The 69,329-nt window shown below is 40.3% G+C and overlaps 1 long non-coding RNA gene across 1 annotated transcript; it reads right to left on the bottom strand.

Annotated features, from left to right (window-relative positions):
• Positions 1-8,828: 8,828 nt before the first annotated feature.
• LOC117526781 lies at positions 8,829-47,317 on the bottom strand. The gene is made up of 4 exons (XR_004565348.1): positions 47,306-47,317; positions 42,881-43,119; positions 9,687-9,788; positions 8,829-9,325 (listed from the first exon to the last, which is right to left on the bottom strand). It is a non-coding gene; the product is annotated as an uncharacterized LOC117526781 (long non-coding RNA).
• Between the last annotated feature and the right edge of the window lie 22,012 nt (positions 47,318-69,329).

Raw genomic sequence — 69,329 nt, 5'->3', positions numbered from 1 at the left:
ACACACACACACACACACACACACACACACACACACACACATACACACATACACACACATACACACACACACACACACACATACATACACACACACACACATACACACACACACACACACATACACACACACACACACACACACACTGATTGGTTCAGTAATCCATTATGTAAACCAACACGTTAATGTGACGTGTGTTGTGTGTTGGTTTAAAGTTAAATGTGCTTTTGTAAAATATTCCATTTTTATTTGTAAAAACAGGCATTTTTACGGAGCCCTGGAAGTGTCATCGCAATTGCATGTTTTAAAACTTTTATGATGTTGTAAAACGTGCACTCAATATTAGTAAGTAAGTAAGTAAATTTATTTATATAGTGCCTTTCACAGACATAAGACCATGTACACACGTTGTCGGGTATTTGTAAAACCGAGTATCTTACCCTTTCAGTTTGGGGAAAAAAACTTCATCCACACTACGTCGTTTAAAAAAAAATAAATAAAAAATCCATCCACATCGAACCGTATAAATGTGTTGTAATTAGTCTGCCAAACCTTTGGGTGGCGGTACTGATTAAAATTCTATCCAATCAGGAGCCTTATTCTCTTGTCGTCACTTCCACAAAAACTAAAAACATGGCACCAACCTCGTTCGTGTGGACCAATAAGGAGTCAGAATTACTTCTAACCGTAGTTTTAGAATACAAAGTTAAATATAAGCACACAAAAAGCGCCTGGACAATGGACAATACCAACACTGAGAGCAGCCAGGTACCCAGACGTTTAATACTGCCATGAACACTCCTGGCCAGTAGATGGCAGTAGCGGCCTTGAAAAAAATGTCAAACAAAATTCCAGATAATCCGTGTCTGCTACATTTAAGATGCGTGGAATTTAGCAAAGGCAAATACACTAACGTCTATAAACCCAGAGAATATATTCACAAGAGTTTTAGGCAGTAGAGTTTAATGCTGTTATCTGTGGACCCTGAACAGAGTGTCTGAAATGCATTTGTCCTGTCGTGAATGTCTGAGATTACCTTATGCTACCCATAATGCATTCCTGCCTGGCACAGCATGTGCTCACAAAACCTTAAAAATTAGCACATTCCTTTAAAACAAAAACATATGATATTTTCACTTTATAAACTTCAGACATGACAATAATTTTAAATAACTTGTCTAAAATGAGTGGTTAAAATTTGAACCATAAGTTAAACATGTATGCCTCTGGATGACTTGGTGACATTGCGATTATATTAGTATGGTGTTAAAGGAAATGACTTTTTTTTGGTCAAGGAAATTACTTTTTTTTGGTCACCAGTTCTCCTTTGCTTACAGACGATAGAGTGGTTTTTGTTTGCAGAGGGTAGAACAACATGCCTGTTAGGAAACTTTTAACAGGTAGGTCTCAACAGCTTTAACAGTTTTGAAAATGCTTTTCACAGTTCAGCTTAGTTTAGTACGTTATCGGTCTAAAAGTTATCGAACGGTAATTCATCGGAAGATAATTAGTCCGATGATGGTTTTTAAATTTATCTAAAAAGATAATCCGATAATGAAAACATTATCTTCGATAATTATCTGTTATCGGATTATCGGAAGTGTGCCCACCACTGGTCATTTCAAATGGCAACTTTCTGGCTTTAAGAAACACTATGAGAAATCAGGAAAAAACTGTGGCAGTCAGTAACGGTTACTTTTTTAGACCAAGCAGAGGGGAAAAAAAATATGGACTCACTCAATTCTGAGGAATAAATTATGGAATCACCCTGTAAATTTTATCCCCAAAACTAACACCTGCATCAAATCATATCTGCTCGTTAGTCTGCATCTAAAAAGGAGTGATCACACCTTGGAGAGGTGTTGCACCAAGTGGACTGACATGAATCATGGCTCCAACACGAGAGATGTCAATTGAAACAAAGGAGAGGATTATCAAACTCTTAACCCTTTACCTACTGAGGCTATAAATGGACGATTGCTTATAATTTTTTATTATAGCAATAAAATTAAGAAATAATGTTCTATGTTTGTGTGCTTTGGTACCCTTTTCCAAGAGTACCTGAATTTCAATTATATTACACCTGATTAACTATTTATACACATTATTTGTAAGTTTTAGCATTTAAAATGAGAAAAAACACAAAAACGAACTTGATTTTTTTTTCAGTTTTTTAGTGAAAAATTGTTATGTAAAGGAAGTTTGGATTTCACATTTTTAACAGGAGGCTGTAGGTGTTTACAATCAAAATAATTGTGTGTCTAGAACTCAGAAACAGCGCAGAAACAGTGCAAAAGTAAACATTTTACAAGGCGAAAATATGCAAAAAGTAACCAATTTTAAAGTGCAGAACCAAACAATATGAACTGAACAATCTGAACAAACAAAGTGCAAAATTATATATAAATATATAAATTATCTGTATTATTAAAATGTGAAATAAATCACTCATTTGATCACTCATTTTGTGCAAAATTATACAATATGAATAAAACAAAGTGTCAAACTATATACAAATATATAACCAAGAATCAAAATTAGATCTAAACTACATCAGTCAGTGTGGTACTGTTTGTAACAGTTTCTGTCTGGCTGAAGACAAGAGGCCAATTTTACAAAGTTTGCACATCCAGCAGGTTGACAGAACGCCGCCCCTTTGTGGATCGCTCACAAGTTGGGTTTCTACTGCTTGTTGGCACCGGGCAGTGGCTTGTGGCTGATGGAGCCATCACACTCACACAAACACACCTTCACAAATGACACTAACACCCTGCCTTTTCCTCAAAAATTACTACATTTATGTTTGCTGTCTGTCTCTGTACTTTTCTGTCACTTTTGCGCTCTTTTTCATACTTTTCCCTCGTTTCAAAAGTCACCGAACGCACTTTACCGTAATATATGCAACATATAGCATACTATTAGCACGGGTTCTTGGCTTGCTGTCAGTGTTGAAATTTTTCAGATTGAGGGCTTACATGAGAACTTACAGTAATGAGAATCAGCGGCGCACTAGTGTGAAACTTCTGTGTTTTTCCTCTGCATTATGACGTCACAGGCTTACGTTTACCGTAATGCACCATATATCATTGGAAAGCCCTTGGTGTTAGCTTAACAATGCACTTTGAATCATTCGGATTGGACAAACTATGGCGGAGTTACGGTAAAAAAAAAACGCATATGGAAAATATGGTGTGGGCGCCATCGCCGTAGATAAAGGGTTAAGAGAGATGATGCTGGAACTTTTGTTTGGTGCCGTTCCAATGAGATTTATAAAGTTGACTGCCTGGAGAGAACATGTAAATTTCCACAGTAATTGATATTATGGGGCTGCATGTCAGGTAAAGGCACTGGGGAGATGGCTGTCATTACATCATCAATAAATGCACAAGTTTACGTTGATATTTTGGACACTTTTCTTATCCCATCAATTGAAAGGATGTTTGGGGATGATATCATTTTTCAAGATGATAATGCATCTTGCCATAGAGCAAAAACTGTGAAAACATTCCTTGCAAAAAGACACATAGGGTCAATGTCATGGTCTGCAAATAGTCCGGATCTTAATCCAATTGAAAATCTTTGGTGGAAGTTGAAGAAAATGATCCATGACAAGGCTCCAACCTGCAAAGCTGATCTGGCAACAGCAATCAGAGAAAGTTGGAGCCAGATTGATGAAGAGTACTGTTTGTCACTCATTAAGTCCATGCCTCAGAGACTGCAAGCTGTTATAAAAGCCAGAGATGGTGCAACAAAATACTAGTGATGTGTTGGAGCGTTCTTTTGTTTTTCATGATTCCATAATTTTTTCCTCAGAATTGAGTGATTCCATTTTTTTTTTCCCCTCTGCTTGGTCTAAAAAAGTAACCATTACTGACTGCCACAATTTTTTTTTCCTGATTTCTTATAGTGTTTCTTAAAGCCAGAAAGTTGCCATTTGAAGTGACTTTAGTTTTGCGTCATGTCTGTGATCTGCTTTTTTTTCTACAAAATTAAACAACTGAATGAACATCCTCCGAGGCCGGTGATTCCATAATTTTTGCCAGGGGTTGTATATACATATATACATATACATATATATATATATATATATATATTTTTTTTTTTTCTAAATCTGTCTGCAGTTTGCACAACCACAGTGAGTTCTCATTCTACGAGGTCTGTCATTAAAGTATAGGTCCTTTTTATTTTTTTCAAAAACTATATGGATTTCATTCATATGTTTTTACGTCAGACATGCTTGAACCCTCATGCGCATGCGTGAGTTTTTCCACGCCTGTCGGTGACATCATTCGCCTGTGAGCACTCCTTGTGGGAGGGGTCATCGAGCCCCTCGTCGGAATTCCTTTGTCTGAGAAGCTGCTGAGAGACTGGCGCTTTGTTTTATCAAAATTTTTTGTAAACCTGTGAGGCACATCGAAGTGGACACGGTTCAAAAAATTAAGCTGGTTTTCGGTGAAAATTTTAACGGCTGATGAGAGATTTTGAGGTGATACTGTCGCTTTAAGGACTTCCCACGGTGCGAGACATCGCGCAGCGCTCTCAGGAGCCGTCGTCAGCCTGTTTCAAGCTGAAAACCTCCACATTTCAGGCTCTATTGATCCAGGACGTCGTGAGAGAACAGAGAAGTTTCAGAAGAAGTCGGTTTCAGCATTTTATCTGGATATTCCACTGTTAAAGGAGATTTTTTTAATGAAAGACGTGCAGACGGACTGCAGCGTCGGTTCGCAGCCGCTGCGACGCTCCGCCACAGGAAAAACACCTCCGTTGGAAGCCTTAAGGACAAGTTGGAACATGTCCAGCTGTTAAACAATTTCTCATATACTCACTCCACTGAAAGCCATCAAAAGCCGCCTGGATTTTACAAATGGTTATCAACACGGAGGTGTTTTTCCGCCGGCTGCGTCCCGACGCGCGGACCCGTCCGCACGTCTTTCATAAAAAAAAATAAAAAAAAATCTCCTTTAACACAGTGGAATATCCGGATAAAATGCTGAAACCGACTTCTTCTGAAACTTCTCTGTTCTCTCACGACGTCCTGGATCAACAGAGCCTGAAATGTGGAGGTTTTCAGCTTGAAACAGGCTGACGACGGCGCCTGGGAGCGCTGCGCGACGTCTCGCACCGTGGGAAGTCCTTAAAGCGACAGTATCACCTCAAAATCTCTCATCAGCCATTAAAATTTTCACAGAAAACCAGCTTAATTTTTCGAACCGTGTCCACTTCGATGTGCCTCACAGGTTTAGAAAAAATTTTGATCAAACAAAGCGCCAGTCTCTCAGCAACTTCTCAGACAAAGGAATTCCGACGAGGGGCTGGACGACTCCTCCCACAAGGAGTGCTCACAGGCGAATGACATCACCGACAGGCGTGGAAAAATTCACGCATGCGCACGAGGGTTCAAGCATGTCTGATGTAAAAACATATGAATGAAATCCATATAGTTTTTGAAAAAAAATAAAAAGGACCTATACTTTATTGACAGCCCTCGTATGTCCCACTCTCACGCTTCCTCTCATTAACCATATCATAAAATAAATGTCCAAGTTATTAGGCTTCATCTGCGTCAGTATAGCTATTGTCTCAATGATTATTTCTGGCACTTGTCTTAAGTACTGCTTCATTACTTTCTTTCAACTATTCACTTTTACTTTTAACCTGGTGCACAAAGGGTCTGTTACGCCTCTATTTGTTCCACTATTTAGCCAGGCTCCTCTAATGCAGCCGTTTTCTGCAGAGAAGCTTTCCAAGTCTTTCCTGTCTGACCCTTAGTACCTCGTTAATAAATCCGACACGCACAGAACATACAGCACTGTCAAAGTATTCGGCTTCTGATGTTCTTTACCATCTTGACTTTGTATTTAAGCCCTTTAGTTTCATGTCAAACAGGGAAGTACAGCCTTCCAGCACTGACTCAATGTGGGTGCTTGTTTCATCCTTACAAGGCAACAAAAGAGACTTTAGATCTACACAGTGAAACGTTCTTTAATGTCAACAACCAGACCAAACGCAAGAAGCCAAAAACAAGCAAATCCAAATTAATAAACAGCTCAAATTATGGAGAGGATTTGTCCATTCAGGCTTGGAAGATTGATTTCTGACTATGACCGGGCATCACGTGAATACGGGACGCCAAGTCAAAAACCCCTGCAATATGTATTGGCTTATCACGACAGAACATACAGTCTTAAGACTGTGGATCTCAGACTTTAGACAGACTGCAAAGAGTTTGCAACCAATTTCACAACATTTTCATATGAACTCACTGAGAGCAAGAAAACATTCAACCAGACATCACAAAAATAAGTACTGCATGTCAACAATTTTTGTGCAAAGCCTTTGAAACCTGGCCAATACGCAAAGTTCACAAGTACATGTTAATGCTTAAAGCCCCTTTCACACCAGGGCTGCTCCCAGTTGCTCCCTGTGGTGTCATGACGACGCAGGAATTTCTGCGTCACGTGCGCGCAGCAGGGGGCAGAGAGGAGGTGAGAACGCAGCCTGTAGGTTCTCTGCACAGAGAAATCAGAGTGCACAGTTTGGCTGCAGACAGACTGTGCACTCTGACTTCTCTTCTACTTGTGCTGAGCTGCAGGGCTGCACTCTGACTTCTCTTCTACTTGTGCTGAGCTGCAGGGCTGCGCTCTGAGTTCTGTTATAGTTTATCTTTCCTCCATTGACCGCGAGATGCGCGCGCGCACGAACCATCCTTAAGCAAATGTGGAGATGGCTGGAGTTCTACTTGATGCTGACATGTCCTGGACTTATGTCCTTTTTTAACTGTGATAAGAGAGTCTGAGGAGATAAAGGAACTAACTGCCTGCAGACAATTTCTTTTCTTTCCTCCTTTGACCGCGAGATGCGCGCGCACGCATGTGAGCGAACCGTCAAGCAAATGTGGAGATGTCTGGAGTTCTACTTGATGTTGACATGTCCTGTCTCAGGACTTATGTCCTTTTTTTAACTGTGATGTGAGAGTTTGAGCAGAGAACAAGGAACTAATGCCTGCAGCCAGAGTTTTTGTTTCTTTTAATTGTTCACATGTGCATGCGTGAACGAATGTCCATGAGTGGACTAGAGATGTCCGCACTTTTTACTGGATATTTCTGGCAATCAGTCTGCATTTTTTTTTCTTCAGCATTTAGTTTTTACTGCATTAAGTACACGGCATAACAATCCTGTGTGATTTATACAGTGGAACACAGCAGGAATCATAAATTGGCTTCGAGTCATGCCGGGTAACGCCTCTTTGCCCCGACTCGCGCTGGAACCACTTCCTTTCTGTGTCGAGCACAGGACGCCAAAAAAATTAAACAGGTTTAATTTTTCGGCGCCTGACTTGCTTCCTCCTTTGCGCCCTCACGCTGTTGTGGCGCCAAGCTGCATCGTCTCAGCACTGAGCTGCTTCCACGCAGCGTCGTCATAATGACGCACAGCGCAACTGGGAGCAACCGGGAGCACCCCCGGTGTGAAAGGGGCTTAAGGCAAGCTGTACTGACATTTTATCAGTGCTATGGAAACAGACAAACTCGCTGAATAATGCCATTGATAACTGGTGCAAGACTTTAACCCTCAGGATTTGAAGGATGCACCCAGATATCCAACTCTTTTTTTTGTCATGTTTCTATTAACAGATGAGTAAATCAACTGCTTCCTGGAACTACAAACTCTGCTGTAAAATGCATCTCTGCTCTTGACTAGCTTCCACGCACAGCCATTCCTAGAGCCCAAAGAAGGTCACGAGTCTGCCTGCCGCTGCTACAGGCTGCAGTTAGAACACAGTGACGCTCTGTGAGGATGTTAACTGATTAACACAGCCACTAAATGCTCTTAAATGCTAAAATAACAGTCCTGTCAGACTAAAAATACAAATTTCCCCCAGGATCAACAAGCCCTAGCCCCCTTCCCCAATAGAGCAAATGGACATTTTTTGTGAGGGACTTTCCACTATTCATCTACTAAAGGATATTTATGGACACATCTAGCTGGAACAGGTGACTATTTTATTTATTATTTTTAGATTATCATTACGATTTATTATTTGGAATGCGACCAATAACACGACCTGGAGCTACTGCAATGTACTGCACATTTTTTGTAATTACACTGTAAAGCCAAAATACATTGTTTTAAAATTGTTCACACATATGGCACTACTTCTGTGACCCAAAGACTTTGGTAAACCCATTTCAAACACCGAAACGGTTTATCCATATGAATAAAGGGAGACTTTCAATACAGATTTGAAGAATTTTCTAAAAATAGTTTGTCAGGTTTAGAGACAAATTTTTTTCTGTACAGTGTTCTGCACAAATATGTGACATTCTGAAAGCTGGACTTCTTGTGAACATTTTAATACATAACACATGAGCATTATACTAATTAGAGTGCCAAGGACCCCGTGGGCTCAATTAAAGCCCAAGGCAAAATGGCCATTTCCAGCATAAAATGGCTACCAAACGAACAAATCTATGCAAATAATTTTGGGACAGAAATAATGTCAATGACCAATATTGTGCCCTTGCTAAATTAAAAGAAAAGTTATTGGGCAGTTTTTGAGAAAATTGGGTCCAAATTCCCAAATTGGCTGTTTTCAGCATAAAAATGGCCGCCATTTCCAAACAAATTTATGACTATACTTTTTTGATGTGAAATATGTCAATGACCCACAATACACCCTTGACAAATTAGAGAGAAAAAAAGAGACCGTTTTTGAGATATTGCAATAAACGGATGACGCCCATGGACACTGTGCCATGACACAGGGTTAGCTGCGTATCAGCCGGTAACCCCCCTGACCCCAAAAAAAGTACCTTAAAAGAGGGAACTACTGAAAGTATAGTAAAATCTAGAAAATACCTCTGGACCCAAAAGAGTTAAATGCATAATTCACATTAATAGAACGAGATAAATTTGTCAGGTTTGATGGTAGACACAATAAAGATAACATGGAAGTACAGTCCTGTCATATACTTTCCCATATTTTATCTACACAATCAGGATGACCTTCATACTTTACAGCCTGGTACTACAGGTAAACTGGGTGTCACACTGCATCACAATCCTTTACCTGATCTGCTGTACTCGTAGATGTGTGTTATAAAGGGCATAATCTTGCAAACATTTGCTAAATGTGCATGTGTGTTTCATGTTGTACAAGATAGCTAAATGCTACTTGACTACAGTGCACGAGTAATGTGTACATGCATTAATCTGAGCTGACAAAAATAGGTCAGCTGCTAAATGGGCTTAACAAAATAATGCAAATGAAACGTTAATTATATTTTGCTTTATCAAAACACTTACCTTTGGGTTTCTGATCAGGAGCCTGCTGGGAAAAGAAAGAGAGGACTTAGGGTCACTAAGATGTATATAAAGAAAATTTTAAAACTCACTGTAATTTACCAAGAAATGGGTTAGTATGTATTCAAGTCATTTTATGTTTTCTGATGAAAGGCAACCAGCATTAACAAGAGTCAGTTGTTGAATGTGCACTTAATGCCATTTTGGCGCATGAATGTACACAAAGGTTGAATTTATTAAAAGTCATGAATGATGAAGCACTGGAATTTAACAACACCCTGTACACAAACCACACCAATCCACAGTTGAAAATCTGATAGTAGGAAGTAGTAGGTAGGAACAGTTTTCCACATGTGTATGTCCAGGTGTGTCATTTTCACACTTACCTTATTCTGAGCGTCCTTGCTGGTCTTTTCTTCTTGTTTTTTCTTTTTCTTTTCTTCCATCAAATGGTCGTCTTTCTTCTGTAGTTAGCTCCTCTCAGCTGCCTAAACAGAAGGGGGAAAAAGAGAGTGGTGAGAAGACAAAGGGAAAACTTGGTTTCAGCTCAAGTGCATAAAGATCTTATCCTCCATATAAAGCACATGGCACTGAAACAAATACTTGATAACCGTGTACAGAGACATACATTAAAAAAATATACATAAAACGTGTCCACAAAAACTATAATGCACACTGGAGAAACTTCAAATGCCTGTTTAGGGTTTAAGGCATCTGAGTAAATATTTTCAACTCCAATTAGCACAGTACAAATTTCTCATGATGATGATGACGACGACGACTGCACCGGTATCTGCAGCATCACTCATGTTATTCAGCACACCTGTTATTTAACAGATGTGCATGAATATATGGCCACTCAAGAGCATGGCAACTGTACTGTGATACTACAGATGCAATGTCAGGCTGAGGGATAGCACATTTCTGACACACAAAAAGAAATGTTGCATAAAGCTGCTGCTAATACCTGGACACTTCCATAGACTGTATACTGGACAAATCCTGCGTGACATTACACCTATCACAGGTTTTCAACAGAGACCTGAAAAAGCTGTTTTGAAGCCCAAAAACTGCTGCTCTGGGTGTCGCCATGTTAGCAGCGCTTGAATTGCCTGCATCATGGCCAACACATATCTGGATAAAAAGGCGGAGCATAGGCGACACCATTCACAACATGGGTGTAACAAATGCGGCCCAAACAGGTCCCCATCTTAAAGGGGATAGAGAATCAAAATCATCTTTTTCATGTTTTTGGTGTTAGTTCAGAGTCTCCCCGCTGTGGGGAATACACACGAAGTGCCAGCAAGTTTCAGAACCTCTGTTTCAAGTATTTCTCCTTTTTTGAATTGCCCCTAGAAAACAGGCCAATCCGTTTTTGAGAGAAAACTTGCGTCACTTTTTCACCAATAGCCCCCCCCCCCCCCCACACACACACACACACACACACCCACACCCCTTAGAAATTAATTATTCATAAGGTTGTGCCCACCCATTCGTAACACTCGAAGAGAAGCAATGGCGAGCTACAGGTGTGCTTTCCCAGGCTGTTTTAGCGGACTACGATCTTCCCACGGAAAGCAATGTACGCGATCACTGGCTTTTATTCATTTTTAACTGCATCCCCAGTACATACAACCGCCGACTATTTCTTTGCTCTGTGCATTTCACGGAGGACTGTTTCACAAACCTTGCACGATTTCGAGGTGGCTTTAGTCGGCATTTAATACTCAGTAGAGGGTCAGTTCCGACTCTGCGACAAAATCAACCCCAGCAATCAGTACAGCCTGTGAGTATCACATTTTCTTTTGTTTTAAATTTGTGTTGCGCCATATTCCTGTTGTAAGAATTGCACGTTAGAATGGCACGTTAGCTCTGGTTTGTTCCTCTAAAGGGAATGAGCTAACCCCTTAGCAGCTAGGGATGTGTATCGAGAACCGGTTCCTTTTGGGTATCGTTAAGAAATGACTCGATCCACCGACATCAATAAGCTTTGTGCTTAACGATTATGTTATCGGTCCTTCAGAGTGGCCGTTGTTTTGGGGGGTGTTTGTCAGGAAAATGATAATTTCTGTATTGATTACAGACCCTGCAGTGGGTCCGTAAACAACTTTTATGCAGCGCGGCTTTGCTTTGAGCCTTGAACCAATCGAAGCAGTGCTTCGCAGATTGAAGCAATGCTTCGATTATTGTTTCTTTCTTTTGCTTAATTTTCTCCTGCTAAAACCCTAAAGAGCATACATATGTGAGTATTATTTACCTTTTCTATGTTAAACCGACCTGTTATGTTCTTCTGAAACAGCTGATAGATGTATTTTATAACTTAAAAATGGGAGCGATGCTAACACGTTAGCATGTCTATGGCATTTTCAATGTTAAAAGTTAGCATTGCAGCTTTCATCACGTTCGGGTGCATTTGTTTTCAAATTGTAATATTTCTTAAATTTATTTTGTTTATATATTAATAATCTAATGATTATTATATACAATTTTAGAGAAAGAGGCAAAAAAAACCTGAATAGAAACAACAGAAAATATAAAAGCAATGAAAATAAAAAAAATAATGCTTTCTTTTCAGTGAGAGCAAGGGCAGCCAATCAAACAACAGCAACTGATCAGCGCCACCTACTTGCATTTCATAATGAGGTTGCCAAATAAGCTCCGAAACGACGCCATTAAAGGAAAACGAGGCATTCTAAACCCAGCATAGTAACATAGCTGTTTCAGAGAGCCTTTTAGGAAGGTTCTGAGCCATTACAGACCCAACCAATTTTTTGGGGGGGCTACATATCACATCACAGAACAAGGATTAATGCCCCATTCAACCTCTCTCTATCACCTTTAAGAATTACGGACAAGTTGAGCTAACAGGCAACAGGTGTTTATTAAATGTTATTTTTGGGGACTGGGCAGTGGTTCTCATAACGGTTTTATTTTGGTCTGGGCGTTAAAAATTATTACCCGCTTATTTCCTCAGTAATCATGGATAAACTGGACCTAGCATAATCAAACTACTGACAGCTGCTAAAATGGTAATGTTACCATTCAAAATTAAAATCACATAATTTCACTAGATGTTAATACATGTTAGATGATCTCTTACGAAATTAAGCACACAACAAACCATATTATTCCAGATATTTGTAATAAAATGCTCAAAGAGAGACTGTCCTCCACAGCAGCCGCAGTCAGCAGCCTCCGAGTGAGCCTAGCTCTGTGCTCGGCTCAGTGACAAAGCACAAGCTGTCACTTAAAGCAGCCACACCCCTAATCATGCATACGTTTATGACTTAACATGTCTTGAACTAGTAAGTTTAAAAAACACCCAAATATAGAGACCAAAACTGGTTGTACAAGGTGGTAAACATGTTTATTTCTGTTGTTAAGTTGGACATTTTAACACAAGCTTCTATGAGAATCTGTCTCAAGAGGCCAGTCAAGGCACTTCGTCTTGTTCTTCTACAGGGAACAGCATACCAGTTAATTAAACAGAGAGTAGCGTTGAAACAGATCATAGCTGATCCATACAAACTGCTCCCACGGTTTGGGAAGCATGTGATCTGCTGATTAAGTGCAAAGTTTACTTTGTGTCACGTAGGGCTGCAGCTATCGATTATTTTAGTAATCGAGTATTCTATCGATTAATCAGATAAAAAGTACTTTTGCGTTTTTAACATCAACAGTCCAGGGCTCTCCCTAAGCAATGGCACAATGTCGCTGCATCATCACGGAGATAGTAAAATGTAGCGTATCCCTTTCTGTTTTCCTGGGTAAGCCATTTCAGCAAAATGCCAACACTTTCGCTCAGTGACATTGTGCCACTGCTTATGGATAGCCCTGGACTATTGATCTTGTTTAAAAATGCAAAAGTACTTTTTATCCGATTACTCGATTAATCGCCAGAATAATCAATACAATACTCGATTAATAAAATAATCGATAGCTGCAGCCCTAGATAACTCCCATTAATTTTGACACACACAGTAAAAATAAATAAATAAATAAAATAAATAAATCACTGAGTAGCGATTAAAGCAGCTGTGTGTGTACCTCATGCAGTCATGAACACAGCTTCTTAGAAACAGCCTTGTGCTCCACTTGGTGCATGTTCATCACACATCTGGATCCAAAAACAGAACCTCTCAAAAAATTAAAGTAGTTGAGGACAATTACTCCGCCTTCTCTTCTCTGTGCAACTTTTAGCCCACTGAATCAAGAGTCACGCTCTAAGATAATGAATATTCCTGATTTTTTTCTTAGTATCTGCTGTACAGGACCACTGCCATAAGTGAAGGGGGATCAGAGTGTGGGACTAACGAATTTATCCTCAGAGTTATAAATAAAAACATCAATACCCTCCACCAGACAATGTAGATACGCTCATCTCAAAAATAAAAAAATAAATAATACCAATAATACTATAATAACAATAAATTGAAGTTATAAACTCAGATCAGCTTTGCTCAACTTCTTATTACCTGATGCCATCAAATATGGCCATCGGGTATTGTGAAGACTTTGCACCCATCTTTCCGTCTGTCTGTCAGAATTGAGTAGTACCGTAACATCAGTGGCTGGTCTAGCTAGCTGCAAACTCTGTTTCATTTGTGTGTAAATATAACCTCTTTGTCAGATATTATATAAAAGCTAGTGAGAAATAAATACTTCTAAACGTGAAAATGCTGTTTTTTTTCATAACTCTGACAAAAGACACAAGGAAGAAGCTAATAGTGCAACTTTATCCAAATTTGATTTCTGTGTCAAAAACCTAGTAAGATTCACACAAGCACATCTACAACCCCTGGCTAAAATTATGGAATCACCGGCCTCAGAGGATGTTCATTCAGTTGTTTAATTTTGTAGAAAAAAAAGCAGCTCACAGACATAACAAAACTAAAGTAATTTCAAATGGCAACTTTCTGGCTTTAAGAAACACTATAAGAAATCAGGAAAAAAAATTGTGGCAGTCAGTAACGGTTACTTTTTTAGACCAAGCAGAGGGAAAAAAAAATATGGAATCACTCAATTCTGAGGAAAAAATTATGGAATCATGAAAAACAAAAGAACGCTCCAACACATCACTAGTATTTTGTTGCACCACCTCTGGCTTTTATAACAGCTTGCAGTCTCTGAGGCATGGACTTAATGTGTGACAAAGAGTACTTTTCATCAATCTGGCTCCAACTATCTCTGATTGCTGTTGCCAGATCAGCTTTGCAGGTTGGAGCCTCGTCATGGACCATTTTCTTCAACTTCCACCAAAGATTTTCAATTGGATTAAGATCCAGACTATTTGCAGACCATGACATTGACCCTATGTGTCTTTTTGCAAGGAATGTTTTCACAGTTTTTGCTGTATGGCAAGATGCATTATCATCTTGAAAAATGATTTCATCATCCCCAAACATCCTTTCAATTGATGGGATAAGTGTCCAAAATATCAACGTAAACTTGTGCATTTATTGATGATGTAATAACAGCCATCTCCCCAGTGCCTTTACCTGACATGCAGCCCCATATCATCAATGACTGTGGAAATTTACATGTTCTCTTCAGGCAATCATCTTTATAAATCTCATTGGAACGGCACCAAACAAAAGTTCCAGCATCATCACCTTGCCCAATGCAGATTCGAGATTCATCACTGAATATGACTTTCATCCAGTCATCCACAGTCCACGATTGCTTTTCCTTAGCCCATTGTAACCTTGTTTTTTTCTGTTTAGGTGTTAATGATGGCTTTCGTTTAGCTTTTCTGTGTGTAAATCCCATTTCTTTTAGGCGGTTTCTTACAGTTCGGTCACAGACGTTGACTCCAGTTTCCTCCCATTCGTTCCTCATTTGTTTTGTTGTGCATTTTCGATTTTTGAGACATATTGCTTTAAGTTTTCTGTCTTGACACTTTGATGTCTTCCTTGGTCTACCAGTATGTTTGCCTTTAACAACCTTCCCATGTTGTTTGTATTTGGTCCACAGTTTAGACACAGCTGACTGTGAACAACCAACATCTTTTGCAACATTGCGTGATGATTTACCCTCTTTTAAGAGTTTGATAATCCTCTCCTTTGTTTCAACTGACATCTCTCGTGTTGGAGCCATGATTCATGTCAGTCCACTTGGTGCAACAGCTCTCCAAGGTGTGATCACTCCTTTTTGGATGCAGACTAACGAGCAGATCTGATTTGATGCAGGTGTTAGTTTTGGGGATGAAAATTTACAGGGTGATTCCATAATTTATTCCTCAGAATTGAGTGACTCCATATTTTTTTCCCCCTCTGCTTGGTCTAAAAAAGTAACCGTTACTGACTGCCACAATTTTTTTTCCTGATTTCTTATAGTGTTTCTTAAAGCCAGAAAGTTGCTATATGAAATGACTTTAGTTTTGTGTCATGTCTGTGATCTGCTTTTTTTCTACAAAATTAAACAACTGAATGAACATCCTCCGAGGCCGGTGATTCCATAATTATTGCCAGGGGTTGTAAGAGTAATAACAGTATAGAGCTGTACTTATCATTTACATACAAGTACTTGGGCAGCGCCCATTTCATCAAAATAACTCAAATGGTAAATTTGGACAGGCGTTACCAAATAAATAAATAAATAAATAAATAATCACTGAGAAACCTTGGTTAATAATTACATTACCCCACCTCAATGTGTCAAACTAATACTGCAGGAATAGGGCTAATGACTGCTCAAAGTCTGGAACCCACAGACAGCACTAAGTGCTGAGTTTCCTACTTTGAGATGGCCTTGATCATAGTGGTTGCTTGTTTCAGGTTTTTTTTCTGCCTTTAGTTTTGTCTTCAGTAAGTGAAAAGCATAATCTATTGGGTTTAAACCAGGTGACTGACTTGGACCTGGAAGAATATTCCATTTGTTTGCCTTGAAGAGTGCTTGGTTTGCTTCAGCAGTATGTTTTGAGTCATTTTCCCATCTGCACTGTAAAGATCCTTCCTATCAGTCTGTTAGCATTTGGCTGAAAATAGCAAGTACCGAGAAAAGCCCTATACACTACAGAATTAATTTTGCCACTTCCATCAGCAGCCACACCATCAATAAACACCACTTCCACTCGCAGCCATACATGCCCATGCCACAATACTCCCTCTTTGGCTCGTGAGCCAATGCTTTCCATCCCCATACTTCTATTTCCACCATTCTGATATAAATTTGGTTTCACATGTCTATTAAAAAATAAACAAAAAATCTTGTTCTGTAACTGGGCAGGATTTTTGTTTTTTAATAAGATGTTTTCTGGCAAAATATAATCTGGTCTTCGTGTTATTGTTACCAGTGAACTGCAGCTCTGTAAACCTGTATACCGTATTTTCCGCACCATAAGGCGCACCTAAAAGCCTTAAATTTTCACAAAAATCGTCTGTGCGCCCTATAATCCGGTGCGCCTTATGTGCGCACTGAATTCCAAAATCTGTAAAAACGACCGACGTTGTCTTTGACTGTCGGAATATAGGACCATTTCCTGCTGACACAGGGACGTAATACGTAAAGTACGTACGCTGGCAGCGTAGAGTACGTACCCTGGCAGCGATAAACCAATCGGAGAACATTACGTAATACGTAAAGTACGTACGCTACCAGTGATAAACCAATCAGAGAAGAGTCCGTGGTACGTACACTTACCTCCGCCACTCCTCCGGTAGTTACCGTATATTACAGGTATCCTGCAAAACAACATTTGTTTGTCTAAGGACCCCGGAAAATGGCGCCAGCGAAGAGACATGCTTACGAGGCACAATTCAAACTGCAGGCTATCAGTTACGCGGCTGTTGATGGGAATAGAGCAGCTGCGAGAGGAAACAAGAAAATGAACTGCGCCAAGTTCAAAAGACCAAACGGAGTTTCCACGGAAACAAAGCGAGGTGGCCACAGCTAGAAGACCAACTCAAGCAATGTGTCACTGAACAAAGAACAGCCGGGAGAAGTGTCTCTACAGTCACCATTCGGCTGAAGACAAAAACGATAGCGATGATTAGCGGGAACCTGGCGTGTTTGATGGCGAAATTGCCCAGCTTTTCAATTCAGACACAGAAGATGAGGACTTCGATGGATTTGTGACAGAACCATAATAAAAAACAATGTGAGTACCATATTGTTAAATACCGGTAGTTCAAAGTTGTTAAAAAGTTGAAATAAACTCACTGTTTTGCCTCTGTGACCTTTTTTTTTGTAGACTATATGTTTTAGCGTGCGCCTTCTGTAAGGGTTAAGTACCCGCTAATTGAAGCCGTGCCTTATAATCCGGTGCGCCTTTTGTAAGGGTTAAGTATCGGCTAACTGAGGGCGCACCTTATAATCCAGTGCGCCTTGTGGTTCAGAAAATACGGTACTTAGAATCATGATGGCCCCTCTTAATTGTACACCCTGACAATGACACGCCTACCTCTTCTGGAGTGTTATTAACTTGACTAGTTGATTTTTCTTCACCAATGAACGAATTCTGCCATCACCTACTGTAGTTGTCTTTTCTGGTCCAAAAGCCGGCCAATATCAGCTTCTGATACAGACGTAATTCACGTATCGGAAAATACTGATCCAACCTGCGACATTTTCCGATATCGAAGAGCCACTGTGAACCCTCTCAACTGCTGTTTATTCTCTGCTGTACAATCTATTGTACAATATTACAATATGCATACTATCAACCTATAACAAGGATTTGTACCAACTTTCACAAAATGTGTCGTAAATATGTGAGGAGTTGATTTCAGAATGCAGGCACCAACTCATTATACTGGCAGTCTCTGGGATTGTTAATCAAGGGCCATAACTCTGGTAAAATGTGCCCAAATGGAACGATGTGAAAATGTGTGTATTACCAACATACAACAAAGACTTCTATCAAGTTTCACAAAATTCTTCCTAAAACTGTGAGAGGAGTTCATTTCAGAACTCCTGTACCCTTTTTAGGACGGAAAGACGAACGGAAATCGCCATGACACAAACCCCCTTCAGGTCTTTGGCCAGCAAGAGCCTAATAAATTCCTAACAATTTTTCAGTAGATTTCTATTTTATTTTAATCATATAAAACGCTGAAAGTACAGTCAATACCTATAAATTAACATTCAACAACCTGCCTGACAAAATGAACTTTACAGATTTTGACGAGTAAAATCTAAAAATGTCAGACATTACCTGGACGCCATTAAAAGAAACCTTCATGTGCGCACTGAAAACGTATTAATTTTCTACGAAAAGCTGTGGTACCTTTGCACTGTTAAAAACTCCTCAATAACTAATTTCACACCATAATCAGTGCTGATTAAACCAAGCCGTCATAAAAAAGGTAAAACACTGATTCTTAACGTTGTCTGAGGGATGATTCATAGGACATCAAGTCTGCCAGTCTGCAACACAAGAATGAGGGTTACTAACCAACACCAAGCCTGAAAAAAATTCCAGGGGAAACACTGAACTGGCTGGCCACCCAAAAGCATACCTCAAACATTTTACAATATGTGAACTTAAAAATATAAATATGCATATACACTGAATAAAAATATAAACGCAACACTTTTGTTTTTGCTCCCATTTTTCATGAGCTGAATGCAAAGATCTAAAACATTTTCTATATACACAAAAGACCTATTTCTCTCAAATACTGTTCACAAATCTGTCTAAATCTGTGTTAGTGAGCACTTCTTTGCTGAGATAATCCATCCCGTCTCACAGGAGTGACAAAGATGTTGATTAGACAGCATGATTATTGCACAGGTGTGCCTTAGGCAGGCCATAATAAAAGGCCACTCTAAAATGTTCAGTTTTAACACACAGCACAATGCTATAGAGGTCAAGCTTTGAGGGAGCATGCAAGTGGCATGCTGACTGCAGGAATGTCCACCAGAGCTGTTGCCCGTGAATTGAATGTTCATTTCTCTATAAGCCGTCTCCAAACGCATTTCAGATGTACAGATCTCATCTTATCAATACCCATCCCTATCCCCAGACCCCTCAATAAAGCAAAACTGCACATTTCCGAGTGGCCTTTTATTGTGGCCAGCCTAAGACTCACCTGCGCAATAATCATGCTGTCTAATCAGCATCTTTATCAAATCAATCAAATAAAATCAATTTCATTTATATAGAGCCAAATCACAACAGTTGCCCCAAGGCGCTTTATATTGCAAGGCAAAAGCCATACAATAATCACAGAAAAACCCCAACGGTCAAAACGACCCCCTATGAGCAAGCACGTGGCGACAGTGGGAAGAAAAAACTCCCTTTTAACAGGAAGAAACCTCCAGCAGAACCAGGCTCAGGGAGGGGCAGTCTTCTGCTGGGACTGGTTGGGGCTGAGGGGAGAGAATCAGGAAAAAGACATGCTGTGGAAGACAGCAGAGATCAATCACTAATGATTAAATGCAGAGTGGTGCATACAGAGCAAAAAGAGAAAGAAACACTCAGTGCATCATGGGAACCCCCCAGCACTCTAAGTCTATAGCAGCATAACTAAGGGATGTTTCAGGGTCACCTGATCCAGCCCTAACTATAAGCTTTAGCAAAAAGGAAAGTTTTAAGCCTAATCTTAAAAGTAGAGAGGGTGTCTGTCTCCCTGATCCGAATTGGGAGCTGGTTCCAGAGGAGAGGAGCCTGAAAGCTGAAGGCTCTGCCTCCCATTCTACTCTTACAAACCCTAGGAACTACAAGTAAGCCTGCAGTCTGAGAGCGAAGTGCTCTATTGGGGTGATATGGTACTATGAGGTCCCTAAGATAAGATGGGACCTGATTATTCAAAACCTTATAAGTAAGAACAAGAATTTTAAATTCTATTCTAGAATTAACAGGAAGCCAATGAAGAGAGGCCAATATGGGTGAGATATGCTCTCTCCTTCTAGTCCCTGTCAGTACTCTAGCGGCAGCATTTTGAATTAACTGAAGGCTTTTCAGGGAACTTTTAGGACAACCTGATAATAATGAATTACAATAGTCCAGCCTAGAGGAAATAAATGCATGAATTAGTTTTTCAGCATCACTCTGAGACAAGACCTTTCTAATTTTAGAGATATTGCGCAAATGCAAAAAAGCAGTCCTACATATTTGTTTAATATGCGCATTGAATGACATATCCTGATCAAAAATGACTCCAATATTTCTCACAGTATTACTAGAGGTCAGGGTAATGCCATCCAGAGTAAGGATCTGGTTAGACACCATGTTTCTAAGATTTGTGGGGCCAAGTACAATAACTTCAGTTTTAGCTGAATTTAAAAGCAGGAAATTAGAGGTCATCCATGTCTTTATGTCTATAAGACATTCCTGCAGTTTAACTAATTGGTGTGTGTCCTCTGGCTTCATGGATAGATAAAGCTGGGTATCATCTGCATAACAATGAAAATTTAAGCAATGCTTTCTAATAATACTGCCTAAGGGAAGCATGTATAAAGTGAATAAAATTGGTGCTAGCACAGAACCTTGTGGAACGCCATAATTAACCTTAGTCTGTGAAGAAGACTCCCCATTTACATGAACAAACTGTAATCTATTAGATAAATATGATTCAAACCACTGCAGCGCAGTGCCTTTAATACCTATGGCATGCTCTAAACTCTGTAATAAAATTTTATGGTCAACAGTATCAAACGCAGCACTGAGGTCTAACAGGACAAGCACAGAGATGAGTCCACTGTCTGAGGCCATAAGAAGATCATTTGTAACCTTCACTAATGCTGTTTCTGTACTATGATGAATTCTGAAACCTGACTGAAACTCTTCAAATAGACCACTCCTCTGCAGATGATCAGTTAGCTGTTTTGCAACTACCCTTTCAAGAATTGTTGGAGATTGGCCTATAATTAGCTAAGATAGCTGGGTCAAGTGATGGCTTTTTAAGTAATGGTTTAATTACTGCCACCTTAAAAGCCTGTGGTACATAGCCAACTAATAAGATAGACTGATCATATTTAAGATCGAAGCATTAATTAATGGTAGGGCTTCCTTGAGCAGCCTGGTAGGAATGGGGTCTAATAGACATGTTGATGGTTTTGAGGAAGTGACTAATGAAAATAACTCAGAGAGAACAATCGGAGAGAAAGAGTCTAACCAAATACCAGCATTACTGAAAGCACCCAAAGATAACGATATGTCTTTGGGATGGTTATGAGTAATTTTTTCTCTAATAGTTAAAATTTTATTAACAAAGAAAGTCATGAAGTCATTACTAGTTAAAGTTAAAGGAATACTCGGCTCAATAGAGCTCTGACTCTGTCAGCCTGGCTACAGTGCTGAAAAGAAACCTGGGGTTGTTCTTATTTTCTTCAATTAGTGATGAGTAGTAAGATGTCCTAGCTTTATGGAGGGCTTTGGAGGAGGGCATGCCACACCTGTGAGATGGGATGGATTATCTCAGCAAGAGAAGTGCGCACCAACACAGATTTAGACAGAACAATATTTGAGAGAAATAGGTCTTTTGTGCACATAGAAAATGTTTTAGATCTTTTAGTTCAGCTCATGAAAATGGGAGCAAAAACAAAAGTGTTGTGTTTATATTTTTGTTCAGTGTAAGTACATGTTGAGTGTCACCATCAACTTTAAGATTATTTTTAAAATCCAGATTTTGTAAATCACAGAGCTCTTTAACCTCCTGACTTCCAGGTATATCATCCTGACTACCTTCCTGATAGTCAGGAGAATATGAGTTTAGTTGAGGAGCATAAAGAACCGAAAGGGACTTATTTATTGTAACTAGACAGCAGCCATATCACTACTTTCAAATTCACTGAAATGGTGTTAAAAAATTGTACTAATTAATTAACATAAAACTATGTTAATTATTGAATGTCAGTATGATGTCAAAATGACAAATCACTTGTTTTCTATTTTAGCTGCATGCCACTCGTGGCATATGTGGATGGGGGGGGGGCGCACTGTACAGGCAATGCAAGATGTGTCTAGCAATCTGTCATCAACATGGTCGCTGAAATGAATGCTGTATGTTTCAGGCCCTGCCAGGGTCCTTGATTGTAAGTGGTCCTTACAGTTGCAGAATAGTGTAATTGCAAAATTAATTTTGAGATCACAAATGAAGGCTAAATAATCACCACAATAACTTCTTTGACATGTCTTCACATTCATTGATAGATCCTGCATTCCCTCTCCCTGCACTGGCAACAATACACTCACACCAACTCATCTTTGCATTTTCTTTCACAATGCTATTTTTAGTCTGACAGCTAAAAGAGCTGGTTTAAAGACAAGTAACAGTAAGAAAAAAGAACAGACTGGAAGAAAGACACCATTCAGACCAAGAGACTGACAGAATAAAACAGAAAGTCTTTATACTAAGATTTGTTTCCAGTGGGTGTGAGTGAAACAAGCTACAGATAGCCAGCCCGAGGGTCTGGGGAACTAAAGGCTGCATTTCAGTACGTATTGTGTTTGGCTGAGCTTTAGTGACAGGTCATGGAAACTATTGGAAAGATGAGCTGATTCACATGGACTCCAGAGAGTGCAAGTGTGTGTGTCTATTTGTGTAGACTTAGGTCAGAATGAGACAATCTATAAGTTGCACAAAAATGGATGATGCCTATTGCCTCCAACTCAGCCAAAGATAATAGCTAATTCCATTGTGTTGGTGGTGGTCCTGTGAATCATGGAGAGAGAGGAAAAAAACCCTCAGAGAGGCCGCCATATTGCCTCTACAATATGTCAGTGTGCAGTTATGGCCCGACTTTCACTTGGAGTACCAAGTGGTTTTTGGACACTGGAGCAGGGCTACAAAACTTGGGGCCCTTTATTTTGGCATGCCATGGCAGATCAGAGGCTATCTGTAAATTAATAAATTACTGTTAAGCAGTTTAAAGGGTAGTATTTTTCTTGACATTTTTTTATATTTAGAATGTCAGTTTTCTATAAAATACAATGTGTTTGATTGTTGGCTACTCCCATTTTGCTCAGTCACCACAGTGGATCCACATACCAATTTGGCACAAATTTTATGACAAATGTGCAAGGACAGTGAAGCAGAGGTGGCGTTTAAACCGCAGACCTTTCTGCTATGAGGCAAGAGTACTACCACCGGCCCAGCCGATAATCTGTCGACCCATAAACAAGAAATTCAAATGTGTGTTTCATAGACAAAACACTCAAACTATTGACCTTGCTGAAATCTAACAACGCAACGCATGTGCTATCCATTCAAGCATCACAGATTATATAATGGTGCATCTTTTCCTGTCCTAAAGATCTTGTACAGATATCAGGGTAGGCCAAGTGTGACAGCTCAACATAGCATTCTTAATAATATAAGGTGGAGCTGAACAAAAACTATGTTTTTAAATTGCAATGGGGGGAGGGGGGCAGGGGTGCCAATTACATTTTAGGACGTGTATATTGTTTACTCATAACCAGCAGGGTTCTATATATTTGTTTTGGTACTACAATGTTGTGCAAAAAATATTCTCAGAAGTGAAAGAAGAAATAAAGCCCATCTGATTGCTGCAGGAGCCAAAAAGAAAAAGGAAAGAACTGAGTTGTGTGCTGTTCTCCTCACCACCAACCAAAATCCTGTGGAATCATCCTAGATTTAGCAGACTAAAGCCAATAGACCTATGGAGGCAGCTACAACCTCCCACCTGCCCCAACACAGTGTAGCAATAAACATCCTGCTCTCATCTTCCTGACATATTATCCAAAAACACAATGGGACACAGTGACAGTGTGCCACGAGAAAAAAGAAAATGGTTTGATGTAATGTCAATTTTCATCACCCATCATTTGCTAATGGCAAAGTTTTTCTCCTCATTAGAGGCAACCACACACTATTCTGGAGCCATGGTAGGAAGGCTGCAGCTGTCAAGTCGTAGAGGGGGCAGTTGCTTTCCCTCTGAACTTTAGCTAGCACATATCCTTGAATGCCTCAAGTGGCTCTCCCTCAGCACTGCTGACTCCAGTATCTCCTCAGCACGGACATTGGGATGTTTCTGTGACATCTACCAGCATTAGGTTTCCCCTTGTTGATGGCATGCAACTGCAATTAGGCAAAATAATGTCCTGTTTTCAAGTCAGCAATGTACAAATCAACAGGTTTCAGCATTAATATTTATTTATATATTATTATTTTTATATTAGAAGGAGTCAGACCACTTGCCATAACATAGTAGCACAGAAATTAATGAGTAACTACTTAACTCAGTGTTAATGGGACAACGCCTCATCCACCATGAAAATACACAAAACACACACATGTACTTAAATGCAAAACTAAGAAACATGATCGTGAATGTTCATAAGATGAAAGAACTCATCATGGACTTCAGGAAAAACAGATGGGACCACAACAACTCCCATAAATGGAGAACAGGTGGAAGCTGTCACCACCTTCAGGTTTCTGGGCAACCACATCTCTGCAGACTACTCCTGGAACTCAAACATCAGGGCTCTGGTTAAGAAGGCTCAGCAGCGGCTACACTTCCTGCCTATCCTCAGGAAGTACAACCTAGACACAAAGCTGCTGTTGGTCTTCTATCGCTCCTCGGTGGAGAGCGTACTGACATACTGCCTGGGTGTGTGGTAAGCAGGCTCCACAGGTGAAGACAGAAAGGCAGTGCAGAGGATCATAAACACTGCCCTAAAGTTCATCAGCTGTCCTCTGACCAGCCTGGAAAACATCGCTATAACTTGCTGCCTTAGCAGAACCAAAGCCATCACAGGAGGCCCCACACACCGTGCCTACTCCCTGTTTTATCTTCTGCCCTCCGGGAGACGCTATAGGGCAACAAAGTCCCACACCAACAGATTGTATGTTACTGCTGCAAATAAGTATTTGAACACCTACCAACCAGCAACAGTTCTGGCTCTCACAGACCCGTTAGTTTTTCTTTAAGAAGCCCTCTTATTCTGCACTCTTTACCTGTATTAACTGCACTTGTTTGAACTTGTTACCTGTATAAAAGACACCTGTTCACACACTCAATCAATCATACTCCAACCTGTCCACCATAGCCAAGACCAAAAAGCTGTCTAAGGACACCAGGGACAAAACTGTAGCCCTGCACAAGGCCGGGATGGACGACAGGACAACAGGCAAGCAGCTTGGTAGAACAACTGTTATGATTTTTTATTAGAAAGTGTAAGAAACACAAGATGACTGTCAATCTCCCTCGGTCTGGGATTCCATGCAAGATCTCACTTTGTGGGGTAAGGATGATTCTGAGAAAGCTCAGAACTACAGAGGAGGACCTGGTCAGTGACCTGAAGAGAGCTGGGACCACAGTCACAAAGATTACATTAGTAACACATGATGCTGTCATGGTTTAAAATCATGCAGGGCAGCAAGGTCCCCCTGCTCAAGCCAGCACATGTCCAGGCCCGTTTGAAGTTCACCAGTGACCATCTGGATGATCCAGAGGAGGCATGGGAGAAGGTCATGTGGTCAGATGAGACCAGAATAGAGCTTTTTGGAACCAACTCCACTTACCATGTTTAGAGGATGAGAACAACCCCAAGAAAACCATCCCAACCGTGAAGCATGGGGGTGGAAACATCATACTCTGGGAGTGCTCTTCTGTAAAGGGGACAAGTTGACTGCATCGTATTGAAGGGAGGATGGATGGGGTCATGTATTGTGAGATTTTGGCAAACAACCTCCTTCCCTCAGTAAGAGCATTGAAAATGGATCATTGCTGGGTCTTCCAGCATGACAATGACCCCAAACACACAGCCAGGGCAACTAAGGAGGGGCTCCGTAAGAAGCATTTCAAGGTCCTGGAGTGGCCTGGCCAGTCTCCAGACCTGAACTCAATAGAAAATCTTTGGAGGGAGCTGAAACTCCAAACCTGAAAGATTTGGAGAAGATCTGTATGGATGAATGGACCAAAATCCCTGCTGCAGTGTGTGCAAACCTGGTGAAAAACTACAGGAAACATTTGACCTCTGTAATTGCAAATAAAGGCTACTGTACTAAACATTAACATTGATTTTCACAGGTGTTCAAATACTTATTTGCAGCAGTAACATACAAATAAATTATTAAAAAAAAAAAATCATACATTGTGATTTCCGTTTTTTTTTTTTTAGATTATGTCTCTCACAGTGGACATGCACCTAAGATGAAAATTTCAGACCCCTCCATGATTTCTAAGTGGGAGAACTTACAAAATCGCAGGGTGTTCAAATACTTATTTTCCTCACTGTATATTCAATTGAATACACCACAAAGACAAGATATTTAATGTTCAAACTGAAACTTTGTTTTTGTGCAAATATTTGCTCATTTTGAAATGGATACCATGGGTCCATGTATTGCAAACACCCATGGACACACACGCACTCACCCATAGACCAACTCCCATAAACACCCCCCCCCCCCCCCCCCCCAAGACAACAAACAACCCAATCTACCTCCAACACCCCCCTCCCCCCCCCACAACAAACTACTGATGCCTCACAAGAAGGTGGTGGGATCACTTACTGCCCTTACTGTGTGGAGTTTGCATGTTCTCCCTGTGTCTGCTTGGGTTTCCCCTGGCTTTCTTCCATCCAGAGACATGCAGGTTAAGTGGATTGGGAAAAACTTTAAATTGACCATAGGTGCGCATGCATGGGTGAATGTGTTTGTCTGTCCATATGTGGCCCTGCCCATAAAGAGTAGAAATTTACTCTTCACCAAATAGATAGCTTTCTCCTTTAGTGCTTATTTAAAAACTGACTTCATAATCATATTCCAACTTTGTCCCTATATATCAAAACACAATTTCAGTTGTGGGAATTCTGGGGACTGGGACAGAATCTAGACAGGATCCTGTCTTTCTATATAAAATAGTTTGCATCTTGGAACTACTGGGGATAAAGATATAGGAGGCAAAACAACATTAACACACTCTGTAGGAATGAAGAACATGAAGACACACAACACAGCGTAATATAAAAATGCACAGTTACACACCCGGTTGCTTGATGTAGGCAGAAAGGAGGCAGCCTGTCTTATTCTGCCAAGGATGCAGAGGAGAGGAGAGGGAGAGGCGAGATGAGGACGAGAGGAAAAAACAGGCAGACAATGAAAGCAGCAGCAAAGCAACACCAATTAAAAACGACAGCCGCTAAAGAACCAGAAGGTGTGGGGCGGGGGGATCCTCACTGAAACATGGTAGCACTGGATGGGTGGGGGGACTGAAGGAAGCACTATTGAGCCAAGCAGACAAGGAGGGGTGGAGGAGACTGGATGGGTGGAGACTAGTAGGGTGGGGGTGTATTGAAATATCCATGCACCTCAATGTTTGCATCTTGAGAGGAAGAGAGAAAACGTGGGTTTTAGAAGGAAAACAAGCAAGGGATTAGGAAAAAAAAATAGAATAAAAGTGGAATACACAACAACAAAAACAGCACCAATGCATGCTGAGCAAGACAAAAAAAAAGAGAGAAAAAAAAGAAGAGAAATATACAGGAAGAACTTGAAAGGAAAACAGCTGCAAAGCATGTGTAGCCTCACGTGTTCTGAAAGCCTGTCAGACCAACCGCAGACACAACAGCAGTCTCAGGGAACGGAAACAGAGGATAGAAGAAAAGCGAGCATTCTCACCAAGCATAAAAAAACTATATGGTCAAATCATGGAATGTGGTAAAATCATCTCAACTCCATTCATCAGGCCACCTATTCCTGTTGCTACAGGAATAGGGGCTCTCCGGAGCCTTATTACTGAGAACATTATCGTGGATGGCTCTTACCTCGAGAACAATCCCTCTGAACCTACAACAGACCTCAAATACTATGCAATAATGTCTGTGGTACTGCATTTGCATTTACTGAAGTGGGATGACTTGAGGAAAACAAGCCTTTTCTACACTTGATAGGCAGTAATAATGTTTTTGTGTGTGTATATCCTGCAGTTGCACTGGGTGCTCAGTTTAAGTTCTGTCCATGGTTTAAGCAGGTAGAAATGTAAGAACACTTGCTACCAGGCTCACTGAACAGTGACAGTAATACTAACTGTACCAATCTCCAGATGAGGCACTGACTGGGGCACAGTGGATTGATGGGTGACAGTGGGGAACGCTGACATTCAGGCCTGCGCTATAAATAACAGCTTTGAAATTCACCTCAAGAAAATTAGCTCTCAGTGTCTTGGCTGCTTCCTCTGCCAAGTCAATATGAAACTTTAACAAGGTGGCAGCTCATTAAATAGGAAAACAGTGCACAAGACCGAGCAGGCCTGCTCCATGCAAGCCGGTACAGCCAAAGCGTAACGTATCAGGAAAACCCCATCAAAGGTAGTGTATCATTATGTGCATCTGTCTGTGCTGAAATGTACGTGGTGTTCATGTGAATATGGCTGTGCACAGTCTGTATTTTTTAGTCATGTTTGTAATGTCCCTATCCACTGGCTTACAGACTGTGCTCTGAATCATGCCTGAAGGTATGGATTGCTATGAAGTGCTTTTCTCAATGATAAGAAAGTAGAATGTCCTTAATGAAGCTCGAGTCAGAGTATAATTATTTCCCCCAACAAGGTCCAAAGGAGAATATCTCAAAGTGCTTGCTGACATTAGTTTTGCACAGAGGGTACTTGCTTTTTGGCATCTTTTAAAAGGTGAGTGTAAGGAAACAGCAACTATTTTGTTCACCACAGTCAGCCGACTGCACATTAACATATGCAGATCACCTGAAGCGTGAAACCTGTGTTATTAGTTTAACTACTAATTAACTAAAGACAGACACACCACTTTCAATAAAATAGTCTGCAAAATAAAAAATAAAACTGTAGCACTGTACTACTGTGCAGAGCACAGTAATGAACATGACGACAATTATACAGGAGGATAATAATAGAGGTGACATTGTAAAAATAATGGAATTAGTGGAAGAATCCCAAGCTTCTCCTTGTTTGCTTTCATTATTAAAGTACATTATGCAGTGTGGTTTAAAAGCACTTTTTATTTTGCTTATTTGGACTGACTGCCTCTTTTGTGTCCAAACAATTTTGCATTCATGTATTTGAATCCTTTGTCATCTTGTAAAATGCAGAGTAGGGAAGAAAACTAAATCCATCCATCCATTTTCTAAACAGACTTATTCTAGTTGAGGGTCACGGAGGCCTATCACGAGAGATTTCTTCTTGCTGGTGCCAACCATAATAAAAACACTCATAGCCAAGCCAGAGTGTGTCTCTCTGGTTAAACATCTCCAAATCGGACATTTGAATAAACCACAGAACATGTTATGTTTCATTATTTGTGGAGAAAAATTTAAATTTATCACTTTTATATTATTGTTAGTCAAGATAGACTAATGTGGTATGGCAGAGGCAATCCTGGATCATTTTTCAATGGAAATCAGTATTTTCTGCAGTTATCTGATATGTAAGAAGTAGCTAGTTTGAAAGAGTAATCATTCCTGCACTTTCAAATAGTACGACACTGTACCAATCAATCAATGATGCCAACAAACTTTCAAAATTATTAGCTGGATCTCACATGAAATACACACTACTGAACACACACAAAGGCAAATAAGCCAAATAGCTCAGTACTTCATCAGTTATGAACCATGAACACATGTACAACCCCTGGCAAAAATTATGGAATCACCGGCCTCGGAGGATGTTCATTCAGTTGTTTAATTTTGTAGAAAAAAAAGCAGATCACAGACATGACATAAAACTAAAGTCATTTCAAATGGCAACTTTCTGGCTTTAAGAAACACTATAAAAAAATCAGGAAAAATAATTGTGGCAGTCAGTAACTGTTACTTTTTTAGACCAAGCAGTGGGAAAAAAAATATAGAATCACTCAATTCTGAGGAATAAATTATGTAATCACCCTGTAAATTTTCATCCCCAAAACTAACACCTGCATCAAATCAGATCTGCTCGTTAGTCTGCATCTAAAAAGGAGTGATCACACCTTGGAGAGCTGTTGCACCAAGTGGACTGACATGAATCATGGCTCCAACACGAGAGATGTCAATTGAAACAAAGGAGAGGATTATCAAACTCTTAAAAGAGGGTAAATCATCACGCAATGTTGCAAAAGATGTTGGTTCTTCACAGTCAGCTGTGTCTAAACTCTGGACCAAATACAAACATGGGAAGGTTGTTAAAGGCAAACATACTGGTAGACCAAGGAAGACATCAAAGCGTCAAGACAGAAAACTTAAAGCAATATGTCTCAAAAATCGAAAATGCACAACAAAACAAATGAGGAACAAACGGGAGGAAACTGGAGTCAACGTCTGTGACCGAACTGTAAGAAACCGCCTAAAGGAAATGGGATTTACATACAGAAAAGCTAAACGAAAGCCATCATTAACACCTAAACAGAAAAAAACAAGGTTACAATGGGCTAAGGAAAAGCAATCGTGGACTGTGGATGACTGGATGAAAGTCATATTCAGTGATGAATCTCGAATCTGCATTGGGCAAGGTGACGATGCTGGAACTTTTGTTTGGTACTGTTCCAATGAGATTTATAAAGATGACTGCCTGAAGAGAACATGTAAGTTTCCACAGTAATTGATGATATGGGGCTGCATGTCAGGTAAAGGCACTAGGGAGATGGCTGTCATTACATCATCAATAAATGCACAGGTTTACGTTGATATTTTGGACACTTTTCTTATCCCATCAATTGAAAGGATGTTTGGGGATGATGAAATCATTTTTCAAGATGATAATGCATCTTGCCATAGAGCAAAAACTGTGAAAACATTCCTTGCAAAAAGACACATAGGGTCAGTGTCATGGTCTGCAAATAGTCCGGATCTTAATCCAATTGAAAATCTTTGGTGGAAGTTGAAGAAAATGGTCCATGACAAGGCTCCAACCTGCAAAGCTGATCTGGCAACAGCAATCAGAGAAAGTTGGAGCCAGATTGATGAAGAGTACTGTTTGTCACTCATTAAGTCCATGCCTCAGAGACTGCAAGCTGTTATAAAAGCCAGAGGTGGTGCAACAAAATACTAGTGATGTGTTGGAGCGTTCTTTTGTTTTTCATGATTCCATAATTTTTTCCTCAGAATTGAGTGATTCCATATTTTTTTCCCCTCTGCTTGGTCTAAAAAAGTAACTGTTACTGACTGCCACAATTTTTTTTCCTGATTTCTTATAGTGTTTCTTAACGCCAGAAAGTTGCCATTTGAAATGACTTTAGTTTTGTGTCATGTCTGTGATCTGCTTTTTTCTACAAAATTAAACAACTGAACGAACATCCTCCGAGGCCGGTGATTCCATAATTTTTGCCAGGGGTTGTAAAAGACACAGTGAGGCAGAATGTATTCTGGTTTGGTTTGAGAAAAAAAAAAAAAAATTGGCTCAGTAGATGACAATGGAATCAAAAAGAAACAAGGATTTTCTTAAAAGTAAAATGTGAAATATTAGTGATAATTTGCCAGTTGGCACAAAAGAGACACAAGCAGGCTTCTATTAACTGTTTTCTTGTATGCACTTCATTCTCTGTGCAACTTCACCATAAAGCTGGGACTAGTGGTGCAACAGACAAACATTCCTGTGTGCACTATTTTCCATCGTCCGGACCATGTAACTACTGTTCTTACACCATGCAATACTTCTATCTTAAAGACAGTAAATTATTTCCATTAAAAGGATCACACAGACTTGCTCAATCAGTGCGTCACAAATTCCAAAATAATTTTATTTGCATTTTCTCACAAAAAGACTAGCAAATGTAATTACATAGACAATACACATTGCATATGCTATTACAAGCGGCAAAAATTAATTGTACTAAGCTTTGAATGCTAAGAGTTTAAGACCCTGATCAGACTGGGGTTTGCAATCCCGCTTGAGCAGGAACTAAGACTATCCCCATCTTAGTAGTTAAAGTTATATACACCTGTTAACAGTAATATTTTGTAACAAATTTAACTTGGTAACAACTCTTAAGAAAAATGTTTACTGATGAATGTGAAGAAGTTAATTTAATCAACGTGCTTTGACATTCAAAGCAAACATTTAAACTCCATTGACTACACTAAACCAGACATAAAACAGTCCAGACGGCAAACAAATGAGCTGATCTTACAAGCATGAGCTCCAGTCCAGTGTGGAGCCACAGAGTTCATGACAGTGTTATTTACACAACTTTCAGAGTTGGTATTGGAACTGCTATGTGGCACAGATGTGGCATAATGAGTTTTATTTTTATTGTAGTCACATTTGAATACTGTTAAGCAGTCAAGCCTCTGACCTCTGTTACCTCTGTAAGACACTTCTTTTTTTAAATTAAAAGATGGCGCCTGTGTCTGGCCTCACTGTTGCCCGTGTTCTTGTTGTGTTTGTTTTGTTGTTAGTCCTCTTTCTGGTCTACGATGCTCTTGGTACTCGCTGAATGTTGGTTTTGAGTTGCATATCTGTCAACTTTCATGTGCTGCTTCACAGTCTCCATGTCCCTCTAATGGTGCAGCACTGTCTTATTTGAACCCCTGCGTGACATGGTGGGATTTGACCACTTCCGGGGACAACCAAGTATGCAACACAAACACAGCATCATTTCACATGGAAAAGTAATGTACTGTTTTGTTTTCGGCTAAAATTACCGAAGCAGTTGCGAAAAGTACAGATATTTTCGGTTCCCAGTAGAAAAGGGAAGACGAGACAAATGGGAGTGGTTGTGTCAGTACGTTTTAATGATATTTAATGTGAATAAGGATAATGGGGCTGTCCCCGGAAGTACAATTTTTGCATCAGATGCTCTTTCATTTAACCCCTTTATCGCCCACCCTCAAAATCAGACTACGGTGCCCAATTATCCAACATGAACAGAGTGAGGAGGGAAGGAAAGAACACCCTCCCCCAAACATCAGCACACTGAACACTCTGCTGGAACACTGCCAAGACTCACAGGCAGCAGCTCAGTTCCAGCTTTGCTTCCCCCATCCTCCTAATTCAATCCCAGTCCAGGATAGTCCTTACGTGCTCCTGAAGTCCCTAACCTCTCCTCGGTAGATAAATCAGACAAGGAAGAGGGTGTTGAACATAACCACCTAATCCTGCCACAGGAGTCCCTTTCATTCTCTCTAAAATTGATACATATATCATCTGACTAAAATCAGAAAAGCACCACGATGTATCCCAGATGGGGAAGAACAAAAATAACAAAGGATTGCAGAAGGGATGATATTCTATGAAGACGCCAATGAAAATTCTGTGAATTTTGCATAATTGTGATCCATGTTTCATCGTCTTGCACACATCTATCGAAGAAAAATATAGCAAATGCAAATTCATTTGACAGGCAAGTAGGGCTGAAACGATTAAGTAACTCGAATAATTCAATTACAAAAAAAGTCTGAAGCAAATTCTTTACGCTGAAGCTTTGTTTAATATTGTAGTATATATGCCAGGCCTGTATGTGGCGTTGTAATGCCCCGAGAAAAAACTGAGAAGACAACAGAGCATGCGCATAACTTGTGTAAGTGCTAATCAATGTAGTGCCAGAAGCTACAACTTTCCAAGGTGACAGAGTAAAATAAAGCCTTTTAAGAGAAAGAGGGTCCCCACTGATCATCTGAAATAGACTTACTGTGCATTTAGAGCAAAGCAATGTGTTTGTGTATTTTTAAAAAACACACGTTTTGGTCCAGAGCCCAGTTTTTCACAGGCTGTGTTCACATTCACACACATCCTGACTGACTGAGGATTATGCCGATGGCCTGCGCTTACAATCCAGTAAAGATCCAAAATTCCTAACAATGTGGAAAAAAAAGAAATAATTACCCAGGAAAACAGAAAGGGAACACCCTTAAGCCCCTTTCACATTGGCGTATTCATAGAGCTGCTCATTGTGGCGTATCGTCTACGCCGAGTTGAGCAGCTCTCCACCCACTTTTAGCAGCTCTACGTCAAGTTTTTTTCTCCCTACGCAGCAGTATGTTGAGGGCTATGCACGTAGGATGGAAGAAATTAAACATGTTTAATTTTCTTCGGCGTAGAGCGCTGGACACAGTTTTAAGCAGGTCTGCACGGCGTTACTGCATGCAAGTCTGTGCAACACGGCACTCCTGTACACAACCAAAAACTGAGTGTGTGAATCCAGAGGAATCAGCTGGAAAACATGATCACACAGCCCACAGCACCTGTGTGTTCAGAACAGGGAATCAAACCTCAACTCAGAAATTCTCTCTCTCTCTCTCTCTCATATCAAACCTGTGACTCTAAAATAAAAGCCTAGTTGCTCTATGTCAGTGCGATCATCAGATGCCCAGATAGATCAGGTCTGATCAAATCAGCGGACCTGATCGGAGCTTTAAAGGTTTAAACAAGTCACAGCGCTTCATTCACAGCAGCCTTTACCACAGCCAGACTCGGCAGCATCTGTACACAATGAAAATGATACACCAAGACAAAATAATCATAACAATGTTAAATGACTGTTTATGACGTGAACCACACTGTGCAGTAGAGAACAGAGCGCACTTCCACAGAGGCAGAAAATAGCAGCTTTGGCTACATACACGGCAGTAATAAAACTGTAAAACCCTCATGATACAGTCCACTGTTTTCCAAGTGTAGTGGTGTGTTCTACACAGCCAGCAGGAGTGAACTGGTATAGCGGCAAGGGCTACACACGACTGTGTGCACACATTAAAAAGCGAACACGCAGCTGCAAGCAGATCTATGAACACAGAAAAAGGCTGAGTACGTGCGCATTTTGGGTGTATTTAAATGAAACAACGCTGCAATACGCGGCTCTACGAATATGCCAATGTGAAAGGGGCTTGAAACTGACAATCTGCTTGATGGTGCAGCGACACTGTCATTATTTAGGAAGAGCACTGGACAATTGATGTTTAAAAATGCAAAGTACTTTTTATCCAATTACTCCATTAATAAAATACTTGATTTCAAAAATATCTGATAGCTGCAGCCTATGTGTAAGTATTTTTTTATAAATGGTGTGGTAAAAAAAAATGAGAATCTTCACAACGTCAACATATGGACATATGTTGAACAAGAATATTATGGAGTATGCAAATCATTATATTGGGAAATGCAGCCCAACAGATCTTGGAGCATAGTGCACACATGAACAAGATCAGGCAACAATTTGCCGATTTGTGTCGAGCACTTTCAACTCGTCTCAGGCACGCCAGCATTCTTCGCCTTACTGTTGGTGCTCAGAGTCCCTCAAGGATCATCTACCCCTCCCTTTGCATATGGTCACCTCCAGTTGACCACTCCACAGCCTGACTTTCAGATACCAAGGGATGGAGTTTCCAAACATAAGACAAAGAGCAGGAAATACAATAAAATCAATAACGATACCGCTGTTGGTCTGGCAAATTTGTAGCAGTAGTAACTGTTAACAAGAATGAAGCCAGTATTCAATGACAGATAAATACCCTCTGCTCGTGAACTGTCTGCACAGTTGTCCTAAGAAGGCGTGAACACCTCAGCAACATTGAGTAGTCAACTGAAAAGAAACTATAGCAATGAACCCTCAATTAGCACAGGCACTAAGTAGGTAGTAAAGCAGCCCACCAAGGAATAAAGATCATTACTTGCCTGGAAATAGCCCAACTTTCTGTAACCAAAGCTATAGCAAAACCCCCGGTGGAGACAAGCACCAGCTATATAGACTCTGGAGGACAAAATGTAACTACTGCTAACACATTCCAAAACTAACGGCATAGGTGTTGAAATACAAATAGCAGCCAAAGCTAACAATAAAACCACTTGTGTGCTTCGGCTAAAAGATGTAAAGGAATTGTGCAACGCATATCCAAGTATTACATATGGTCTCTAGCAGTCAGGAAGAATGAAACAGAACAGTGCATTAGGAATGTAGGCAGAATCACAAGGCTGCTATTCCAAATCATAACCAAGTTTTTAAGTACATTTTTAAATGATTCATTATATTTTAACCCTCTGAAGTCGTTTGACGCGGAGACGCGTCCAAGTCCCATAACTGAATTAAGCGGTTGTACCATGAAATCCCCCACACTCTGAGTTTACCAAATGTTTTAATTCTGTTGATAGACCCAGTCGAACTTGAATAATGATTTAATAATTGTCACCAGGATTTTTCCTAAATATTATGGTAATGTGTGGAGCGGCTCTTCGTGCTTTGTTTTGTCCAGCAAGTGCGCTAACGGGACTTCTCTCCTCCTTTCCTCTTCTCTGCCTGGAGCAATTGCAAGGGGAAAAAAATATGACTTTCCCTTTATCATTTGGTGGAAAATGCACATCCTAAACCAAATAAAAATGATCATCAACCCACGTATTTGGTTGTGGAGGTACTGCATTCAGCATGCGTGTGAACACCTTCGTCTTTCCTGTTCTGTGGCCGGGGGATTTCTTCCCCTTTATCATTGGTGGAAAAACGCATAATGTAAAACCAATCAAAACCATCGACCCAATGTAGGTTGATCACCAACCCCACGTGGCCCTGTTACTGGGAAAAAAAAAGTCACCAAATGTCAGGCCTGTGACATGTCTAACACAAGTCAGAGAGGTCTAGGGCTGAAACGATTAGTTGAGTAATTCGAATAATTCGATTACAAAAAATGTTCAAGGCAAATTCTGTGCCTTGAAGCTTCGTTTAACATTGTAGTACATATGTCAGGCCTGTGTGTGGCGCTGTAATGTCCCCAGAAAAACAAACAGAAGAAGACTAGACCAAGCGCTAATCAAATTAGCACAAAAGCTACAGCTTTCCAACGCAACAAACAGAGGGAAATAAAGCCTTTTAGGAAAAAGACGGTCCACGCTGATCAACTGAAACAGCTTACTGTGCATTTAAAGGAAAGTAGTGTGTTTGTTTTTAAAAAAAAAAAAAAAAAAAAAAACTTTCGTCCGCTGGCCGCTCTACGCGCGGCGGCCGGCTGCTGCCTCTCTGCCCGGTGTGAGCGGCTCAGCACTGCCATCACACAGTCGCTGGAAGAAGTCCACTCTTTCTTCTGTGTTTTGCTTAGACTCGCAATGAGTGCTTCGCTTTTTAATTTTCGCTTTTTTGGGCAACACACAATGCTTCACAAACATGGGAACTCAAAATAATAATAAAAAACCAGTGACTGCGAGGCTTGCATGTTCAACCTCCAGCTGAAAATGAAATGCATTGGCTGGATCGCAGAGAGTGTTAAAAAGAAATTCATGCAGGGACCCAGCCCACCACCTTAATAAATAAATAAATAAAAAATTAGGGGTGCGGGGGGGGGGGAATCGATTCACGTCCGAATCGCGATTCTTATTTATTACGATTCTGAATCGATCCAAAATGTCCAAGAATCGATTTTTAAACATTTTTTTTTTTACATTTCCTTGCTTACTCGCTGCGTGTACTGTTTGTCAGGCAACGGCTTCTGTACTACAGCGTCCCCGTGAGGGGAGGGTCCGACATGCTTCAAACATTCGTGAGCTGCAGCTTAGCATAGTGAACGAAGAGCTAATTCAGCCAGCACCATCTTTGCTGAAGGCAAATGTTTGAGCGCATTTTGGATTTTATTATTTGCTGCGTAAGGAGCTTGACATGACTTATGGACTGTGCAAAATCTGCAAAATGAAAGTCAAGTACTTCGGAAACACTTCAAATCTGCAAGCCCACATGCTACGCCATGACCCGGTGCTAAAAGGAGTTGAGCAGCGGTATCTGACGACTACTGACCAGTGCTTCACTAAACTGCCAGCCAACTCTGAACGAGCAAAGCAGATAAACTTACATCTTTATAATCACTTGATTAACCTTGTAAAGCTGCATTTTCTTAAACATAAACATTTTTTAAGTAATATAACTATTTCTCAGAGCTCTTTGAATCAAAGTCACCCCAAGAATCGGAATCGAATTGAATTGCGAGTTGTTGTACGATTCAAATCCCTAATAAAAATGGTTAAATTTTACAAGTTGGGGAAAACAAAAAACAGAAAGCCACAACCCATCGCCATTTCAGCAAAAGTCAAGACTTTGGCCCGACTTTGGCTGAGCTCCTGACACCAGGAAAGATCCAAAACTTGTAAAGACATGAAAAAAATACATAATTACCCAGGAAAACAGAAAGGCATACACTATATTTGACAATGTCCGTGATGACGCAGTGACATTGTACCATTACTTAGGGAGAGCCCTGGACTGTTAATGTTTTAAAATGCAAAAGTGCTTTTTATCCGATTACTCAATTAATTGCCAGAATAATCAATAGAATACTCGATTACTAAAATAATCGATAGCTGCAGCCCTAGAGAGATCTTGTTTTTTTGTGAGTGGCACAAACAATTTGTATGGCATCTTACTGCATTACAGTTGTGCAAAAAACACCTGAAGCATTTCCTGCATTTTAGTGTAAATAGTCTTTTATAACTTTGTTGTTTGCTACATTTATACATATGTTTTTAGTAATTTACAATTTATATTTGCAATATAAGTTACAAAAATGATTTGTTAGACATGTTTGTGGTGTTCACAGTTAAAAAAAAGAAGAAAAAATTCTATTCAGATTTTATTTTCTTGTATGAATTTAGGTTCATTGTGTTAATACCGTATGTCACAATAAAAGAAACTGTCAAGTCACACAGGTGAGGTTGTGCTGAAAAAAAAAATGACACCAAACAAGGCAAAGTAAACAGTTTTTTTTAAAAGGTAATTATGAAGGAAAAAACCAAAAGTAGTCAAAAACGGCCAATTATACCCTGTACTCTAGAGGCTTAAGTACCCCGAAATAATTCAACAGACAAATCAACTTTTTAAAAACAATAACAGGGATATAAAAACAAAAACCATTGGCTGAGAACAGACATTATGTAATGACTCACTACTTCACAAAAGAGAAAATGCACACAAAACATTATTGTACACTACAAATGCTACACTGGTGAATTTTGAATTTCCAGCTCCTATGAAAGAAGGACTTCACTTTTTTTTTTATTACAGTCACGTTTGAATGCTGTTAGCAACCAAGCCTCTGAACTCTATTACCTGTGTTTTTAGGTATATATATATATATATATATATATATATATATATATATATATATATTGTTAGTTTAGGAAATTATTCCATGGGCATTAATACAACTTCTGTACTGGAAGTACAAAAGCCCTTACACTCTCAAAATAGCAATAAAATAAATTGTAGACATGTTAGTGGTACAAAATACACCCAGGTCTGTGTTTTTTTGCTTTTAAATCGGTATATATTAACTCAGGGTCATTCTTGAATGTTACAGTGAGATTGTTTATGGTGGATGTTGCAGCCCTATACAGTTTATAAATTTTAGTATTTAATACAACCATCCCTCCAATCACAAATGCCATTTACCCTACACCCTAGATTTCAAAGTAGCCATCCATGGAGCAAAGGGAAGGTATAACGGTTTTAGGCAGCCTTTTACTGAATGCAGCTGATTCCACTGTCAACACCCTCTATAGAGCAGCACCCTGCAGAGAAGTTAAGTGCGTTATCTATCTGGACCGTGCCAGTTGTTTGAAAAGCCTCATAATCACAGGCTCAGTAACTACTACAGACAGGCTAGGGCTAAGGTCAATGATGAGGAAACGAGATCTCCAACACAAGCACAACTAAGAGGCATTTACAACATCCAACAAAAACTGTCTCGCAGAGGGAGAACAAAAATTACGCAAGGGGATTACAGTGATATAGGACAAGTAAGTCTACTGCAGTTACATTTGGACCTGTAGTGGAATCGAGGCTAATGACAGCAACCTGAGGATTACACCAGTGCTCATGTTTTGTCTGTACAAGAGTCAGATAAGCCTTCGGTTTCCTTTTAAACAGATGATCCTGTGCCTTCAGTGATAAGAGACTACAGATGGAGTTACCTCATCAGTTCTAGCCATGGCTTTGATTCACTCTAATCAAAAAGATGTCTCTATGGCAGCAACCTACAGTCTGATGGGATCAAGAGCCAAAATGGCTTACAGGTTTTATGCCAATGCACTGCCAAACGGGGAAAGTTGCAATAAATTTAATAGAGTCAGGGTTGTAGAACAAACTAAAGCATATCTCATTCTGGGTCTTACTGCACTGCACAACAACAAACAGTGGCTTCATTCACATTGGCTCTTTGCCTGTCTGGTCAGGATAGCTTCCCAATTGAAAATGCAGATTTTAGTTTCAGTAACTGCTAAAGGTTAGACTAACTAAAAACCAGCATCTTTGCACTTACCTTGTGTGCATTTCTTTTTCTGAATCAATGGACCTGCTGGTCAATGGTATCCCAAATACTTAACAGTTCCGCTCCTCTATCACATATTATGTGATGGAATGTATTTCAGACATGTAATAAACAACTTTGCAGCAAAGTGTACCAACAATATTACCAAGCTAACATTAAACCCAGTTAACTTGCTAACGTTAATGAAGCTCCACATCGATCGCATCACCGGGTCACCGAAAAATGTCTGTGTATGTTGATGCTGAAATGCTTTCACAATGAAGCACATTCAGTGAAAAAAAAAAAAAAAGTTAGCAGCAGTTTTATTCATTTTCCTTTCTATTTAAAGCAATGAGGCATAAAAAAGCACAGCTCTCAATAGCAGATCTCTGCTTTCTCCCATTACCTCTACAGGTTGACAGTGTACTTAAAAAAAAAAAATTAAGCCAGAAAACAATCAAGAAGGACTTTCTTAAAAGTAAGATGTAAATCAGCCATAGTTTGTCAAATGATACATGGGAGACTTGAATTCCACCTGGAACTATTTCCACAATTCTCAAAAGTGACACAGAATACCAGACTAGGAGGATTCATGCCTCTATTGAGAATCCAAATATTAACAGCAGCCAATCATAATAGTTCCTAAACTGCAAACATTTGCAAGAAGGATTAAAAAGAGAACTGTGTTACAGACATCTTCACATGCCTTCAGAATAAGCCCATCGGTATCCCAATCAATGCTTGCACACACCACAGATTTGCCCTAGTGCCCTCCAGCTGAGCAACCTGCAGATAACAATGGTACTAAAAGCATTTGTGCCTATGAAGGGTATGGTTTAAACAAAAGCAAACTATTGAGCAGACTTCCTAATCTAACAGGTCTTTCTTAATTTTCTTTTCAGCAGCTTTACAAACACACAACAGGGACCCACCCCACAATAAATACTGCGCATCTTTTTGGATGGTCATGTGTACGGAAGGACCTCTGATAAGAACAGATCTTGTGTCTGTTTCTCATTGAGCTGTGGGTCTAGAGCGCACTGCAGCCACCTCACAACCTGATTAACAACTGCAAGGCTTAACCAACTACCACTGCTACAGGTTTAAACATAAAAGAGACACAAGCTCAGACAACAAACACCACAGACATTATAATATTATGTATTCATCTGTAAAGCAACATACAAAATAGTATTTTTTCACCAAAATCCATATTCACATACATTAAAAGTACAAAAATATTTAAACATATACTGAAGAATCTCTGACAAAACCGCATGTGCACATGTATCTTTCTGGTGTTGCTGGCACACATTTTTTATTTCATCACCCCATTGGTGTACGATGATGGAGATAAGACAGTGACAAGGATGTTGGTGGGGAAGGGAGAGCCTGAAATTGAATGGGAAATTATCTACTTCAATTAAGCCACGTGGAGGATATATTAAAAGCTATACTTCAGCACCTGGGGACATGATGCAGGAAAAAGGGAAGCAATGGAAGGAGACAGTTCAATCAGCCTAGGCTTTCTCACAAGCGACAGGGGCGGGAGGGAGTGAGACAGGATAGCGAGCTATGTTTAATAATGTACTTGGAAGTGTAGCAGAATGCACAAGACTCTGCAAGATACATGAGACACAGGAAAGACTAAAGTCAAGTGACATGGCAACAATGAGGGGGGGAGCAGTGCCTCAATCTCTGAGGAAAAAAAACAGCAGGAGCAGTAGTAGTATTGTTGTAGTCCCGCAGTTGTTCCTTAATATATAAATTAAAGGTGGCAACATCTGTTTGAATATTGAAAACAATGGTGTTGAAGAACATGTGTCTCTGGCAATCAAACAATAAAAAAGTAAATACCCCATTACACTACACACACTTGTACTGGAAGTGTTCCAGACATTCTCAGCCATTCTACAATGACTACAACACAAGAGATCCAGACAATCTTCTACAAGAACCTTAAAATAATCCCATTATGATCACTTGAAGGAAACAAATGCAGCACTCTGGGATCTGACATTTCAAAAGGCATAAAATGGCAGAGAAGCTAATTTAGATGGAAATTCTACACTGACAAAAAGAAAATCCTCAGTCAGACAAGCGCAATCACCAAACACCAAAATATTCCTGTTTTTCAGGGGAATTCAGTTTTACTATTTATTTATTCCGAGGTGACGTTATAATTGTCAGTTTACAGTAAGTCATACATTGTGTATATTTTTCATTTGTCATATCTCTGCATGACTGATGTTTATTTTTATCCTTATTTTAATCACTACGATGCACACCGAATCAAATGCTGGTAACTATACAAACACTATGACAAATAGTGTTTATAAATCGCTTCAATGCAATTTAAAACGTGCAAATTATTAGTTTAAAAATATAATATTGCGTTATTTATTCAACATTGTTTGCCGATTATTAGATCTGCACAGATTAATTTTGGTTTTCAAACACCGGGCAGCAATGGCACATTATGACAGGGGGAAATCCATAAAATTTACCTTGTGTTAACGAACAGCTTTGGCAGCTTTCAGCGAAGAGCCCGTGCATGGCAGAAGCTGATGTAGAAAAGCAATCCCCGATGTCTTTTCTAAAGTTACCCGTAAAGAGATGGAGCAGGAATTCAGTCATTAAAAATAAATTCGCACTCGACAGATAAGCCGACCGCTTGGTGAAAAGACACCGAGGTAAACAACGGCTGTTCGGCCAGATATATACACAGCAAATACGGTGATTTTAGCTTTATGAGCCACTTCAAAAAATGCAATGAAATCACGCTGAAAATAGTTAAAACGTCACGATATAATAGAAGGGGGCGGGGAAGGAGACAAAGCGTAATAATAAAAAAAACAAAAAACGAGTTTTAAAAGAGCAGCTAAATTATGTTAGCTAGCGTTAGCTGGCTGGCTTTGTCGACCGAGTTTTCGAAGAATTCAAATTGTTTCCGTCCAAAAGAAGAGAAAAAAACATACGCACGTACAAAAAAAAAAAAAAAAAGCCAACGAGTTCTCACGTATTATTAGAGCGAGCCGACAGCCAGCCGGCCAAGTTGTTTTAAAGTGCAAAACAAAGGTTGGTGTTTAGGTCACCAGCTGCGCCACTAGCGACGGGCTGGCTCCCGTGGACACGGAGTGAAAAACGGCTTCGAGCAAATACATCGTGTTTGGATCCAGACGGCGGAGCGGACGGTCATGGCAGGCGTTCAGTCAGCTCTCGCAGCCATTTTGTTCAAACTAACAACACCGCAGTCTGCCGCCGCCACCGCCTCCTCCTGCTCCACCTCCTCATTCCCCTCCTCCTCCTCCCGCAGAGCGCACAGACCGAGAGAGAAGCAGCTGGAGCTACATCACTCCCGTCCAACCACAACGCCGGCAGCTGACTCCGCCTGCCAACTCTAAGCCCCGCTCCCTACGACTCCCAACCTTCGATCTGCGAAAGTATGACAAAACAGCAAAAGAATGGAGATAGTGATGCACTTAAAAAAACACACAGGATGCCGTGTGAGGTTTTGCTATTATAAATACATAAGTAAGATAAAAACACGCAAAATCCACACACAAATGAGAAGGTGATCCCAGGAACTTGTCACTGTGAGACAACAGCACTGAGCCGCTGTAGCACGATTAATATCTGACAATATGGAAATACTTTGTTAATAAATTCACAAAACTGGTTGACAAAAAAGTAATTTCACCATAAGCTTGAGTCAACTACACAAAGTATTTCTTAAAGGCGCTGTGCAATCTTCCATGACCTAACATGACCTTTATGAAGACTCTTAGTCACAGAAAAACGGGCGATAATTTAAATCCATTTACAACATGAGAGATTCCGTCGTCCCTGTGCTGCTTCAAAAACCGCATCTGCCGTCTCGAGAAAGAAAGCCTCATTCTCTGCACTCCTTTCTTATGGAAATGGCCTGTGCCTGCGCACGCGTGTCCACACACACACTGTGCGGTGGGAATGGATCAGGGTTGTGGTCCTCAAAACGAAGGCTGACCACTAAGAACTCTTTCAGCAAAGCTTTGAGAGCGACTGCTAATGAGAAAGAAAGGTGCTTGAGCCAAAAGTTTTCTCTCTCTCTCTCCTTTCAAGGCAAGGTGCCCAGAGCTATTAAATCAGAATGTTCCAACTGAATGGAGAAAGCAGATGTTCCATACGCAGGGTTAAGAGAGGTGAACGTTGAGGGGAATGCCTTTAGGGAAATGTAGTTCACTGTGGATGGTCAGTTATTACACGGTGTATCGGAATTTACTGTTCATTTGTACAACCCAAAACCGCTTGTGTTGCTAGCAAAAACTTTTGCTCACAGTTAATCATGACTTGAAAATGTGGTTTATTGCAGGATTATGTAAAACTAGCACACTGGGGATCCACAGGTTCTAGCTTGGAGTAGTGTTTATAAAATAGGTAGCGGACATTTTTCAGGGGTGGTAATAAATTATACAACATTTCTATAATAATTTGAACTGAAAATGCGAAAGTTTTGTGAATAACTATTTATTATTTGCCACATTTAGATGATGCCACGTTTTACAACTGGCAAGGTTGAGATTTCCTTTGTTCAGAGCTTGTCTGGATACCAGGGAGTGATTAAAGGTGATATCAACATCCATTGTTCACTATTGTGATCAATATCCTTAATTTCTCCCAAAATTTTAATCCTTTCAACTTTCTGTTTTCGCTGCGTTCATCCTTGACCCAAAACACATAAGCACACCAAACGGCAAATGTCAACTCTCCCCAGTTTCTCCGTGATCTAAGTTAAACACATGTACACAGAGGCCACTTTGCTTTTAACGCTGTAGCTTCAAGGTGGTCATGTTGTACTAAATTTTAAGTCAACGCAGTCATTAAAGGTTTCTGGAAATTACCTAGTCTCCAAATATGGACTGCACCACTATTTATACCAGTTCATTTTGTCAACATGATGAACTGGAATAATGTCAGGCCACATTAATAAGAAACAAAAGAGAACAGTTTTTGGATGATTCGGACTTTCAGACCAATAGCAGGAAGTTGAGGCAGGTTATCGTCACCCATTAAATAGTAGAAGAAGAAAAAAAAGACATAGGTTGTGTCCAAATTCAGTGACTGTATGCTTCAAAGGCTGTAATTGTCAGTTTAACTAAATATCATAAGATTTTAGGCAATTAGATTTACTGTATACCAGGTCTGTTCAAAAAGTATCTGACCTTGCAGCGAAATTCATGCCGATGGCTTGGGCACGAAGCTGATGGCGGAACAAAAGCGCCACCGTGTTGAAGTCTCACAGGACCTGTTGTGACATGCTCACCTCTTCCACAATTTCTCGGATAGTCACACGACTGAAAAGCCACTGAAAGCCGTCTGAATCTTCCGAATGGTGAAAGAGGTGAGCATGTCACAACATGTCCTGTGAGACTTCAACACGGTGGCGCTTTTGTTCCGCCATCAGCTTTGTGCCCAAGCCATCGGCATGAATTTCGCTGCAACTCTTTTCATGGCAAAATCTTCTGTCACAGTGGAATGTACCAAAAAAGTGCTGATGTCCACCTCTTCCACAATTTCTCAGATAGTCACACGATGGTCCCACATCACCACAGCGTTCACTTTGGAATGATCTGGTCATTTCAGCATGTTGATGGCCGCCCGGAGCGCGGCGTGCTCTCCACCGTTGTGCGTCCGTCTTTTAACCGGTTGTACCGCTCCTTAACCTGTGTGATGCCCATAGCATCGTCACCGAAAGCCGTCTGAATAATCCGAATGGTTTCCATCTGGCTGTCGCCCAGTTTCTGGCAAAATCTGATGCAGGCGTGCTGCTCCAGTCGTTCCACCATTTCCTTGCAAAGAAAAAACGATGAGAGACTACACCCATCCTCACACAAAGGCTGCTTACAAACAAATGACACAATCGACAGGCGTGAAAAAATTCACGCATGCACACGAAGGCTCAAGGTTGGCTCATGCAAGCACGTGATTCAAATTCATCAGGTTTTTGAAAAAAATAAAAAGGTCGGATACTTTTCTAACAGACCTCGTATATTTATTTGACTAAAATCTTATATTTAGTCAACTAAATCTAGAATTAAACAAAAAAATTCAGATGACTAAATTATGACTAGAACTAAATGACATTTTAGTCAAGACGGTGACTAAGACTAAATCAAAATATGGTGTCAAAATTAACAGATTAGATTAGATAGAATTTAATTAATCCCTTGGAAAGGCTCCCTCAGGGAAATTTAGGTTCCAGCAACACAAAGCACACAGAATATCAAAAGTGAAAGTAAAAAACAATTTGCAAATATAAATACACAAATATAAACAGTGCTCACTACTGGTTTACTGGCTACTACTGTTCCTCTCCTTCCCATCCTCTGTCTTCCTATTGCTCCTCCTCCCCCGAGTGAGGAGTTGTACAGTCTGATGACTTGAGGAACAAAGGAGTGTTTCAGTCTGTTGGTCCTGCACTTGGGAAGGAGCAGTCTGTAGCTGAGCAACACTGAGCAAGATGGGGATTAAGCAGCATGATTACTGCATATTTGTGCATTGGTCTGGTGACAATAAAAGCCCACTTTAATATGTGCACTTTTATGACAACTCAATGCCACATGTTTTGAGGGAGTGTGAAATTGGTGTGCTAACTGCAGGAATGGCCATCCTCAGAGCTGTTGCCACGAACACATTTCACTGCCATAAGCAGGCTCCAGTGTCGTTTTCAACCCGTTTCGCAACTGTAGACCACATGTAATCACGCCATCCCAGGACTATGTCCAGCTTCTTCACCTAATAAATACCTTCTTGCAAGACTCCACATTTTAGACTGGGCTTTTATTGTGACCAGACATATGCACAACTGTGCAATAATCACGCCGTTTAATCAGCATCTTGATATACCACATCAGACAGGTGAATGCATTACTTAAGCAAAGGTGAAGATGAACTTTCACTTCAAATCATGAAAAACGAGAGCGAAAATGAAAATTTGCCTTTAAAATTTTTGTCGAGCGCAGGTAAGAAGAACGATAAGATGTGCCGATGTTTCAATATTCAGACACGTTTATGTGCTTGAGAAAATCCATCGTCCAACTCGTCACAGTTGTTCTTCTAAGTGTCTCTGGGATGTTTCTTTCACTCCACCAATTTCCCTAATTACTTTCACATTTAGGTAGACTGCTGACAGAAGAGAGCCAATGGGTAAGGTCTGCCTGACACTGTGATAAGAAACATTCCAGACACGAGCTGTGGGGCTGCAGAAAAGGCAATTGCTCACTCCTTGCCCAGTCAGACAATGCACTTGTCATCCTACCCGTTTCGCCGTTCGCTTTTTTTATTTATGCTCCCTACAATTTTTCACTGTGCTCTCCTGCCTTTTGTTTTAATTCCATTTCAATCACGAGCCTCGTTCCATGAAAGGTTTTAATTTCAAGGCTGCTCGTGGAGTCTGCCCCGCTCCATTCATGCACAAAGCCACACAAGAATGCACTTGATTGCCATGCATACGGCGCATACACACACACACACACACACACACACACCGGCAACAATGCTGCGTGGCAACATGCATATTTAATGCACGTGCTCTGTGGCTACATTTTGTCATTTAAACACGTTTCCCATGAGAGAGAGCGATCTCCATCCAGAAGCATTAATAATCATACACAACTGTAAAAGACAGACACATCAGCAGACAAATTAGAGAAAAAGAATCCCATTAGGCTCCATTTTTCTTCAGAAATCCAAGTATGTTCCAATATGCTCCATTATCACAGAGCAGATAATGTTGTGAAATTAAGCAAACAAGTATGATCTGAGGAGCAGCTAAACATTTCTTGGCAGCAGCGAGCCTCAAAGAAAATCTTGATTTTAAATTCACATCCTCCAGAAGATATTTAAAACCACATTGTGTAGAATTCAGGGGCGTTCATTAGCAGAAATGGAATTAATAACTATCTGTTCATTGTATCCCACTTTATGCCCCATGACTGCTGCGATAGGCTCCACCCCCCGCCCCATCCCTGTGACCTTAAACTGGAGTAAGCAGGTATAAAAAATGGACAGATGGATGTTCATTAGTCTTTAATTACCTGCAACAACAAATCAAGGGGTTTTCATAAGCTTAATATGAGCCCTTCACATCTACATGGGAGGGGGGCCCCTCATGGGGGCCATCGTGTTACACCATGTCGATACATTAGCTCAGAAGAGACATACTTACTTCACCTTTTGTACTTTTCAGCCCTGCCTGATTACTCAAAAATAAAGAGCAACCACTGGTTGCTCCCCTATACCAGTGGTGGGCACATCCAACTTCAAAATTAGGTTTGATAGCTGCTAATGTGCTAACTGAAAATTAAACTAAACCGATAAACTGCTAACTTTGGTTTGCATTTTTGTTTGGCTCTAAACCCCTGAAAAACAGACCTAAAGAGCTAATTTTGAAATGTTGAAGAATAAACATGACGATTCCCAAAATGTTTTAGCATGCCAAGATCAGATGAATTACAGATACATTTACAAATTAGCAGCAGTTTCCATTCAGGATACAGTTTATTGATAGTGCAGAAAGTGTTAATTGAATACTCAGGCTAACAGGAGAACCTTCATTTTTTTTTAAATATAGGATCATGCATACATATTGCTTTTCAAAAGAGGGAGGATAAATTCCCATTGTCAAGAAGAGAAAACTCAAAGGGAATCATAATTGTGACCAGACACAGCATAATGCAATCTGCAACCTCACCACTAGGTGAGTGGTGTAATCTTACACACTGTAGCTTTAAAGTTTGTGACAGAGAATGAGTAGGGGTCTTGTTATGTTTGGTATTCAGTGTTGGGAGTAACATATTACAAAAGTAATGCAATTATAGGAATGCATTACAATTTGCTGTAATTCAGCAATGTAAGGCATTACTACTTGTTATATATTTCAATAACACACATTACATCAAACTTTTAATCCAAAACCAGCTGTGGAATGTAGCTTTTCAACACTGATTTCCTCAGAAGCTGGTGATGCATTGATAAATCCACTGTTGACAAATAGATCAAAACTCTGATTGAAACCAATATGAATCATACTGATAAAAGCAATTTTTAATGAGTCAGTTCAACTCAACCTTAAACAGTGTACTCTTCCTCTTGCTTCCCTCTGTGAGGTGAAGCGAGTAGCCAGTGTCTGCTGCAGGGATCAACACAACACTAGCATGGACTCGCAGAGCTGACACCAACGATTTAAAGACAACCAGCCCACCCTCTTTCTCTTCATGTCTGTTCTGCAGTTCACAGACAGACCATGCAGGGGCGTACTCTCAGGGGTGAGGGGTGGGGAAGCTTTAAAGGGCCACTTTTGAAGACATTTTAAAGACAGTTTTTCTGCTACTTTGAAAAAAATTATATATTTCAATATATTATTATTATTGTTATTATTATAGGTAGTAGTAGTACAGTAGTTGTACTTTAGAATAATGTAATGCTGGCAGTCTACAGATTCCATGTAAACATTGTTTTTTTTGTTTGTTGTTTTTTTTAGTAAGGTTCTCTCTGTTTGTTGTGTGTTTTATTTTTTGGCAGTTGCAGGTTATGTTTAGCCTACATGTTAATTTTTGTGAAGTTGGACTAAATGAATGAGCTACATCCCTTGAGGCTGAGGGCTAATTCTCCAAGTGCACTTCATAATTCTTAATAAAGCATAAGTTACGTCCATCATGCCAGCATGCAAGCTTTGTACATACCAGTTTTGTGCTGTGAACTTCTTGAATTGAAAGACAAAAAAAAAAAAAAAAAAAATTGAAATGAAAAGAAAAAGATTATGTATCTTGTCATGTCATTTGGCGATAGGTTACATTATGGGACTGTTAAGCGCTGACGTAACGCATCATGTGATAAATCTGTTTCCGGGTCCAAACAAAACACTTATGGTTATGTAACTTGATGAGATTCATGTCATAAATGGTCGGTACAGCCGTTACAGCGTCAGCAATCAAAACAAAAAGTCCAGGGTAGAGGGGGCCTACCTGATCCGTTGTAGCCACTTCTGTTTCCGTTTGTCATCGGCTGGGAATCTATAAAACGACAGCTCCGGTGATGTTTCCGACCTATTTACTCGGTCGCACATCCGGGAACTCTGCTTGTGAGGTCTTAGCTTCGAAAGAAGCTCAGCTGATGCAGACGACCAAAGACCACAAACAGCTGACGAAGCACGCATTTTTTTTTTTTTTTGGACCCGGAAGTTGAAAATCACGTGATGCGTTACGTCACACTTAACAAACGAATCGTAAGCTGTATTGTGTTTAATATTAGTATAGTATTCACACCATCTGTCTCATTATTTTACCAGACTCTGAACCTTTGGGATTCTGGCTGTGATTGTTATGAACTCCACCAACGAAGTTGGAGGAGATTATGTTTTTGCCCATTTGTTTGTGAACAGCCTGCAGCCCACAATTTTTCATATACCATTATGAAATGTTTACTGAGGATTCATATCCTAATAGGCAAGAACTGATTACATTTTCAAGGTCATAGGTCAAAGGTGAAAGTCAGGAAAAATCTTAGAAATTTGGAAAAATCCCCATCTTTAACATTGAATGAATTTTCAAAAATTCATAACTCTGTTTAAAAAGATCAAATTTCATTCATATTTGAGAGAGTTACAGACTGACAGTTTGATCCAGATTTTATCCAGATCACAGATTTTGTGGCCATTTAAATTTAACATTGAAAACCCCATTTAATGTATATTTTACATAATATCTTAATCAAACATGCCCCAATCACTCACATATTTGAAGCGAGGTGCAGACTGGGGCTCACTATCGCATGACAAAGTTTGATCCGGATTCAATCTGGATTGTGTATTTTGTGGATGTTTGAATTTAATATTGAAAAGTCCATTTGATGTACATGTTGCATTATATCTCAATCAAAAGTGCCTCAATCACTCATTTTTCTGTTATGGATTTACCTACACCACCAAAATTGGACAGAGGTTCCAATTTCCTACCTGTTTGTCTGTCTTCCAATTATCAGTCAGAAACAACTTGCCAAAAAGCACTGACAAATTGTGAATAGCAGAGATAACCAATGTTCTGTGAACATTATCTGAAAATAATTTAGAAACTAAAAAAGTTGGGGGAAAAAAAACTGACACCACCACAACTAAGATTCAAGTGCATGAACTAACTACACTCCTGACATGTGATCACATGTAATTTAGCTTATGAAAAGACACTTCAAACAGGATTGTAACCTTGAAAATTTTTCCAAGGTAAAATTTTGTGGAATTGGAAACTAGTGTTGGTGGAAGTTTGTGCTCTACAGGTAGGGGGATCTAGTTTGTATTGTGCCTTCAGTGTTCACTGTGCCAATTATACTGATGAAATTGTTAGTAGCCTTAAGGGCCTACAGTCATTACGCAACACCACAACACATGCATTTTAGCATTTTAGAATGTAAAATCCTACTTCTGCAGTTATTTTGGCGAAAGTATCTCAAAAGTAATGCAGGAGTGGTGTAACGCATTACAATTCAGAAACAGAAATCTATAATGACTAGTAATCTATAATGTACTGCATGTTGGAAGTAACCTGTCCAACACTGTTGGTACTGATTATGAATATGCAATCCTCCTTTGCAATCTGGACTTTATGGATGTGAGTAATCAAAATGCAGACAGTGAGCCGCTGCTGCTTCACTCAAACTGACATTTCCAAAGGCATGACTTGACATATGCAAACTTGATCACAATAATTCTGACAGAGGAAGGAAGCAAATGAAGCCACATCCTAACGGCACATAAAAAACAGTGTTTCACAGCCGGCCTCCCGATCCTGCCACATCAAGGCAAATTTTGCAAGTTGCAGCTGTGTAGTTGAGCTGAAATATTCATTGAGCTTTGCACGGTCTGATTAGGAACGTGACTGAAGTGCCTATCCATTAAATCATGGTACAGAACAGCAAAACCCTACAGAGGTCTTCACTGTTCATCTGCAACATTTCAAAAAAAGATAAGGGAGAGACGGCATAATTGGTACTTTAGGTAGGTAGTCTACATGAGGAAGAGGAAGGCTTTTGATTAACTTTCTTAAGACTAAGTCTGAAGAATGACTTATCCTGAAAAGAAGAGGGCCGACACATACTAAAAGCTGTTTGGAAGAGAAGTAAGACATATTTACACTGGATGGATTTAACCATCACAAGCTTGATCTGGGATGAGACCACTTGAACTTCTAGTGGGATAAGTGCATTTACATGGCAGGCCAGGCAATACAAGATAAGCACACTAGTTACTATGGAAGTGGCCTTGTCAGCTGTGAGGAGAAACAGCGCATGTGCACAACACAGGTGCATAATAGCAATCATAGTGTCCATGCTGTAATCCTCTCACAGTTGGGCAGCACGCCTTAGTGGTTAGCAATGTTGCCTCACAGCAAGAAGGTCATGGGATCGATTCTCACCTGTGGCCTTACTGTGTGGAGTTTGCATGTTCTCCCCATGTTTGTGTGGGTTTCCGCTGGTTAAATTAAATTTCTTCCGCCTATATCACAGTCAGGACCAAAGGGTTCTCATTCAACCATGCTGTACTGCAATTATTTGTTATGGAGATCTTATCTCTGGGTCCTTGGCAGTTGAGGTCAAGAGATACTTGGGAACTCATGAGGTCCCTGCAAAGAGGTATTTGGCAATGCTGGTATCTGTGCAGGAGAAAGAAGCTCCAAGGTTTTAGGGTCCTAGTGGTTCCTGTCTTACTGTAGACTGTGAGACTTGGACAACAACCAGTGACCGACCTAAGGAAACAACTGGATGTCACTGGTACTAGGTCCCTTTGGAGAAACCTTGGGTACTGCTGGAATGACTGTGTTTAATGAACGGTTAATCATGGAACATCAGCTACTACATTTTAGCCATGCAGTGTTTCTCTGGATATGAACCAATACATAGGTGACTCAGAGCATCCCAGCAACTGGAAAAGGTCAAGGGACATCTACATTTCAACTGGCTGGGGGAGATAAATGGCTAAATTTGAGAAATGGGGATAGACCAGTTTTCTGCTTGGATGGTTACTACCCAGTATCTGGGGCAGTTCCGTGGTATTATGGATTTGACGATGTGCAGCGTCAGTGCTTGCTGCCAGACCAGACCTGATCTTGCACAGTTAAGCTCAGAATAGAAGCACAATGTGATCGAAAGTCTCACAGCCTTAAGTTTTGAAAATGTATTCGATTTCCATGGTTGGAGCATACTGTTATTGATTGATGCTGTGTTTGTCGGCTGCTGGGCCATATTAAAGAAAATGCTACCTGCAGTTGACACTAACCATGGCTAAGCCTAACCAAGAACCATGAGACTAACAGTTAGGCTGCAAAGCCCCAAATTTTGTAATTTCGGGAAAATGTCCATCTCTGTATATAGAATGTGTCACACAAGTACCCGAAACATAGCTGCAAACATTTCAGATCAACCACAGTTCTGTGCAAAAATATCCAGTATAAATGGTCAGAGTGAGCTTGACCTGATCGCAATCGACATTTTTGACAGACAAAGGCAGCCCAACTTTAATGCAAACCACAATCTCTGTTTGGGCTTTCGGGAACCTTGGTGGTCACAAAATGTTCTGAAGAAATGTTGCATAAGTCCACCTTCTGTGGTCATGTAACTGAAACTGATTACCACAACCCTCTGATAACCTCCACAATGCTGAATATAGTAGATATTATATTGTAGTTGAAATGCATCAGAAGGAAGAAAACATTCAGAGCTGCAGCTCGTGAAGGGGCAATGCAAGGCCAGCGTCATAGTAATTCAGCCTCGGTGTTTTGTGCGAGTGCATGTCAACAGTATATATGTGCGTACTATATGGATGGGGGGGAGTGCATAACGCTGCAAAACTGCGCAGTGCAGTAGGATGGCGACTGTGAGCTGCTGTAATTTCCCTCGAGACAAGCAAGCAGGTAAAGGCCAGTAAAAGAGGGAGTGAGTGAGAGAACAAGAATGGAAGAGTGAGAGGGAGGGAGAGAGGGAGCGAAAATGCCAGAGAATAAAGAGGAATGATCCGGCGGCGGCGGAAAAAAGGCCGGGGCATTCACCCAATCAAATGCACACACTAAAATGCATTAAAAGCACCTGTAGGATGAAAATAGCAGGTCTTATTGACAACACGTGAGCATCTGTATTTATATTTTCATATCAAATGAGTTATCTCTGTTAATGAGCACTGCTAAATGGAGTCATTGTTTTTGTAATGAATTCTTCTGTTAATTATAAGCGGGCCTCTTCCCAGTGACCTTGCTTCATTTTACTCCACGCGGCTGACCATAATATTAGCATACAACCCCTGGCAAAAATTATGGAATCACCGGCCTCAGAGGATGTTCATTCAGATGATTAATTTTGTAGAAAAAAAGCAGATCACAGACATGACACAAAACTAAAGTCATTTCAAATGGCAACTTTCTGGCTTTAAGAAACACTATAAGAAATCAGGAAAAAAAAAGTTGTGGCAGTCAGTAACGGTTACTTTTTTAGACCAAGCAGAGGGAAAAAAATATGGAATCACTCAATTCTGAGGAAAAAATTATGGAATCATGAAAAACAAAAGAACACTCCAACACATCACTAGTATTTTGTTGCACCACCTCTGGCTTTTATAACAGCTTGCAGTCTCTGAGGCATGGACTTAATGAGTGACAAACAGTACTCTTCATCAATCTGGCTCCAACTTTCTCTGATTGCTGTTGCCAGATCAGCTTTGCAGGTTGGAGCCTTGTCATGGACCATTTTCTTCAACTTCCACCAAAGATTTTCAATTGGATTAAGATCTGGACTATTTGCAGGCCATGACATTGACCCTATGTGTCTTTTTGCAAGGAATGTTTTCACAGTTTTTGCTCTATGGCAAGATGCATTATCATCTTGAAAAATGATTTCAACATCCCCAAACATCCTTTCAATTGATGGGATAAGAAAAGTATCCAAAATATCAACGTAAACTTGTGCATTTATTGATGATGTAATGACAGCCATCTCCCCAGTGCCTTTACCTGACATGCAGCCCCATATCATCAATGACTGTGGAAATTTACATGTTCTCTTCAGGCAGTCATCTTTAGAAATCTCATTGGAACGGCACCAAACAAAAGTTCCAGCATCATCACCTTGCCCAATGCAGATTGGAGATTCATCACTGAATATGACTTTCTTCCAGTCATCCACAGTCCACGATTGCTTCTCCTTAGCCCATTGTAACCTTGTTTTTTTTTCTGTTTAAGTGTTAATGATGGCTTTCATTTAGCTTTTCTGTATGTAAATCCCATTTCCTTGAGGCGGTTTCTTACAGTTCGGTCACAGACGTTGACTCCAGTTTCCTCCCATTCGTTCCTCATTTGTTTTGTTGTGCATTTTCAATTTTTGACACATATTGCTTTAAGTTTTCTGTCTTGACGCTTTGATGTCTTCCTTGGTCTACCAGTATGTTTGCCTTTAACAACCTTCCCATGTTGTTTGTATTTGGTCCAGAGTTTAGACACAGCTTACTGTGAACAACCAACATCTTTTGCAATATTGCGTGATGATTTACCCTCTTTTAAGAGTTTGATAATCCTCTCCTTTGTTTCAATTGACATCTCACGTGTTGGAGCCATGATTCATGTCAGTCCACTTGGTGCAACAGCTCTCCAAGGTATAATCACTCCTTTTTAGATGCAGACTAACGAGCAGATCTGATTTGATGCAGGTGTTAGTTTTGGGGATGAAAATTTACAGGGTGATTCCATAATTTATTCCTCAGAATTGAGTGAGTCCATATTTTTTTCCCTCTGCTTGGTCTAAAAAAGTAACCGTTACTGACTGCCACAATTATTTTTCCTGATTTCTTATAGTGTTTCTTAAAGCCAGAAAGTTGCCATTTGAAATTACTTTTGTTTTGTGTCATGTCTGTGATCTGCTTTTTTTCTACAAAATTAAACAACTGAATGAACATCCTCCGAGGCCGGTGATTCCATAATTATTGCCAGGGGTTGTACATTAAGCTCTGCTTATCTTTCATCCCAAATCACTAATATGTCAAATTATCATTCAGAAAAACACATCAGCAACAATAGTCATTTGTTCCTGAGGTTGGAGCGCGCGTGTGTACATGTTTGTGCACGAGCGCCCTCAGTGTTAGCCCCTTCCCTCTCCCTTCTTACAAACTCATTACCAGGGTGTAAGACCTGCACACATTTTATGGTGTTTTGGGAACTGACTGGTTAATCAGTTTTATTGCACACTTAAGCGTAATTGATTGCCTTTATGGATTCAAATGAATAATTAAGTGGTAACAAGCCTAGGTTCTGTTTCATCACTCTGAAATGATAATAATGATACACAAAGAGGAAAGGTAGTAGAGCTGTCAGTCAGACACACTCGCAGGATTCGCTGTAATACAACCCCTGGCAAAAATGATGGAATCACCGGCCTCGGAGGATGTTCATTCAGTTGTTTAATTTTGTAGAAAAAAAGCAGATCACAGACATGACACAAAACTAAAGTCATTTCAAATGACAACTTTCTGGCTTTAAGAAACACTATAAGAAATCAGGAAAAATAATTGTGACAGTCAGTAACGGTTACTTTTATAGACCAAGCAGAGGGAAAAAATATGGACTCACTCAATTCTGAGGAAAAAATTATGGAATCATGAAAAACAAAAGAACGCTCCAACACATCACTAGTATTTTGTTGCACCATCTCTGGCTTTTATAACAGCTTGCAGTCTCTGAGGCATGGACTTAATGAGTGACAAACAGTACTCTTCATCAATCTGGCTCCAACTTTCTCTGATTGCTGTTGCCAGATCAGCTTTGCAGGATGGAGCCTTGTCATGGACCATTTTCTTCAACTTCCACCAAAGATTTTCAATTGGATTAAGATCCGGACTATTTGCAGGCCATGACATTGACCCTATGTGTCTTTTTGCAAGGAATGTTTTCACAGTTTTTGCTCTATGGCAAGATGCATTATCATCTTGAGAAATGATTTCATCATCCCCAAACATCCTTTCAATTGATGGGATAAGAAAAGTGTCCAAAATATCAACGTAAACTTGTGCATTTATTGATGATGTAATGACAGCCATCTCCCCAGTGCCTTTGCCTGACATGCAGCCCCATATCATCAATGACTGTGGAAATTTACATGTCCTCTTCAGGCAGTCATCTTTGTAAATCTCATTGGAACGGCACCAAACAAAAGTTCCAGCATCATCACCTTGCCCAATGCAGATTGGAGATTCATCACTGAATATGACTTTCATCCAGTCATCCACAGTCCACGATTGCTTTTCCTTAGCCCATTGTAACCTTGTTTTTTTCTGTTTAGGTGTTAATGATGGCTTTCGTTTAGCTTTTCTGTATGTAAATCCCATTTCCTTTAGGCGGTTTCTTACAGTTCGGTCACAGATGTTGACTCCAGTTTCCTCCCATTTGTTCCTCATTTGTTTTGTCGTGCATTTTCGATTTTTGAAACATATTGCTTTAAGTTTTCTGTCTTGACGCTTTGATGTCTTCCTTGGTCTACCAGTATGTTTGCCTTTAACAACCTTCCCATGTTGTTTGTATTTGGTCCAGAGTTTAGACACAGCTGACTGTGAACAACCAACATCTTTTGCAACATTGCGTGATGATTTACCCTCTTTTAAGAGTTTGATAATCCTCTCCTTTGTTTCAATTGACATCTCTCGTGTTGGACCCATGATTCATGTCAGTCCACTTGGTGCAACAGCTCTCCAAGGTGTGATCACTCCTTTTTAGATGCACACTAATGAGCAGATCTGATCTGATGCAGGTGTTAGTTTTGGGGATGAAAATTTACAGGGTGATTCCATAATATATTCCTCAGAATTGAGTGAGTCCATATTTTTTTCCTCTGCTTGGTCTAAAAAAGTAACCGTTACTGACTGACACAATTTTTTTTTTCCTGATTTCTTATAGTGTTTCTTAAAGCCAGAAAGTTGCCATTTGAAATGACTTTAGTTTTGTGTCATGTCTGTGATCTGCTTTTTTTCTACAAAATTAAACAACTGAATGAACATCCTCCGAGGCCGGTGATTCCATAATTTTTGCCAGGGGTTGTATTCACAGCCTTTGCCATAAAGCTCTAAATTGAGCTCAGGTGCACTCTGTTTCCACTGATCATCCTTGAGATGTTTCTACAGCTTAATTGGAGTCCACCTGGGGTAAAATCATTTCACTGGACATGAATTGGAAAGATACACAGCTATCTATATATAAGGTCCCACAGTTGACAGTGCATGTCGGAGCACAAACCAAGCATGAAGTCAAAGGAATTGTCTGTAGACCTCTGAGACGGGATTGTCTCGAGGCACAAATCTGGGGAAGAGTACAAAAACATTTCTGTTGTTTTGGCGGTCCCAATCAGAACAGTGGCCACCATCATCTGTAAATGGAAAAAGTTTGGAACCATCAGGACTCTTCTTAGACCTTACTACCTGTCTAAACTGAGCGATTAAATTGGGGCCATCCAGGCCACCGCTACTTGTAAGCTATTCTGTACAGTAGCAACAGACAGGTAGTGTGTTAAGACAGTCCATAGAAAGACAACATATCCTGACCTTCAGATGATCTTCACCAGATCGATACCATCATCAGTGCAGAGGAGCAGTCACAGATTAACACAGCCCACCCCCCCCCCCACACACACACCTACCTAGCCACAGAGTATTGATTTGTTTGTATTGACTGACACACTGAAGCACCACATGTACATGCCGTCAGCAGAGAGGGAAAGCATTTTATGTGTGTGTGCTTATCTTGCTATGATTTGACACTCAAGAGACAGGTAATTTCATCACAGTGCACATCACAAGCCGCCTCCTAAACACACTTTTGGAATAGTTGTCATGTTTGCATTACATCACCATAACTTGGAAGATCAATACTTTACGTTCTATTAAGATTACCTCAGATACAGGCAAAAAAAGACCTATTGAGGTCTGTTCAATTGGGTCAAAGACAAAAAGAGGACATTCTCAGAATCAAAAATCTGGGGTTTCTGAGTAATCTGCACCCAAAATCTGCTCTCTACCCTCAGTGGTTGGTGACATACAGTGATTTTCAGCATTTATTATTTTGAAAAATCCTGTCCTGGGTGTACCCCGCCTCACGCCCTATGACTGCTGGGATAGGCTCCAGCCACCCGCAACCCTTAATTGGACTAAGCAGTAGAAGATGAATGAATGAATGAATCTTAAAATGCAGTCTTTCAGCAATGTAAGCCCAAACTCTACTCTACAGCCTCAATGGTAATCAAGATCTGAAGTGTGGATCTTACACTTGGCAGGGTTTAGTGCTGATCCCCCCACCCCACCCCATGAGCAGTGTACTGAAGGATACACAGTTGTTGCCAAGGTGCTTCTTGCCAATGACTGGCAGAAGACAGGAAAGGTCAGTTAAACTGGTGCCGGTGTCGCCAACTGAACAGTCCCCCCTAAAAAAATCAGTCTACCCTGCCTTCACTGCGCATGCATCATTAGCAGCGGTTCACTGATTATCACGTCGTTTCTGCTTCAAACTGCACTCCAGTCATCATCTATCTCAGCGACAGATATCTGAAGCTTTTGTACAAAAATCATTTCCACATAAATTCAGCATTATTTCATCATAAAAGACAGATCAAGCGATCAGAATGCTGCAGCTACACAAGCTGCTAGCCGATGCGTTCACTGACTTTTGCCTCGTTTCGCCTCGTTTCTGCTTAAAACTGACTTTAGAATGATTTACGTAAGAGGTTTTACTTTGTCATGTGATGGTTAATAATCACGATTCCCTTTGATCGCTCTGGGTGAAGACAGTCAGACTCAGATGAGCTGCTGTGGTCCCCAATGAGCCTGCACTGAGCCAAACGTGAGGCAAGTGGGAAGTTCAACTGAGCTCCAGAAAAATTCTAACATATTCAAAATGAGCACGAGTTTAAAGTAGTGGAATATGGCATACTATCCTATGGTCAGTACAGTGATAGTGTTATCTTAAAAAATTGGAGATGAACAGAACATTTGCCAAAATAAATTTGTAGGTTTTAGTTACAGCTGTTCTTTTTGGAAAGAACTCACGTGAGTAAGGTTTTCAGTCTGGCCATGTCTGTCATCTTTTAGGTAGCTCTGCACATGCATTATGTATGCGTCCATACACTCAGACAAACATTAATATCAGACTCCCCAGCAGCCATTTCTGCAAAAATATGCACCGACACAGAGACGAAAAACAAGCAAATCAATAACTGTACGTCTGAGTGTGACCAGAAGGCAACAAAGTTAATCGCACAGCCAATGTAAATGTTGGTGGCATATCCACGGGCTAGAGCTGATATTAACACGGGGTGGATGTGGGTTAACTCAGTGTTTGGAGCCAGATACCCAGGGAGGGTTCAGGGTGTACAAAGGAGAGCGAGAGAAGGGTGAAATTTAAAAAGAAAAAAAAACAAAAGGGCTGGAAGTATGCAAATAAATGCATAGGGAGGCGTGTGCAGAGGTTTGGGGGGGAGGCGATGCTGATGGGTGGGTGGGGGGTGGTGGTTGTTGTGAACACTGCTGCCTCCCATCATCCACCTCACGCATGGGCATCAGTTTGATTAATACTGCTTCCCTCCGACTGACCTCCAAGGTCACAGGAATCGTGGGTACTCTCCGATTCGCTGCTGTGTGTGTGTATGTGTGTGTGTGTGTCTGTGTGCTTCTAACGGCCGTATAATGCGCTCCCCCACAGGCTATTTCATCATATTCTTGCCATTTCCTCTTTGCTTTCTGTCCATGTCTTGCATCCTCCCCGGCTGCCTCTCTCTTCTTCTTTCCCCTTGATCTGTCCTTCTTCGTCTCGCATCCTGCATCTCGTGTCCTCATCCATCTCTCTCTCTCTCTCTCCCTCTCTCTTTGTCTATCTGACTTCTGCTCTCTTCGCCACCGCTCCCTAATCTGAAATGCAATCGAAAGCGGCGGTAATGCAATGCATTTGAAGATGCTGGGGAGAGGAAACAGGTCTGCACGGGACTATTAACACACCCTGTGAGGTTTAGATAAACACAAAGCCATTCCGCACGCAGCCACACTCTTCCTGCTGTCCCTCTGGTTGTCGCCTGCCATGTTGAAGGCACATGAATGGAGTCATTCTCCACAAATACACACTTGGCAGTGCCACACTTCCTTTGGCTGGGAGGGTTGCAGGAAATGCTTCCGTTGTGCCAGCTGGTGTTGCCTGGACCTGTTACGAATGAGCTATGGAGAGAGATATCATCACAAGAAAAGTGATAGATCTGACTGTGCCAAACTCTATTAGTCAGTAGTTCTGTTAATAATGATGGATGCTGGCACATACAATTCTGTTTTGGCTGTTCCCTGAAAACAAACTGTTTATTTTGTGTAATACCGTTGAGATGCTTTTGAATGCTGCCATATTCTGTGCATAAAGTACTGTACACAAATCAGACACATGATTTTTATAAAAGCAGCAAAGACTGTAAAATTAATGAAAAGCTTCTCAAGATCAAATAATTTTTGGTTGAGTGCTAAACTTTAAAGCCTAAAGAAGAAGGCAGGTTGGGAGTATATACCTCTGCTAATGCAAAGTCATCTTATACATGTCAATGCCTGTATATATACTGTACAAACTCTCTGTGACATCAGAGACAGTTTTCCGGAACAGCAGGTTTGAAGCGGAAGTACACTGCCTCTAGATGTCACCATCTTGACAATGTCTGACTCCACCTAGCCAGCGCTGCTAACCGTCCTGCATTGGGGAGGACAGTTCCGCTATCTATCCCTGTGTCCCGCGTTGTGTGGGTCCCGGCATTCCCCTGGATCCCCTAGTTATGTTTCGCGCCCTTGGTGCTTGAGGCCACAAGTGGGTGTCCCGCACTGGTAAGTTCAAATGTTGGCAGGTATGCCTAACTATTGGCCAACCCATACATGGTTAGTGTGGGCAAGACTGGCATGATATGGCCTGGACAAATAAAGTCTGAAGCAAAAATCTACATCAAAATTACTAAGACAGCAAAGGCTAATAACGCAGGTAGGCTGGGTTCAGGTGATTAAGACATTTTTTATTGCTGGTAGCTAATAGGAGCCAATAAAAACCATGACAGCATAAAGCAGTGGTGTCCAAAGACACTGTTGGAGTCAGTGGTTGCGAAGAACGCCTGCAACCCTCTTTGCCCTTTTTGGAATTCTTTGGAAACCACTGGCATAAAGCCTCAATAATCATGGCACCATCAGAGTAGTTAACATTGCTTTAGTTATCAATATCTGCAACAGTGCTAACATACAAATTACAGTGGGGTAAAAAAGTATTTAGTCAGTCACTGATTGTGCAAGTTCTCTTACTTAGAAAGATGAGAGAGGTCTGTAATTTTCGTCATAGGTGCACTTCATCTATGAGAGACAAAATGAGAAAAAAAATCCAGGAAATCACATTGTAGGATTTTTTTTGTAAATTATGGTGGAAAATAAGTATTTGGTCACCTACAAACAAGCAAGATTTCTGGCTCTCACAGACCTGTAACTGCTTCTTTAAGAAGCTCTTCTGTCCTCCACCTGTTACCTGTATTAATGGCATCTGTTGGAACTCGTTATCTGTATAAAAGACACCTATCCACAGCCTCAAACAGTCAGACTCCAAACAACCATGGCCAAGACCAAAGAGCTGTCGAAGGACACCAGGAAGAAAATTGTAGCTGTGCACCAGGCTCGGAAGAGTGAATCTACAATAGTCAAGCAGGTTGGTGTGAATAAATCAACTGTGGGAGCAATTGTAAGAAAATGGAAGACATACAAGACCATTGATATTCTCCTCAATCTGGAGCTCCACGCATGATGTCATCCATGGGGTCAAAATGATCATGAGAACGGTGAACAAAAATCCCAGAACTACACAGAGGGACCTGATGAATGACCTGCAGAGAGCTGGGACCAAAGTAACAAAGGCTACACACTACGCACAGAGGGACTCAAATCCTGCAGTGCCAGGTGTGTCCCCCTGCTTAAGCCAGTACGTGTCCAGGCCCATCTGAAGTCTGCCAGAGAGCATATGGATGATCCAGAAGAGGGCCGGGAAGAATATCATGTGGTCCGATGAAACCAAAATAGAACATTTTGGTAAAAACTCAACTCGTCGTGTTTGGAGGACGAAGAATGCTGAGTTGCATCCCAAGAACACCATATCTACTGTGACGCATGGGGGTGGAAACATCATGCTTTGGGGCTGTTTTTCTGCAAAGGGGACAGGACGACTGATCTGTGTTAAGGGAAGAATGAACAGGGCCGTGTATCATGAGATTTTAAGCCAAAACCTCCTTCCTTCAGTGACAGCATTGAAGATGCAACGTGGCTGGGTCTTCCAGCATGACAATGATCCCAAACACACGGCTCGGGCAACGAAGGAGTGGCTCCGTAAAAAGCATTTCAAGGTCCTAGACTGCCTGAGCCAGTCTCTACACCTCAACCCCATAGAAAATTTGTTGAGGGAGTTGAAAGTCCGTGTTGCCCAGCGACAGCCCCAAAACATCACTGCTCTAGAGGAGATCTGCATGGAGGAATGGGCCAAAATACCAGCTACAGTGTGTGCAAACCTGGTGAAGACTTACAGGAAACATTTGACCTCTGTCATTACCAACAAAGATTATGTTAATAAATTCTTTAAAAATCCTCCAATGTGATTTCCTGGATTTTTTTTTCTCATTTTGTCTCTGATAGTTGAATTGTACCAATAATGAAAATTACAGACCTCTCTCATCTTTCTAAGTAGGAGAATTTGCACAATCAGGGATTGACTAAATACTTTTTTACCCCACTGTAAATCATATGAAAATTTCAGTCACAAAAAAGAGACTTTTTAATTGGCCCAACAGTACAGTGGAACCTCAGTTTTAGAACTTAATTGGTTCCTAAATGTTATTCTTAAACAGAGTTGTTCTTAAACCAAAACCAATTTTCCATAAGAAGTAATGTAAAATGGATCAACCAGTTTCTGGCCCCAAAAAGAACACTGTGTTTTTACCTTTTTAACAGCATTTCATGAATAAAGGCAGACAAAATACAAAGAAAAATACTGTACAGTAATTACAATGAAATAGACAGTTTAATTTCACCTTGTACAGAAGATACCGTAAGAACATCAGGTCTGAACTTCTGAACGGATCAGACGCCTCTGTTGCAGTGAAACTCTGGTTGGATTTAATCTTGTATGCTAACAGCATTAGCAATTTTAGCTGTTGGTAGCTTCACCCATTAGCTCCACTTAATGCATGATTATTGGAAAAAATACATGGCTCATAACATTTAACGTCCACAACAAAGTAAACCATTAGGAAAACCACCACGCACCATCCAAAAATATGATTTAATAAACATCCAAAGACAGAATTTCTTGCTTCGTCATCTTCTTTCAAGTGTATTGGTGGATTGCAACTAAACATGGTGCATTACTGCCACCTACTGTGGCGGAGGTGTTCGTGTACCAAGACTTTGAAAAGTGATGCATTTGTCATTCAAAAAATATGTTCTTAAAGGGAACTGTTCCTAAACCCTTACCAAAAAGTAGTTCATGCAAGTATTTTTCAAGTATACTTCCAGTTTACTTTTTATATACTTATCAGTACTATTTTTTGGTAAGGGAAACTGAGGTTCCACTGTAGTTAATCACACTGCAAGCTATATTGCATATTTTTATTACAATAATCAGAAAGGAACGAGCAGCCTACTAGCCACTACTGGGAAGCTGGGAAGATGGTAGCTGTCACTCAAGTAGACCATGCCCGTAATTATGCATAACATTCTGGCTCAAAAATGGCTAAAACTAAGGAGTTATACAAAAATCACTCCGCTCCCCTCCACCCCTGCACAGTTGTCATGAAACCAAGTCAAGAGACCAAATATGTTAGTTTTTTGTTTTCTTTTTGTACCAGCCTGTAAACATTTACTGTAGTGTAAAAGCTTCTGACATAATGTTGGATATAGGGACCGCCTTGCTTTTGGAGTCAGCCTTTTGTGGCCATTTGTGGAACTGCAGGTTCAGGCACTTCTGCACTACCTTCACTTTTCAGAATGGTACCTTGCTGCTTGGTCAGCACTATCATTATAGAAATTCTGACCTTATTTTTTTTTTTTTCAGGAGAAATTTACAAAAATTCTGCAGAATGCCTGATCACACGATGTTAAAGAAAGTGGAGGAAAAAAAATACCAGATCCATAAGATGCTTTATCTTTACCTCATGCCCGCTTCATGTTTCTTGAAAACCTGTTGTTAATGCATTTTTGACAAATTAATGAAAAGAACATAAAAACACTCTTTGTCGACATAATTCTTCACAAGTCTTGGATGAAGCGTACCAGTGGATACATTTGCTCTTTTTCTTCACAGCTGCTACAGAGTGCAGCACCTGGCCTTTCTGTGTGATAATGTGTTCCAAACTTTGGCATTTCTGTGAGAAAGTCCAAAGCAATGTGGCGCCGGAGTGTGTGCAGAGACACCAGCAGTATAATCCAGCCTGCAGAGTTAAGCCCGGCTGTGCACACTCTGCACCCCCCACCATCGCTTTTCTCTCTGTCTGCCCGCTCCCTTTTTCCAGTCAGTGCCTGTGCATGACACACACACACACACACACACACACACACACACACACACACACACACACACACACACACACACACACACACACACACACAGGTATCATGAATCTTTCATGGGAGCGGGCTGTATAATCCCTCAGGCGTGCTCTCCAAGACCCACACCCGCCTCCATCAAGTTGCACCAGAAGCGAGGGAAAGAGTGAGTGATGAGGAGAAGGGAGAAACGAGGTGAGTGATGTAGAGATGAAGAGATAGATGCAAGGTTTGGGAGAGAGGGGGTGTAGCAGTAAGCAAATTGAAGATGTGAAGTGTAGGACCCGGCTTAAATTACCTTCTTTCTTTTAACCGATGACACAGGGATGACAGAGGAGGGGGAAGAGGAGGTAAAACGTTCTTTTTCTCATTCCTGCTGAATGCTGCAGTTTTAAAGTCAGCTGGCTTTTTATTCTTATGTGATGGAAGCATCACCTTTGTTCACAATCTGAGGTGGTCCCTCAGTTGCAGTGGTGGGGAAGAGACTGATGGCAAAGGTTATTTCAGGTGGACATGGTTCCTGGATAGCAACCACTCAGGCAGCTGGTTCATCCCACCTCCCAAAAGTAGCCATCTTTCTGCCACTGCCAGGTAATATCCTACATGAGTGTCACCTTGGTGTTTACCAGTTATCAGGATTCTCAGCACTGAAGCACCTGCACACGGGATCATGCTGAGGGAAATGCGCCACATGGCCATAATGTAACTGATGTTACCCCACAATGCGCATAGTACACCTCATTTGAGTCTCTCTCTGACACAAAGTCACTCTGTCGGTATCCAACATATCGAGACCGAACATATCAATTTGTTGTGGTAGGTCACTTGTTAGAAAGAAAATAATTTAACGTAATATAAAATAACTTGGTTTTGGTGTAGAAGGTTCCCTGTTCAAATCCCACCCCTACCACATTTCTCCATGTAACGTGGAATTGCGTCAGGAAGAGCATCCGGCGTAAAACTTGTGCCAATTCAACATGTGATCCACCTTGGATTTGCTGTGGTGACCCCGAGTGCAAACAAGGGAGCAGCCGAAGGGACTTACTTACATGTTAATATCCAGATATACACTCTAGACCTGAATGTTCAAATTAATTAAAAAGATTAACTAGTGTAAACTCAAAGTTTTAAGAAAACCTTGTACTTAAATATTTCAAGTTTGTGTCACACGGTGTTGCTTTCTGAGTAAATTAAACTTAGAATTTTTGATTGACTTGAACTAATTATATATTAAGTAAGAAAAACCTCAAAGCACAAATTAAAAGAATAAAGTAATTATATATGAAAATATTTGTGCTGACTAAATGAACCAAGTGGTTCATGTGCTTAGTTTCAGAGCAGAAGATTCCTGGTTCAAACCCCACCCCTGCTGCATTCCTCCATGTAATGTGGAGTTGCATCAGGAAGGGTATCCGGTGTAAAACTTGTGCCAATTCAACACGCAGATCTGCCTGGGATCTGCTGTGGTGACCCCAAGTGAAAAACAAGTCAGCAGCCAAAGGGACTTAGATTTATTTAAACACTTTCATTTAATTGTAATAATGAGGTACAAGTAGCATATAATCAAAAATTTTAAGTTCTGGGAACAAATGAATTTTAAGTTATGAACGCAAACATTTTGTGGCAATTGATTGCCTCAATATTTTTAAGTTCTGCTAACTTGTTCCGGCTTACAGTGTATTATGATTATTTAAGTTTTTTTCAGGAATATAGTACATAGTCAAGTCCACAAGTATTTGTACAGTAACGTATTGCAATATTGTCGTATATACACCACCACAATTAAGTTGAAATTATAATAATCAACGAACAATGCTTGTCATTCAGACTGTTTCATTAAAAATATTAAAAATATTGCATTAACTGTTCAGGAATTACACTCATTTGTATAGACAGATTCCCCATTTACATGAACAAATTGTAATCTATTAGACAAATATGATTATGTAAGATGGTATCCTGTATTGACTGACAAAGTTTGATATGGTGTCCCACTGAGATGAGGTCCACCGTGCAACTGCACATGCGCACGCATGCACAGCTCTCTCTACCCCAGAATTCAACACCTCATAGTCAAGTTGAGCTTCCCCACCGCAGAAAACCCACATAGGTTTTGTCTTCACACAAAAATACAGTAATAAGTGTCTTTTGAATTTAAAAAGTAAAGATTTGCATGTGCACACCGTTTTTAAAGCAGAATATTGTTGTTAAATGACGAGGAGGTCATCTTGACAGAAAACTCACCTGTCGAGTTGAGCTTCCCCATCGAACAAAACTCACCTAACGTTTGTTATTACATAAAATTACATCAATACTAAGTGTATTTTCAATTTAAAAAAATAAAGATTTGCATGTACACACTGTCTCTGAAGCAGAATATTGTCATTAGATAATAGCACCATCGAGTTGAACTACCCCACCAAAGAAAACTCATGCAACTTTTGTCTTTTCAATTTAAAAATGTAATATTCTTGTTGAGAAACAGAAGGCAAGTGAATGTTTGTAGCTGTTGCTATATTGCATTTTTTTGTTTTCTTTCTCATGTTAGTAATATAAGCTTATTTTAACAGATCCCTGTTCATCATCTCAATGCTGTGGTAGCATCCAGTCTGCTTGTAAATGGTGGCTTCCAGGCCCCCCAAAACATCATTAAAACTTAATAAGTACTTTTTGATACAGTAATAATACACATTATATAACGGCTGAGTGGATCCTTGTCATTTGATTGGTCCTTTGTATGTCACATGATATGGATTAATATATGAATAATGAATGTTTATGAGTTTAATGGTATGACTCTTTCACCGAATGAAATGTTCGTTCCATTGAAAGAATGAAAAAGCATTCATTGTTGTTTTATATAACAGCTAAAATACATCCTTGTCATTTGATATTTTATTAATGTATAAACAACAAATAGACTGCATTTATATAGCGGTTTCCATCTGCATCAGACACTCAAAGTGCTTTACACATCAATGCCTCACATTCATCCCGATGTGAGGCTGCTGCCATGCAAGGCGCCCACTACACACCGGGAGCAATGGGCGATTAAGGACCTTGCCCAAGGGCCCTTAGTGATTTTCTGGTCAGGCTGGGATTTGAACCAAGGCTCCTCTGGTCTCAAGCCCAATGCTTTAACCACTAGACCATCACCTCCCCTCACAATAGAAAAGGGACTTACATTTTGGTGTTCGTCACTGGTGCTTTGACGTCAACAGTCCAACACGAAATTCAAATAGGAGTCCAAAATTGTTCCCAGTCAACTTGTAAAAAACAATTCTGATGATGTACTCCGTGATGCCGTGCACTGACTTTGTGTA

Source organism: Thalassophryne amazonica, chromosome 15 (genome assembly GCF_902500255.1).
Source record: "Thalassophryne amazonica chromosome 15, fThaAma1.1, whole genome shotgun sequence".
Classification (NCBI taxonomy): Eukaryota; Metazoa; Chordata; class Actinopteri; order Batrachoidiformes; family Batrachoididae; genus Thalassophryne; species Thalassophryne amazonica.
The sequence above is the reverse complement of the archived record's forward strand: the minus strand, read 5'-3'. Positions and strand labels throughout refer to the sequence as shown.